Source organism: Lucilia sericata, unplaced genomic scaffold (assembly GCF_015586225.1).
Source record: "Lucilia sericata isolate MDLA Ls3-8-SP2 unplaced genomic scaffold, ASM1558622v1 Contig000922F_arrow, whole genome shotgun sequence".
Taxonomy (NCBI): Eukaryota; Metazoa; Arthropoda; class Insecta; order Diptera; family Calliphoridae; genus Lucilia; species Lucilia sericata.
The window spans coordinates 43169-115257 of record NW_023994909.1 but is presented as its reverse complement, the minus strand read 5'-3'; the positions used below and the strand labels follow the sequence as shown (position 1 = coordinate 115257).

The 72089-nt window shown below is 31.1% G+C and overlaps 1 protein-coding gene across 1 annotated transcript; it reads right to left on the bottom strand.

Annotated features, from left to right (window-relative positions):
* Nucleotides 1–12160: 12160 nt before the first annotated feature.
* LOC119609046 (semaphorin-2A-like) lies at nucleotides 12161–70530 on the bottom strand. Its single transcript, XM_037963723.1, is given in 17 exon segments — nucleotides 12161–12984; nucleotides 16371–16450; nucleotides 19857–19927; nucleotides 19930–19964; nucleotides 20797–20949; nucleotides 27454–27617; nucleotides 27761–28097; nucleotides 32539–32767; nucleotides 38995–39351; nucleotides 39525–39657; nucleotides 41479–41616; nucleotides 44248–44355; nucleotides 44769–44837; nucleotides 55540–55591; nucleotides 64895–64982; nucleotides 70345–70409; nucleotides 70487–70530. Coding segments are annotated over 17 exon segments (2124 nt in total). The 3' UTR covers nucleotides 12161–12983.
* Nucleotides 70531–72089: the final 1559 nt, after the last annotated feature.

Genomic DNA, 72089 nt, shown 5'->3' with positions numbered 1-72089 from the left:
ACTGAAAAAAAATTTAGTAATCGTAAAACCAACTTTAATTGAGATAAAAACCTAAAATAATATATATATATTCTAATTTAGTTCAAGACTCTACTTCTATACTTAAAACTGATGTCTTAACTATAGACCAGTTTATAGTCTTGGCTATAGAGCAGTCTATATTTTTGATTATTGACTATATTGTAGTCTACAGTCTCGACTATAGAGCTGTCTATTGCCTTGACTATAGCGCAGTCTGGACTATAGAGCAGTCTATAGTGTGGACTATAGGGCAGTCCATAGTCTGGAATATGCAGCAATCCATAGTCTGGACTATGCAGCAATCTATAGTCTGGACTAAAGAGCAGTCAAGTCTTTAGAGCAGTCTATAGTCTGGACTATAGAGTTGTCAATAGTCTGGACTATAGAGTAGTCTATAGTCTGGACTATAGAGCAGTCTATAGTCTGGACTATAGAGTAGTCTATAGTCTGGACTATAGATCAATCTATAGTCTGGACTATAGATCAGTCTATAGTCTGGTCTATAGAGCAGTCTATAGTCTGGACTATAGAGTAGTCTATAGTCTGGACTATAGAGCAGTCTATAGTCTTGACTATAGAACAGTCTTGACTATATAGAGCAGTCTATATTCTTGACTATAGAGCAGTCTATATTCTTGACTATAGAGCAGTCAATAGTCTGGACTATAGAGTAGTCTATAGTCTGGACTATAGATCAATCTATAGTCTGGACTATAGATCAATCTATAGTCTGGACTATAGATCAGTCTATAGTCTGGTCTATAGAGCAGTCTATAGTCTGGACTATAGAGTAGTCTATAGTCTGGACTATAGAGAAGTCTATAGTCCGTACAATAGAGCAGTCTATAGTCTGGACTATAGAGCAGTCTATAGTCTTGACTATAGAACAGTCTTGACTATATAGAGCAGTCTATATTCTTGACTATATAGCAGTCTATAGTTTTGACTATAGAGCAGTCTATAGTCTTGACTATAGAGTAGTCTATATTCTTGACTATAGAGCAGTCTATAGTTTTGACTATAGAGCAGTCTATAGTCTTGAATATAGAGCAGTCTATAGTCTTGACTATAGTGCAGTCTATAGTCTTGACTATATTGCAGTCTATAGTCTTGACTACAGGGCAGTCTATAGTCTTGATTATAGAGGGGTCTATAGTCTTGACTATAGAGCAGTCTATAGTCTTGACTATTGAGCAGTCTGGACTATAGAGTGGTCTACAGTTTCGACTATAGAGCTGTATATTGTCTTGATTATAGCGCAGTCTGGACTATAGATCAGTCTATATTCTGCACTATAGGTCAGTCTGTAGTCTGGCCTATAGAGCAGTCTATAGTCTGGACTATAGGGCAGTCTATAGTCTGGACTATAGAGCAGTCTATAGTCTGGACTATAGAGCAGTCTATAGTCTGGACTATAGATCAATCTGTAGTCTGGACAATAGATCAATCTATAGTCTGGACTATAGATCAATCTATAGTTTGGACTATAGATCAATCTATATTCTGGACTAGAGAGCAGTTTATAGTCTGGACTATAGATGAATCTATAGTCTGGACTATAGATCAATCTATAGTTTGGACTATAGATCAGTCTATAGTCTGGTCTATAGAGCAGTCTATAGTCTGGACTATAGAGCAGTCTATAGTCTTGGCTATAGAGCAGTCTTGACTATAGAGCAGTCTATAGTCTTGACTATAGTGCAGTCTATAGTCTTGACTATAGAGCAGTTTATAGTCTTGACTATAGTGCAGTCTATAGACTTGACTATAGTGCAGTCTATAGTCTTGACTATAGTGCATTCTATAGTCTTGACTATAGTGCAGTCTATAGTTTTGAATATAGTGCAGTCTATAGTCTTGACAATAGAGCATTCTATAGTCTTGACTATAGAGCAATCTATAGTTTTGACTATAGACTAGTCTGTGGATTGAATATGATCCAGTCTGCACGTATAAATCAGTCTTTATTCTTCTCTATAGACCAGTCTATATTCCTGACTATAGACTTGTCTTTGGTCTTGACTATAGACTAGTCTGTAGTTTTGAATATTGTCCTGTCAGTACACTGGTGTATGAACTGATTCATAATCTAGGAACAATTCTGTGCGATAATCTAATAACTATTTTATGGGCTGATTTGTTTATTAGTCTATTTACTAGTCTTTTGGCCGTTTCAGGAACTAATCTATTAATCAATCCATTGACTAGTTTGTGGGTCAGTCTTTGAACTAATCTCATTCAATTTGAATAATAGTTTTAACTACAAAACAGTTTTAACAGAAATTTATCTTAAATTTTTTGTTCGTGTAGTTGGTACAGTAGTAGTATTTTTTTTTGCTCGTTAATAAAATATTTCGTATGAAATTGAAAAGCAATACGTTAGCGACACTTATAATTAAGTCTATACATAGTATACCAATGTGGTGTTTTCTTTAGCTAAAAAATATAAATAAATGAAAGAGAACAAGTAGATTGAGTCAAAAAACAAAGTCATACAATGTTCATGGCTGCTGCTATGTAGAATATGAGAAGCAATGTGTGGTTTTTACCTTTTGGTCATTTAACCGGAAATGCACTAAACAGTAATTAGTTTTTCTATTTCATTTGCACTTGTTTAACACACATACACATTTACATATTAGTTGTTGTTTTTTCCTCGGGTAGTGGTTAATACTATTGTCCTTATACAAATATATTTAACCTTATTTTTTTATTTTTAGTAAAACATAGCATTAGAAATCAGTATTTAATTATATTTTACTTCAAAGTACTTTTCAATACATTGTCCCTGAAATAATTGTATACTATTATATCATCATTCTCCTGTATCAGTCACCTACAATTGGCATGGCTGGTGATTAACTATTCAAGACCGATGTTTGTTAATGTTAAGCTTTTACTACAAGCATTTGTCAATATGTCTGTCTAGGCATTAGTATAACATTCCAATGATGTTAGTGCTTGTTACTTACTAAGTTGCATATTAGATATGCAAAATTAGCATTGGAAACATGACTTGATGTCTACTTGCCATATGTTTACAGCTGTGATTTTCACAAAACTTGGTAGGGATTATCGTGAATGTTAACTAAGGGTTTTCTGTTAAAGTATCTATGTATGACTGGCGGTATGTAACTGACCTTTTATTCTAGTCAGATTTTGAATACATTTTAATTTTTATACATTACGTTAAAGAAATTCAAGGCTCTATAAGAACTTAACTTAAACCTCTTATGAGGATCAAACCGAGGATCTAAGATTTCATTTTTGGTGCCCTTTCGATAAACTATTACAGAAAAAGTGGAATTTTTTGCCTAGTTATTTAGTTAGTTAGCTAGTAAGTTAGGTAGTTAGTTAGTTAGTTAGTTAGTTAGTTAGTTAGTTGGTTAGTTAGTTAGTTAGTTAGTTAGTTAGTTAGTTAGTTAGTTAGTTAGTTAGTTAGTAGTTAGTTAGTTAGTTAGTTAGTTAGTTAGTTAGTTAGTTCGTTAGTTAGTTAGTTAGTTAGTTAGTTAGTTAGTTAGTTAGTTAGTTAGTTAGTTAGTAGTTAGTTAGTTAGTAGTTAGTTAGTTAGTTAGTTAGTAGTTAGTTAGTTAGTTAGTTAGTTAGTTAGTTAGTTAGTTAGTTAGTTAGTTAGTTAGTTAGTTAGTTAGTTAGTTAGTTAGTTAGTTAGTTAGTAGTTAGTTAGTTAGTTAGTTAGTAGTTAGTTAGTTAGTTAGTTAGTTAGTTAGTTAGTTAGTTAGTTAGTTAGTTAGTTAGTTAGTTAGTTAGTTAGTTAGTTAGTTAGTTAGTTAGTTAGTTAGTTAGTTAGTTAGTTAGTTAGTTAGTTAGTTAGTTAGTTAGTTAGTTAGTTAGTTAGTTAGTTAGTTAGTTAGTTAGTTAGTTAGTTAGTTAGTTAGTTAGTTAGTTAGTAGTTAGTTAGTTAGTTAGTTAGTTAGTTAGTTAGTTAGTTAGTAGTTAGTTAGTTAGTTAGTTAGTTAGTTAGTTAGTTAGTTAGTTAGTTAGTTAGTTAGTTAGTTAGTTAGTTAGTTAGTTAGTTAGTTAGTTAGTTAGTTAGTTAGTTAGTTAGTTAGTTAGTTAGTTAGTTATTAGTTAGTTAGTTAGTTAGTGTTAGTTAGTTAGTTAGTTAGTTAGTTAGTTAGTTAGTTAGTTAGTTAGTAGTAGTTAGTTAGTTAGTTAGTTAGTTAGTTAGTTAGTAGTTAGTTAGTTAGTTAGTTAGTTAGTTAGTTAGTTAGTTAGTTAGTTAGTTAGTTAGTTAGTTAGTTAGTTAGTTAGTTAGTTAGTTAGTTAGTTAGTTAGTTAGTTAGTTAGTTAGTTAGTTAGTTAGTTACTTAGTTAGTTAGTTAGTTAGTTACTTGATCTTTGGGCGACCAAAGGATTCACAAAATTTCTCAATTTATCATTTTCGACCACATGTTTTCTCGTTAAATTTTGAATCTATTCTTAATTCCTCACAAAATCAAATAAAACTCAATTTCGAAAATTTTATTTACTGTTTTTTTTGTTTATTATTAAAAATCTTATCACATTTATTTACTGTGGTTTTTTAAATGTCATTCTTTCTTTTTTTTTTTTTTTTTTGTATTTTAAAGAACTTAATAATTAATTACAGTTTTAAATTAATTCTTAGGAAACTTAATTATAGTTTTTATAATAATTTTATTATAATTATTTATATATAAATATTTTTTTTATAGCTCGTTAATTACAGATTACAATTTAAGTGTTTATATATATATAATTATAGTTATAGTTATACTATAGTATATATAATTATTATATTTTATTATTATTTAGTTTTAAAGTGTTTTCTAAGACTAAATTTCTAAATTTTATGTATTTTAAATTTTTGTATTTTTAAGTGTTTTCTTGTTTTATATTTAAAGTTTTTTTTTTGAGATTGTAAAAAGTGTTTGTGTTTTAATTCGTTTTTTTCATTTTTTTAGCAGGTTGTTATTAGTTTTAAAATTAAAAAAAATCTCGTTTTTACTATATTTGTTATATATTTATGTTTCTTTAATCATGTGATTGTCATACAAAACATTTCACATTAATATTTAATAATTTACAAAGTTTATTGTGGCAAGTTTAAAGAAAAAATTAATAATAATAAACTTTTAGATAGTGTTCTATAAAATAAAGTATATAAAAAGTATAATATAAATTATTTTAAATAATATTTATAAGATTTAAGAGGATTTAGTAAAAAACAAATTAAGGAAAATTTTAGAAAGAATCATTAGGCTTAGTTTTTTGAGCACATACATACGTATAAACATATGTTAAGAGTTTAAAATATTTAAAAAAAAAGCTTTGCAGTTTGAAGTCATACTGGGTAATCACTGTATGTATTAAAGAAAGTCAATTCACTCTTTATATATAAAAATTTCACCTGAAAAAGAGGTTACAAAGAGGCACAATATTAGAAAGTTACACTCTAGATCAGGAGTTCCCACCTTTATTCACAGATCCACAGATCTCCAGATTACTTCGAGATGATAACTCTGCGAATTTTAATATTCTATACTATATGCAACCAGTTGACTTCTCTCTGCCTTAAAAAAAACCGTATCAAGTTATCCAAAAAAGTATGGAATCGATTAAGCAAGTTTTTGGATAAAAAAGGGTGGTACGTTGACTTTTTCTACAACTGCTGGGTTTTCTAATTTTATTTTAAGATACAAGTTTTTAGCCTTTTAAAACAACTATAGGGGTTGTTAATAAGGTGGATTGTTGTCGACACTCTATAACAGCCTTTTAGTTTTGGGACGTTAAGCCATAAGAGATCTTATACAGTAGAGTTATTATTGTTACTATTTAAATGTTGTTCCCATTTTAGACCGACTCGCCAACTTGCTGTGTTTTATAATTGATCAGTATATCGAAAGGCAAATAAATCTCTCTCTATTACTAAGAGATTTCCAAATTGGGGACATCACTGTGATTGAAGGAAGTCTTCACAAAGACTGTTAATGTTAAAAGAAGGCTGTCTTCTCCTATCATCTTAACTTTTGCGATCACATTAGAGAGTATCGTAAGAGAGAAAGTTAAAGTTTGGAGTCTATATAGTCAGCTCGAGGATCTCTACTTTGCGGCTGATATATACATAAGTTATCTCCTTCAGGACAGCTAAAGTTTCATATATTTCTGTTATCTTTGATAATTGATGATAGCTATTGATAAAGTACAAGTAGAGCTAAAACTTGTCCTTCATTCAGAAGATTATTGTATATATAGCAATATATGAAATTAACCCTCGTATATGTACGGTTGTGAAAATGTCTAACGAAAGATCACTATGAGATTCAAACGATCTAATTGTATTTGATACGAAGAAAATGTGGATAGATTGAGTATTATAAGTAAAGAGATATTAGGGTTTTTAACTTAAAAATAGGGAATTTTATCAATTTTTTAGATTTTATTTTGAAAAATTTGTACCGTATAAATTTACTCCTACTGTGGGGCATTTTTAGCCATGACTTTTTCTAAACTACTTAAAAACTGCACACTTTTTAAGGCCAAAAACAAATCAAGCCAATTTCGAATATACTGTACGAAAATGAAACATATCACCGGGAGATCCTCAAGCGATACAACGATAGAAACAAATAGTAGTCGGAGGACAAAAAATGGGTCTGAAATATAAGGAGGATGACGAAAAACTTGCTAACTACTTCTTTTCAAATAGTTTTTTAACAGGTATACATATGGATAATATTCCATCATTATAACGAATATAATGATGGAATATTAAGCTTTCATATTCTGGCTGCATATTTGTCGGCCATATTCCAATTGCATTCGATAGAGAGTATTCTGCATCGATTGAAAAAAGTAGTGTTTGGAAGGGGCTAGGTGTAAAGACCCAGTTTCTAACAGCTATTTCAACATATGGTCGAGCATTGTCATGTTAGTAAAATCTGGGCGTTTTCGATCAATGATACGACCTATTTGGCCCACCAATACCTTAGCATGATGGATATTGTGACGTTGAAGGCAATTCGGTTGGCCGGGCTTTATATAGGATATCATATGTTATCCGACCATTCATATTCTGGCTGCATATTTATCGGGCAGAATCCAATTGCATTCGATAGAGAGTATTCTGCACCGATTGAAAAAGTAGTGTTTGGAAGGGGCAAGGTGTAAAGACACAGTTTCTAACAGCTATTTCAACATATGGTCGAGCATTGTCATGTTAGTAATATCTGGGCTTTTTCGACCAATGATAGGCCCTATTTGGCCCACCAATACCTTAGCATTATGGATATTGTGACGTTGAAGGCAATTCGATTGGCCGGGCTTTATGTAGGATCTCATATGTTATCCGACCATTCATATTCTGGCCGCATATTTATCGGGCAGAATCCAATTGCATTCGATAGAGAGTATTCTGTATCGATTGAAAAAAGTAGTGTTTGGAAGGGGCAAGGTGTAAAGACACAGTTTCTAACAGCTATTTCAGCATATGGTTGAGCATTGTCATGTTAGTAAAATCTGGGCGTTTTCGACCAATGATAGGATCTATTTGGCCCACTAATACCTTAGCATCATGGATATTGTGGCGTTGAAGGCAATTCGATTGGCCGGGCTTTATGTAGGATCTCATATGTTATCCGACCATTCATATTCTGGCTGCATTTTTTCGGTCAGAATCCAATTGCATTCGATAGAGAGTATTCTGCATCGATTGAAAAAAGTAGTGTTTGGAAGGGGCAAGGTGTAAAAACACAGTTTCTAATAGCTATTTCAACATATGGTCGGGCATTGTCATGTTAGTAATATCTGGGCGTTTTCGACCAATGATAGGATCTATTTGGCCCACCAATACCTTAGCATCATGGATATTGTGGCGTTGAAGGTAATTCGATTGGCCGGGCTTTATGTAGGATCTCATATGTTATCGTAACCAATCCATTTTTCAAAAATCATTTTTCTTCTTCTTAAGAATGAATCTATATGCCCCTTATACTTTTAAAACTGATCCCATAATATTCCATTTTCTTCTTCATGGAGTAATGACACCAATTCTCGGGTTTCAAACTTGTTTGGCGATAAAAATCACTTTTTCTGAATCGCTCAAACCATTTCTTGGGCATTGGAACCGATTCACCATAAGCTTTGGTAAGCAAATGGTATCCGATTGAAAATTACGCCTTATTGGCATAAAATTCAACAGTTTTCATTAAAAACACAAACTTAGTTGTTTATACAATAAGATTCTATAAATAAGTTAATATGATACCACTGAACCTGGGATCTATCCTAGAAATGCTTCTTGATTATGTCGGTGTAAAATTGTATTTGAAAGGACCAGTAAGATATTCCATTAGAAAGTCTAATTTATAAAAAGTTTCAAATTATTGAACTAATAACGCTAAAACCTAATTTTTTCAACCCTTCTCTTTCTAAAGTAAACACAAAAGAATAAATCTAAGCATAAATAACCAACTGAACTTTTAATTAAAATGTATATATATATTTTTAATTGTATAAATAATGCTGTTGAAGCGTTTATTTTTTTCCTTGGCAAGCCATTATTATTTTCCTTTGAGAATGTTACTAGCTTTTGTTTTTTTTCTTAATTTTCTCTTTCTACGTATAAATTTCTACATATTTAAACAACTTTTCTAATAATTAATGACAAAAATGTACTTTACTGCTTTATTTACATGCAACTTTCGTTTTAACTAATTATATATGTATATTATTTGTTATATTTAAACTTGTATATTTTTCCTTTTATCTTGTTACTAAATATTGCTTTTTGTGAATGGTTAAAAAAAAAAACAAACCAGAAGCCTTTATTTATACATTTACATACTTGTTTGAGGTATTAGAATAATTGAATATGGTTGATATCAAATTGAAGTATTTAAGTATAAATCAAAAATGAGAGATGAGTATTTTCAGTTGGAGTGTTTAGAAAACAAAAGTAAGTTGTGTTTTTAGTTAAAAGGAATGTGTAAGCCTTTGATACAGAAACTAAAGTTTTATACTTTTGATGAAGGGTTCCTTACACAAAATAGTTACTTTCAAATTAAGGACAACATCAATATATAATATTTAGGTCCTATGGTATTTTCAACAGACAGATAGACAGACAGACAGTACTACATCGCGATGCATCGTCTTAGAATCGCATAAGGACACAAGAGTATACAACCAATATTATGATGTCTTTTAGTTTATTTAAATAGACATTTGTTACAATAAACTTTAATATTAATTTATTTATTAAATAAAAAACATAATTTTTTCATGTGCAATAATGTCCTGGGACACAGTTAATGAATTGTTCAAACCTAATCGAAAATAACCAAATTACTGCAAACAATTTTTCCAAAACCAATTAATAAAAGCTTAATTTAGTATTTCCATTAAATTGCGTATAACGTATACTTTATAAGCAAACAATGTTTGTAACTCATACGCCTTGAGTTCCTAAAGCAGCATGTATGTTCAGAGTATTTTTTTTTTAGAATTATGGGAATATTTTGATTGTTCCATTCCATTGCTTACACGTGGAAGTAAATCTGGAATATATATTAGGGTGGCTCAAAAAACAAGCATTTCTTTAAACTGTTGTTAAAATGTCCGTCTGTCTGTGAAAATTAAGCTTGAAATTTAGGAATTATCATATATGTATTCAACATGTTCGAATCTAAATATAACCACAGATTGAAATTCGAGAGATGGCCCTATATATGGACTTAATGAAGTGATCTTTTCCTCATATATACTCAAAGTTAGTTTTTCCATTTGTTACGGACGGAAACTTGATAAATTTGTGTATGAATATAAAATCGTCTCACACCAGAGTGCTCGGGTTATCCTTCTCAAAATAACTACATCATTTTACAATATTTATACCCCACATCACTTTAGTAGGAAGAGTATATGGGGTTTAGTCTTATGTTTCTAAAGCACACTGATATTGGTTCTATCCCTCCTTAAACTGTACCAATCGGTTTAGAATTGAAGAGTTAATATAGCCTATCTGTCCGTCTTTCTGTCAATACGTCTGTCCGTCTTACTCTTATGATGTTTGGCCTTTCAGCGCACATAAGCCACTTTGAAGACTTTACATTAAAATTATAAAGACTTTCAATTACTAAACAACTCTTCCCAACAACTTTGTTACTCAGAAGTTGCTTATTAATGGCTGCTACTACATCCTTAAATAGTAAGTAATTGCCTATATGGTATCAACGAATACAAGTCACATAATGATAAGTTTCTGTATTATGAATATGACCAAAAATTCAATATGATATCTTACCAATTTTCAAAATAATCTTATACCCCTTTTGGAAAAAAAAAAACTCGCAGGCTTGTTTGTTTTTTTCTTTAGAAAACGTTTTTATAATTAATAAAAAATCAAACTTTACTACCGCGCTAAATGAAATATATTTTATATGATTTTGTTTTGAAAAAATACTCATATTTTTGTATTCTGTTTTTGTGTTGAATTTTATTTTTTTTTTTAGTTTATTTAATATTTTACAAATATTTACAAAATTGTATTCTTTTATATATCTTTGCTATAATTAACTATAACTAATTGTTTTTGTATTTATATTTAATTATAAATTGTTTAATAATACTAAATTAAATTTAAGCTTAAAACTAAATTTGTTATTTTCTGTTGATTTTTTTTAGTTTTTTAAAGATTTTTTCTCATTTTTTTTTTATAAAAATATTTTATGTAATAAGAATTTGTAATTGTATATTTGAAAGATTTTTACAAGCTGGATTTGTGTTCTTTTTTATATTAATTTGAATAGAAAATTAAAGAAGTAATAGTTTAATGAACTTAAAATGTTATTTGTTATATTTTTATGTTTTGTGTAAAAATTTGCTATAAAAAACTTAAGCTTTTGTAGTTTAAATTTCAATTATAATAATATAAATTTGTTGTTATTATTTTGCCTTAGGTTTTGAAACATCTAATATTAATTAAATAGTAATCTTAATATTAAAATTATTTACAGCGTTGCAGTTTAACGTTTTAAACACTGTGTTACAAATGATAATGAGGGTGGTGGGGGCGATAAGAAGAACGCGTCAGAGACTAACATTGGATGCAGAATTGAATTAGAAGTGAACTAGAATAACTAGAACTGAAACTAGAACTGGAACTAGAACTGAACTAGAACTGAACTAGAACTGTAACTAGAACTGAACTAGAACTGAACTAGAACTGAACTAGAACTGAACTAGAAACTGAACTAGAACTGAATCTAGAACTGAACTAGAACTGAACTAGAACGGAACTAGAACTGAAGAATGAACTAGAACTGAACTAGACTGAACTGAACTAGAACTGAACTAGAACTGAACTAGAACTGAACTAGAACTGAACTAGAACTGAACTAGAACTGAACTAGAACTGAACTATAACTGAACTAGAACTGAACTAGAACTGAACTAGAATGAACTAGAACTGAACTAGAAACTGAACTAGAACTGAACTAGAACTGAACTAGAACTGAACTAGAACTGAACTAGAACTGAACTAGAACTGAACTAGAACCTGAACGAGAACTGAACTAGAAACTGACTCGAACTGAACTGAACTAGAACTGAACTAGAACTGAACTAGAAACTGAACTAGAACTGAACTAGAACTGAACTAGAACTGAACTAGAACTGAACTAGAACAGGAACTAGAACGGAACTAGAAACTGAACTACGAAACTGAACTAGAACTGAACTAGAACTTGAACTAGAACTGAACTAGAACTGAACTAGAACTGAACTAGAACTGAACTAGAACTGAACTAGAACTGAACTAGAACTGAAGCATTGATCTAGAACTGAACTAGAACTGGAGAACCTTATTGCTCCCATCCTTATAATTTTGGAAAACAGTGTATAATAATATCTAAGTTTTTAAGTCATAAAATTAAAAGAAAATTAAAATAATGTTTATAAAAGTGATATCTAATTATTAGTTTGTTTATCTTGAAATTGCAATTTTTTGTTCATTTTAAGAAGATTTTTTTATTCGATTATTATTAATCCCCTCTTTTAAATAAAAATTCACTTATAAAATTAAACAGTTTGAAAACAAAAATTATTTTAATTCAACAAACTCTTATAACACTAAAAACATTTTTAAATATTTAAAATAGGTAGTAAAAACTTAATTATTTAAAAATAAAAAATTAAAAACATTGTTGTAGCATATATTTGTGTTAGGTGGTAGGTGGTTTATGTAATTCTTAATAAATCATTTGCTCTATTTTTACAAGGTTTTTATTATTATTATTATTATTTTTTTGTGTAAATGATATTTCACATTTGTTTTTCTTATTTGTTATAAAACTATAACTTGTTGTTGTTGTTTTTTTTTAATTTATGATCTGTATTTGTTTTTGTTTTCTGTTTTTTTAAAACCATTGTATTTCTGTTTTTATTATGTATATTAAAATTTGCTTCTTTTAAAATCCATTTTATGTTCAGTTGTATTTTTTTTTATTATTTTTCACTTAATGTCTGTGGCAGGAGTTTTTCATTTATTTAGTAACTTTCTGTAACTTGTAGTTGTGGGTGTGTTAACTGTTTCCTTTTTGTTCTTTTTTCAGTTTCAACCTTTTTGTGTGTGTGTTTCTGTTGCCAAAAATCCTTAATAAATGCAAAAAGAAAAACCTAACCTGTATTTTGTTTAGATTAAAAAAGTTATGTTTTCGTGTATTTGAAATTATGCTTAAAATCCTTGTAACAGTTTTTTCATATTCACGCAATTTTGTTTAGTTTTTACTACTGCTGCTTTCCTTGCTGCTGCTGTGGTTTATTTTTAGATTTATGTTAACCAAAATTTTCAGAATAATTTGTAGTTTTCTTTTTTTTTATTTCTGCAAAATTAAATTTTAACCGAATTGAAAAAGAGAAATATATATTGGAAATATGTCGTTTAAAAGCTTAAAAATGTCAGTCTTTAGTAATTGTTTTGTTTGTCTGCAAAGAAATGTAAAAGAAAAAAACATATATTTTCATTAAAACTTTTAAAAATTAACTAGTTAAATATATATTATTGCAATACATGTATGTATATATGTATCTATATGTATTTAGTAAGTTCTAGTTCAGTTCTAGTTCAATTCTAGTTCAGTTCTAGTTCAGTTCTAGTTCAGTTCTAGTTCAGTTCTAGTTCAGTTCTAGTTCAGTTCTAGTTCAGTTCTAGTTCAGTTCTAGTTCAGTTCTAGTTCAGTTCTAGTTCAGTTCTAGTTCAGTTCTAGTTCAGTTCTAGTTCAGTTTAGTTCAGTTCTAGTTCTAGTTCAGTTCTAGTTCAGTTCTAGTTCAGTTCTAGTTCAGTCTAGTTCAGTTCTAGTTCAGTTCTATTCAGTTCTAGTTCATTCTAGTTCAGTTCTAGTTCAGTTCTAGTTCAGTTCTAGTTCAGTTCTAGTTCAGTTCTAGTTCAGTTCTAGTTCAGTTCTAGTTCAGTTCTAGTTCAGTTCTAGTTCAATTCTAGTTCAGTTCTAGTTCAGTTCTAGTTCAGTTCTAGTTCAGTTCTAGTTCAGTTCTAGTTCAGTTCTAGTTCTAGTTCAGTTCTAGTTCAGTTCTAGTTCTAGTTCAGTTCTAGTTCAGTTCTAGTTCAGTTCTAGTTCAGTTCTAGTTCAGTTCTAGTTCAGTTCTAGTTCAGTTCTAGTTCAGTTCTAGTTCAGTTCTAGTTCAGTTCTAGTTCAGTTCTAGTTCAGTTCTAGTTCAGTTCTAGTTCAGTTCTAGTTCAGTTCTAGTTCAGTTCTAGTTCAGTTCTAGTTCAGTTTCTAGTTCAGTTCTAGTTCAGTTCTAGTTCAGTTCTAGTTCACAGTAGTTCTAGTTCAGTTCTAGTTCAGTTCTAGTTTAGTTCTAGTTTAGTTCTAGTTTAGTTCTAGTTCAGTTCTAGTTCAGTTCTAGTTCAGTTCTAGTTCAGTTCTAGTTCAGTTCTAGTTCAGTTCTAGTTCAGTTCTAGTTCAGTTCTAGTCAGTTCAAGTTCAGTTCTAGTTCAGTTCTAGTTCAGTTCTAGTTCAGTTCTAGTTCAGTTCTAGTTCAGTCTAGTTCAGTTCAGTTCAGTTCTAGTTCAGTTCTAGTAGTTCTAGTTCAGTTCTAGTTAGTTCTAGTTCAGTTCTAGTTCAGTTCTAGTTCAGTTCTAGTTCAGTTCTAGTTCAGTTCTAGTTCAGTTCTAGTTCAGTTCTAGTTCAGTTCTAGTTCAGTTCTAGTTCAGTTCTAGTTCAGTTCTAGTTCAGTTTAGTTCAGTTCTAGTTCAGTTCTAGTTCAGTTTAGTTTAGTTCTAGTTCAGTTCTAGTTCAGTTCTAGTTCAGTTCTAGTTCAGTTCTAGTTCAGTTCTAGTTCAGTTCTAGTTCAGTTCTAGTTCAGTTCTAGTTCAGTTCTAGTTCAGTTCTAGTTCAGTTCTAGTTCAGTTCTAGTTCAGTTCTAGTTCTAGTTCATTCTAGTTCAGTTCTAGTTCAGTTCTAGTTCAGTTCTAGTTCAGTTCTAGTTCAGTTCTAGTTCAGTTCTAGTTCAGTTCTAGTTCATTCTAGTCAGTTCTAGTTCAGCAGTTCTAGTTCAGTCTAGTTCTAGTTCAGTTCTAGTTCAGTTCTAGTTCAGTTCTAGTTCAGTTCTAGTTCAGTTCTAGTTCAGTTCTAGTTCAGTTCTAGTTCAGTTCTAGTTCAGTTCTAGTTCAGTTCTAGTTCAGTTCTAGTTCAGTTCTAGTTCAGTTCTAGTTCAGTTCTAGTTCAGTTCTAGTTCAGTTCTAGTTCAGTTCTAGTTCAGTTCTAGTTCAGTTCTAGTTCAGTTCTAGTTCAGTTCTAGTTCAGTTCTAGTTCAGTTCTAGTTCAGTTCTAGTTCAGTTCTAGTTCAGTTCTAGTTCAGTTCTAGTTCAGTTCTAGTTCAGTTCTAGTTCAGTTCTAGTTCAGTTCTAGTTCAGTTCTAGTTCAGTTCTAGTTCAGTTCTAGTTCAGTTCTAGTTCAGTTCTAGTTCAGTTCTAGTTCAGTTCTAGTTCAGTTCTAGTTCAGTTCAGTTCAGTCTAGTTCAGTTCTAGTTCAGTTCTAGTTCAGTTCTAGTTCAGTTCTAGTTCAGTTCTAGTTCAGTTCTAGTTCAGTTCTAGTTCAGTTCTAGTTCAGTTCTAGTTCAGTTCTAGTTCAGTTCTAGTTCAGTTCTAGTTCTTCTAGTTGATTCTAGTTCAGTTCTAGTTCAGTTCTAGTTCAGTTCTAGTTCAGTTCTAGTTCAGTTCTAGTTCAGTTCTAGTTCAGTTCTAGTTCAGTTCTAGTTCAGTTCTAGTTCAGTTCTAGTTCAGTTTCTAGTTCAGTTCTAGTTCAGTTCTAGTTCAGTTCTATAGTTCAGTTCTAGTTCAGTTCTAGTTCAGTTCTAGTTCAGTTCTAGTTCAGTTCTAGTTCAGTTCTAGTTCAGTTCTAGTTCAGTTCTAGTTCAGTTCTAGTTCAGTTCTAGTTCAGGTTCTAGTTCAGTTCTAGTTCAGTTCTAGTTCAGTTCTAGTTCAGTTCTAGTTCAGTTCTAGTTCAGTTCTAGTTCAGTTCTAGTTCAGTTCTAGTTCAGTTCTAGTTCAGTTTCTAGTTCTAGTTCAGTTCTAGTTCAGTTCTAGTTCAGTTCTAGTTCAGTCTAGTTCAGTTCTAGTTCAGTTCTAGTTCAGTTCTAGTTCAGTTCTAGTTCAGTTCTAGTTCAGTTCTAGTTCAGTTCTAGTTCATTTCAAGTTCAGTTCTAGTTGAGTTCTAGTTCAGTTCTAGTTCAGTTCTAGTTCAGTTCTAGTTCAGTTCTAGTTCAGTTCTAGTTCAGTTCTAGTTCAGTTCTATTTGAGTTCTAGTTCAGTTCTAGTTCAGTTCTAGTTAGTTCTAGTTCAGTTCTAGTTCAGTTCTAGTCAGTTCTAGTTCAGTTCTAGTCAGTTCTATTCAGTTCTAGTTCAGTTCTAGTTCAGTTCTAGTTCATTTCTAGTTCAGTTCTAGTTCAGTTCTAGTTCAGTTCTAGTTCAGTTCTAGTTCAGTTCTAGTTCAGTTCTAGTTCAGTTCTAGTTCAGTTCTAGTTCAGTTCTAGTTCAGTTCTAGTTCAGTTCTAGTTCATTTCTAGTTCAGTTCTAGTTCAGTTCTAGTTCAGTTCTAGTTCAGTTCTAGTTCGTTCTAGTTCAGTTATAGTTCAGTTCTAGTTCAGTTCTAGTTCAGTTCTAGTTCAGTTTAGTTCAGTTCTAGCGTTCAGTTCTAGTTCAGTTCTAGTTCAGTTCTAGTTCATTTCTAGTTCAGTTCTAGTTCAGTTCTAGTTCAGTTCTAGTTCGGTTCTACTTCAGTTTTAGTTCAGTTCTATAACAATTAGACCTTTATGCTAATAACTTATTATTGTTATTAGCTGTTTTTACTTACCATGTGGTCAGACTATGTTTATCATTACTATAGACATCATTCATATGCTTTCCAGCTGTTTTCTCTTTCATACCACATTGCTGAAATTAAACAAAAATATTTGATTAGTGAGAGAATAATTAAAAGTGGTCACATAAAACAAGTAACAAAGTTCGTCAGAAAATTATGGTGTTGTTTCGTGCAGCAGTGTAAATTTCTAAATTCATTTAGGAAAATTGTAACTTGAGGGAAAAAATATATATATATTTTCCTTATGTATTTGTAACTACATATTTAAAATATTTTCGAAGTATATAATTTATTATAGTTTCATGTGCTTGCCCTCTTAAATAATTATCTTTAAATGGTCCGTTCATTCTCTAACAAATAATTCATTAATCCACCATTAAACAGGAAAACACAGACACACATTATTAATGCGATTTTAAACACATTTTAAACTGACACGGAAAACTTGCCACCCCCTACTTTTTAATTTTAAATTGATGATGGTTTCAAATATATTTGTATGTTTAAATGTGTTACAAGATTGTTGTTAATTGTTGGCAACTTTGTAAAACAACAACAATGCGAACAAACATTTAATATCTACGTGAAAATATTTAATGTGTCCATGAAATTAAACGTTTCTAATTGTTTTTAATTAATTTCTTTTTTTTCTGGTTACATCTTGGATTTTTCATTAAAGTTTTATTCCTCCCAAAGAGTATACTTACTAGGGTTTACAAGTAACAAGAACAATTTCTAAATAATAAAACTGAACTGGAGGAAATAAAAATGTATTTTACCGATTAATTAAAAATACAACACACATATACAATGACAGCCACAAACAACAACATCAGCATCAACCTTACAGTTTCGGGTAGAAGTCCAAAACTAATGTTTATTAGATTTGAATCTGTTTGCCAAATAAAAGTTTCTTAAGCATTCCCTCTCTCTTTCCTTAGTTTTTTTTTTTTTTTTAAATATTGCTTACCTGCTAGCTTACTTGGGGACTTTAAAGTAATTACTAATCAGGCAAATATATATAACAAATAATTAAACAAAATGTAAACTTTGTCTATGCCCAAATCTACTGGGTTGTGTAGCAACGAACAAGTGTTGCCAATATAAAATTTCATTACAGTTGTAAAAATTTTGAACTTTATGTTGGTTGTGTGTGTTGTGCTAACTTGGCTTTGTGTATAAGAATATGAAAGCAAAATGTTAGTATATGTATGTCAGTGTATATTTTTTGAATTAAATTCAATATAAATATGTTTCATTGCTCCGTTGAATTTTCTTTATTAAGACTTCTTGTTATATTTATTAGACTTTTCCTTACTGTCCATATTCCTTTTGGGAGGGTTGTAAAATATGATTTATGTTTAAAGCAATTAAAATTTATATTAAGGTTTCCTTAACTTTTACTCTATGTGTATTTTACTTTATATTTTAGACTAATTTAATAAATATTGTCAATGGAAATTCTGGTGGTAGTTGTGTCACGGTTTATTAGTCAAATGATTTATATGACCTTAATAGTATTGAAATTTGTTGCCACATAAATAATATTTATTTGATTTTATTTTATACACAGCAATACCATTGGTGTTTAATCTACCTTTAATTATATTAACAGACCTATATTTGGATTGAAAAATCTGTGTCCAATGGGAATTAAAATTTGGAATAAGATGTCAAAAATCGCCCATGAACCGAACAGAACTAGAACAGAACTAGAACAGAACTAGAACAGAACTAGAACAGAACTAGAACAGAACTAGAACTAGAACAAGAACAGGAACAAGAACAGAACTAGAACTAGAACAGAACTAGAACTAGAACAGAACTAGAACTAGAAAAGAACTAGAACAGAACTAGAACAGAACTAGAACAGAACTAGAACAGAACTAGAAAAGAACTAGAACAAAACTAGAACAGAACTAGAACAGAATTAGAACGGAACTAGAACAGAACTAGAACAGAACAGAACAGACTAGAACAGAACTAGAACAGAACTAGAACAGAACTAGAACAGAACTAGACAGAACTAGAACAGACATAGAACAGAAAACTAGAACAGAACTAGAACAGAACTAGAACAGAACTAGAACAGAACTAGAACAGAACTAGAACAGAACTAGAACAGAACTAGAAACAGAACTAGAACAGAACTAGACAGAACTAGAACAGAACTAGAACAGAACTAGAACAGAACTAGAACAGACTATACTAGAACAGAACTAGAACAGAACTAGAACAGAACTAGAACAGAACTAGAACTGAACTAGAACTGACTACTGAACTAGAACTGAACTAGAACTGAACTAGAACTGAACTAGACGAACGAACTGAACTAGAACTGAACTAGAACTGAACTAGAACTGAACTAGAACTGAACTAGAACTGAACTAGAACTGAACTAGAACTGAAACTAGAACTGAACTAGAACTGACTAGAACTGAACTAGAACTGAACTAGAACTGAACTAGAACTGAACTAGAACTGAACTAACTGAACTAGAACGGAACTAGAACTGAACTAGAACTGAACTGAACTAGAACTGAACTAGAACTGAACTAGAACTGAACTAGAACTGAACTAGAACTGAACTAGAACTAGAACTGAACTAGAACTGAACTAGAACTGAACTAGAACTGAACTAGAACTGAACTAGAACTGAACTAGAACTGAACTAGAACTGAACTAGAACTGAACTAGAACTGACTAGAACTGAACTAGAACTGAACTAGAACTGAACTAGAACTGAACTAGAACTGAACTAGACTGAACTAGAACTGAACTAGAACTGAACTAGAACTGAACTAGAACTGAACTAGAACTGAACTAGAACTGAACTAGAACTGAAACTAGAACTGAACTAGAACTGAACTAGAACTGAACTAGAACTGAACTAGAACTGAACTAGAACTGAACTAGAACTGAACTAGAACTGAACTAGAACTGAACTAGAACTGAACTAGAACTGAACTAGAACTAGAACTGAACTAGAACTAGAACTAGAACTACTGAACTGAACTAGAACTGAACTAGAACTGAACTAGAACTGAACTAGAACTGACTAGAACTGAACTAGAACTGAACTAGAACTGAACTAGAACTGAAACTAGAACTGAACTAGAACTGAACTAGAACTGAACTAGAACTGAACTAGAACTGAACTAGAACTGAACTAGAACCGAACTAGAACCGAACTAGAACCGAACTAGAACCGAACTAGAAACTGAACTAGAACTGAACTAGAACTGAACTAGAACTAAACCAGAACTAGAACAGAACTTGAACTAAACTAGAACTAAACTAGAACTAAACTAGAACTGAACTAGAACAGATTCATTAAAATGTTTATTCCAGTGTAGTTTTCCTCATAATTAGCGCACAATATAAATAATTTCCAATCAAAGAATTGTAGCCATTAACTTTTCTTACTTCAATAACCTCTGGAAACTTACATGGTTAAATTTTTAAAAATACTCTTACCTCTTGTTTGGCTTGCCATTGCTTCATGGCTGATTTATATTTTTCAAATTCATTACACCAATGTGAGTAAATTTCTGATAATCGTTTTTCTTCGATGGTGGTGTACATCTGTAATTAAAATCAGTACAGCAAATAAAAAAAGTGTTACAGAGCTATATACAAATATTAAATACGTTCATACGAGTTCAAGCCAGATGTGAGAAAAAATATTAAACTATAAATATTGTTAACAAATATGTGCATAAGTATATAGTGGATTCAGATACAGTGAGCAGAAATGGATATTACTGTATGTATGATTTTATTACAAGAAATTTGAAATCTTGAAATTTGTACACTGTTATTTTTATGCTGACTGTATGTATATGTGTATTCTTTTCTCCTATATACATACGTATTTCTGCTCTAGTGTTACCTGCTATACATGATAAACGTTCGTTAAATGAAAAAGTAAATTAACAACACAATATGAGAAAACGTAAATGAAAATAAAAACGGAAATTAAATAAACGGAAGGAAAGGCGTTCATAATTGCTGTCAACATAAAAAGGAAATCGATAAAAAACATCAACATACATACAAAAATAGCAAAGGCAAATAAAAAACTTAAAAATATATTTTTAATATAATAGCGAAATATCAAGAAATAAACAAAATAAAAAAAACAGAAAAGTTTTAAGAAAATTTTAAAAGGAACGTGCTTTAGCATAAGATTATTTTCTTTTTGCTAAATAAAACAACAGAAACAATAGCATTTACCGTTTTTTAACAACATGATATAAACCAAGTGCAGGAAAAACTCAAAAAATTAAGCTGATTTCCTGGTATTTTTGTCTACTTTTAAAGACCTTATTTCTTAAGGCTGTGCTTTCATAGTTTCTCATTTTTTCAATCAATACCAAAAAAGAAATTGTAATTATAATTGAAAAAAGCATCTTACCTGTGGGCATCCACATTTACACTGTAACTGCACAGCAGCGTACCATCTAGATAACTGTCGTAGCGTCCACCATCGCCTTCATTAATTGATATAATAACGAGACCACCCTCAGATGTTTCAATGTATTTCGAGGGCGTATAGCCAATTTCATAACTAAAAGGGAAAACCAAAAGATTTATTATAAAAAACAATATTTTACGTAAATGATTTATTTTAACAAGTTTTTTTATATGTATTTTCTAAAAGAAAACTTAAGAGCTGTATAATAAAATCGAATTTATTTAAAATAAATCTGATATCTGAACTAAGCTAGAACTGCATTAGAACTGAACTAGAACTAAACAAGAACTGAACTAGAACTGAACTAGAACTGAACTAGAACTGAACTAGAACTGAACTAGAACTGAACTAGAACTGAACTAGAACTGAACTAGAACTGAACTAGAACTGAACTAGAACTGAACTAGAACTGAACTAGAACTGAACTAGAACTGAACTAGAACTGAACTAGAACTGAACTAGAACTGAACTAGAACTGAACTAGAACTGAACTAGAACTGAACTAGAACTGAACTAGAACTGAACTAGAACTGAACTAGAACTGAACTAGAACTGAACTAGAACTGAACTAGAACTGACTAGAACTGAACTAGAACTGAACTAGAACTGAACTAGAACTGAACTAGAACTGAACTAGAAACTGACTAGAACTAGAACTGAACTAGAACTGAACTAGAACTGAACTAGAACTGAACTAGAACTGAACTAGAACTGAACTAGAACTGAACTAGAACTGAACTAGAACTGAACTAGAACTGAACTAGAACGAACTAGAACTGAACTAGAACTGAACTAGAACCTGAACTAGAACTGAACTAGAACTGAACTAGAACTGAACTAGAACTGAACTAGAACTGAACTAGAACTGAACTAGACTGAACTAGAACTGAAACTAGAACTGAACTAGAACTGAACTAGAACTGAACTAGAACTGAACTAGAAAACTGAACTAGAACTGAACTAGAACTGAACTAGAACTGAACTAGAACTGAACTAGAACTGAACTAGAACTGAACTAGAACTGAACTAGAACTGAACTAGAACTGAACTAGAACTGAACTAGAACTGAACTAGAACTGAACTAGAACTGAACTAGAACTGAACTAGAACTGAACTAGAACTGAACTAGAACTGAACTAGAACTGAACTAGAACTGAACTAGAACTGAACTAGAACTGAACTAGAACTGAACTAGAACTGAACTAGAACTGAACTAGAACTGAACTAGAACTGAACTAGAACTGAACTAGAACTGAAATAGAACTGAACTAGAACTGAACTAGAACTGAACTAGAACTGAACTAGAACTGAACTAGAACTGAACTAGAACTGAACTAGAACTGAACTAGAACTGAACTAGAACTGAACTTGAACTGAACTAGAACTGAACTAGAACTGAACTAGAACTGAACTAGAACTGAACTAGAACTGAACTAGGACTAAACTAGAACTGAACTAGAACTGAACTAGAACTGAACTAGAACTGAACTAGAACTGAACTAGAACTGAACTAGAACTGAACTAGAACTGAACTAGCACTGAACTAGAACTGAACTAGAACTAGAACTGAACTAGAACTGTACTAGAACTGAACTAGAACTGAATTAGAATTCAACTTGAACAGCATATACATATATCCTTATTCTTGATCCGAAATAGGTTCATAAAATTTGTATAAAATTAAATTTTCAAAATGGTTCTTTGACAATTAAATAAGTATCCTTGCAGGATATCATATACATACAAATTGCTTATTTTCTCTTCATCATAAATCCTTCGAAAAGTTACTACCAAAATTATACAGAACATGAGTCGGCAAAAATTCGTAAACACACACAAACCGGAGAATGTATTATTATTTAATAAATAATAAATTTGCGCTTTGCAAAAATATACCAGAACAAATCAAATTTGTAATATGAATAATAAATTGTTTTTTAAATACTTGACAACCAAGGGTGACATTTTGAGTACTGTAACAAATTAATTTCTAATCTAACATACAAAATATTTTCGAATAAAAAAAATTACAATGAAATTGTAACTTCAAACACACAAACAACCACCCTAAAGTATAAACTCTCCCCTTACCCCTAAACATATGCAAATTTTTTTTTTGGCATATTTTTTGACACTCTTGTTTATAAGCAAAAATTTAGATAGACACATGGAAAATGATTACGTTTTAATAACAAAATAATAATAATAAATCCTTCATAAGTGTTAGAAGGAAAATATTGTAATAGAAGAAGAAAGAAAGAAAATATTTTATTATTTTGTCATTGATATTAAATAAATACTTAAGATTTTGTAAATTCAGTGAAGTATATTAAAGAGATGCTTGTAATCATCTAACTTAACTCACCCCTAGATATTTATAAACTGAAAATTTGTGTTGTTTTTTCTACTTGTCCTCTTTCTATTACCCAGTTTGTAGGTTGAGAGTTTGCGATAAAGTATGCTATTGATATGTATTTAAATGAAAACAAATTTTCTCTTTTTTTTAACAAGTATTTTGTTTCACATAGTGAATGGGCATGTATTTTAGTAGGTCAAGAACGAATTTTCTATACACTAATTATTTGTTAAACTTATTTATTTAATACTACTCTTCAGTGTTAAATGAATAGAGAAAATGAAGTGTACTTATTGTGAGAAGATTTAGATTCTAGTTATTGTAAGCATTTATTATGGAGAGAAAAGTTAAAGTGTTTTACATTGATAGTATAAAACATTTAAGTTGTTTAAAGTAGCTATGTATGAAGGCTATGTAAAATAATGGACCGATTTCTTGAAAATTGCGAACAAGGTTTACATGGATAGACAGGCAGACAGACAGACAGACAGACAGACAGACAGACAGACAGACAGACAGACAGGCAGACAGACAGACGGACAGACAGACAGACAGACAGACAGACAGACAGACAGACAGACAGACAGACGGACAGACAGACAGACATACAGTCAGAAAGACAGACAGAGCTTAATCGACTTAGAAATTGATTGCGCACAAGGTTTACATGGATAGACACACAGAAGACAGACAGACAGACAGACAGACAGACAGACATGCAGACAGACAGACATAGCTTAATCGACTTAGAAATGGATTCGGAGTATACCAAACGTTTAGATAGGTGTAGGACCAATAATTTTGGATGTTACAGACATCAAGACAAACATGACGACAAACGATATACTTTATAGAGGGTATTAAAATAATATTCTAACTATCAATGCCAAATATAGAGCATTTCATATGTATGTAAAAATATTTTGAAATCTCAATAAAAACCATACTCAAAGACAGCAGATGTAACTTTATACATAAATTCTCAAAAGTTGTAATGAAGTTATAATCAAATTTTTTGTTCCTTTTCTTACTCAACCTCTATTTCACTCACTGAAAAAAGCTTTAGTTAAATTCAAATATTTCGAGTAACAATAATAAACATACAATACTTTTATAATGACAACGGAAATGTAACTGATGATGCTTTTAGATTATATTTATGCTAGAAAAAAGTACATAAGGAATAGAAGTAAATACATTTGTTCTTTTTTTCCCAAATAAATTCAATTCAAATGTTGTTTATGAAGCGGGTGCAGAAAAGGGAAAGAAACATTTTAGGTAAAAGCAGAAAACGTTATATTTGGCATTAAAGCGGTAAATTGACACTTTAAAATGTGTTTCAACAGTTTATGCTTTTTTAAATTTTTGTTTTCTTTAGAATGCTTTTAAACAGACTGACTGTGTTGGTTTTTGAAATCCTTATGAAAAAACAGCAATACTTATTTCTTTTTTCATATACATATGTACATCCATATGTATGTCTATATGTAGGCAAGTTGTATTGTAGTCGTATTTGTAAATTTATCAGTAAATAAATAAATTTGTATATTTCTTTAATAAAATTGTGTTTTTTAACCCTGCAGTACGAAGTGTTATCCTTTCAGTCACTAAAATCACTACACAACACATCGATTACGGCCTAAATATTCACTAATATCATGACAAATAAACCAGAAAGATGTAAATACTGTATAAAAGGGAAACATGAGACCTGATAAAACCGTTGGTTATTTAAAAAAAAATATTTTGCATGTAGGTGTTTATAAGGATACTAACTGCTGTTACTCCTGTTACAGTTGTTCAAGTACATATTTAAAAAAAAAATCTTGTTGCTGTTTAGACAGCATATCGAACTTTTCAATTTAAAATTTTCGCAATTTTATTATGATTGTTATTGGTATGAAGTATTTTTGTTTTATCACTGATATAAATATATTTACTTCACTTGGTTACGGATTGTCTGTGTTTCTACATTTACTTAAGGGTTCAAAATTTTTTTTGTTTGTAATTTGATTGTCTTTAAAATGATGTTTAAAAGTTAATACCAGTATTAGGTGTCAAATATTTTTATTTCATTTCATTGGAAATTATTTGTGTATTTTTAAATAAATTTTTTTTAAAGATAAGAAGGTTAACATTATTTTCAAAAGAGACTGTATTATGTATTAAACCAACTCTGTAAAATATATATTTTTCTTTCAATATTAAAGTTTACTCTTTAAAGGACTAGATGATGAAATACATTATAGCACAGAATTAGACCAAGACCAGAACTGAACTAGAACTGAAATAGAACTGAACTAGAACTGAACTAGAACTGAACTAGAACTGAACTAGAACTGAACTAGAACTGAACTAGAACTGAACTAGAACTGAACTAGAACTGAACTAGAACTGAACTAGAACTGAACTAGAACTGAACTAGAACTGAACTAGAACTGAACTAGAACTGAACTACGAACTAGAACTGAACTAGAACTGAACTAGAACTGAACTAGAACTGAACTAGAACTGAACTAGAACTGAACTAGAACTGAACTAGAACTGAACTAGAACTGAACTAGAACTGAACTAGAACTGAACTAGAACTGAACTAGAACTGAACTAGAACTGACTAGAACTGAACTAGAACTGAACTAGAACTGAACTAGAACTGAACTAGAACTGAACTAGAACTGAACTAGAACTGAACTAGAACTGAACTAGACTGAACTAGAACTGAACTAGAACTGAACTAGAACTGACTTAGAACTGAACTAGAACTGCTGAACTAGAACTGAACTAGAACTGAACTAGAACTGACTAGAACTGAACTAGAACTGAACTAGAACTGAACTAGAACTGAACTAGAACTGAACTAGAACTGAACTAGAACTGAACTAGAACTGAACTAGGACGTGAAGTAGAAACTGAACTAGAACTGAAGAAACTGAACTAGAACTGAACTAGAACTGAACTAGACTGAACTAAACTGAACTAGAACTGAACTAGAAATGAACTAGGAAACTGAACTAGAACTGAACTAGAACTGAACTAGAACGAAACTAGAACTGAACTAGAACTGAACTAGAACTGAACTAGAACTGAACTAGAAATCTGAACTAGAACTGAACTAGAACTGAACTAGAACTGAATCGAACTGAACTGAACTAGAACTGAACTAACTGAACTAGAACTGAACTAGAACTGAACTAGAACCGAACTAGAACCGAACTAGAACTGATCTAGAATAAGTTACAAGTCTACATACAAAATTTTTGACTTAATGTATGGAACTGAACTAGAACTGAACTAGAACTGAACTAGAACTGAACTAGAACTGAACTAGAACTGAACTAGAACTGAACTAGACTGAACTAGAAACTGAACTAGAACTGAACTAGAACTGAACTAGAACTGAACTAGAACTGAACTAGAACTGAACTAGAACTGAACTAGAACTGAACTAGAACTGAACTAGAACTGAACTAGAACTGAACTAGAACTGAACTAGAACTGAACTAGAACTGAACTAGAACTGAACTAGAACTGAACTAGAACTGAACTAGAACTGAACTAGAACTGAACTAGAACTGAACTAGAACTGAACTAGAACTGAACTAGAACTGAACTAGAACTGAACTAGAATGAACTAGAACTGAACTAGAACTAGAACTGAACTAGAACTAGAACTGAACTAGAACTGAACTAGAACTGAACTAGAACTGAACTAAAACTGAACTAGAACTGAACTAGAACTGAACTAGAACTGAACTAGAACTGAACTAGAACTGAATTAGAACTGAATTAGAACTGAACTAGAACTGAACTAGAACTGAACTAGAACTGAACTAGAACTGATCCAGAACTGATCCAGAATTGATCCAGAATAAGTTACAAGTCTACATACAAAATTTTTGACTCAATATATGGGCTACCCTATTGATTCCAACATTTTCTTCTCTTCACATTTATTTAAGATGTTTCAAACTTTAAATCCAATTTAAACTCTAAAGGAGCAGTTTCTCTAACAAAAATCAATTGAAATAAAATATTAATATTATATTACTTAGTCCACATGAAAAAAGTTCAATGACCGTTAGAAAAAATCTAAACAAAACAAATTGAATTCAACTATCTATATGTGAGTATTTTTCTAAAACTAAACTCTACTTAACAGTAAATTGTCTTCTATGTATTTTTTTTGCAGTTTCAGATATAAACTAAATTTTTTATGTGACATACGAATGTCAGTGACTTACCGTCCTTTTTCTGTTGAATGATGATACCATCTAACTGTTTTTTGTTTTAGAACTTCTGGAACTTTAACAAAACATGACAAATGTAATGTTTGGCCATATGAAGCTGTAATACGTTTCTTTAAAACACTGGTATCACAAATGCCGGATGTTTCGTTGGCAACATCCTATGAAAAGAAGAAAAAGAAAAAGAGAAGCCAAAATTAAATGGAATTTATGTTTCGCAAATAAAATTTTAAAGCAATTGTCATATTATCGTATAATAACATTTAACATCTACTAGTCGTCAGCCCTCTTTTAACACACTCACCTGCAGTAAACCCAATTGATATGGCTTGCAAATGCCAGCATCTTTATCCCAACCGCAATATGGATCGGCGACACAACGGAAACACGAATCATAACGTCTTACACACATTGCCAAATCGATTTGTTTTACCACATGATCTGTAGCCAAATACAATGAACCGGTCTTTTGACTTATGCCCATTTCACGTATTGGCTCATTGTTCGATACTTCCAAGATATCCAAAAGATTCGAATGACGCCGACCATAACGTATAAATTGTACGATTTTATAAATATTACCAGCGGCTGTGCCAATAAAATACACTAAATATTCTTGATTCAGTTTGTCAATGCGTATTCTGTAAATAAAATAAGATAAACATACATAGAACATTTAATTAAAAGTTTTAATTTTTTTGTACATTTTAAATCTTGTTAAACCCTTTTAAGTTTTAGTTTAACTAGCTTGACAACAATTTTAATGCTTTAAGTTTAACCCAATTTAGTTAAGATTAAAACGAAGACAAAGTTCTTATTATTTTAAGTTTTTTTTTTCTTAATGTTTAAGTTGGCAAATTTGTTTTTTCTTTTGCGGCTTTAATTTTAATCTTTAGCAAAAATTCTTTGAAATTTAAGTTTAAAAATGTATTTGTAAAAAATATATAATTTCTCTTGTTCCACTTAAGTTTGTGTATCTTTTTTTTGGACTTTCCGAAAAAGTCAGCATACAAAAAACATTTATACTTGTTAAAGTTGCCAAAGAAGGAATGGGAAAAAGAAACATTCTCAAATTACTGTAATTTTCGGTTATTTAAAAAACATTACCCCAAGAACCATTAACATAAGTCACACAACTACTACAAAAACATTTCAAAGCTAAAAAAAATACACACACACATTTGCGAGAAAAAAAAATAATCTTTTCTTAAATGAACTTGGTCAACAAGGACATATTTCAAAAGCAAACCAACAACAGAGAATGAGAAGAAAGCAACAACAAAATAAAAAGGGTCAAGTATTTAAAGACCAAAGTGATAACCCAGCAAAACATAGACGTAGAAAACTTGGAAAACGATTAGCAAAGAACTAATTTAGCCAGTTTCAATGGTCCAGGGACTAGCTAACCAACCAGGTAGGAAGGGGGAAGGAGGAAGGAGAGGGACAGAAAAAGGGCCGAAGAAAGACACCGAGGGACGAAGAAAGAAAGAGAACGAACGAACGAACGAACGAACGAAGAACGAACGAACGAACGAAGAACGAACGAACGAAGAACGAACGAAAGAACGAACGAACGAACGAAAACGAACGAACGAACGAACGAAAGAACGAACGAACGAACGAACGAAACGAACGAACGAACGAACGAACGAACGAACGAACGAACGAAAGAACGAACGAACGAACGAACGAACGAACGAACGAACGAACGAACGAACGAAGAACGAACGAACGAACGAACGAACGAACGAACGAACGAACGAACGAAGAACGAACGAAACGAACGAACGAACGAACGAACGAACGAACGAACGAACGAACGAACGAAACAACGAACGAACGAACGAACGAACGAAAACGAACGAACGAAGAACGAACGAACGAACGAACGAACGAACGAACGAAACGAACGAACGAACGAACGAACGAACGAACGAACGAACGAACGAACGAACGAAAAACGAACGAACGAACGAACGAACGAACGAACGAACGAACGAACGAACGAACGAACGAACGATCGAACGAACGAACGAACGAACGAACAACGAACGAACGAACGAACGAACGCGAACGAACGAACGAACGAAACGAACGAACGAACGAACGAACGAACGAACGAAAACGAACGAAACGAACGAACGAACGACGAACGAACGAACGAACGAACGAACGAACGAAACGAACTAACGAACGAACGAACAGAACGGAACGAACGAACAGAACGAACGAACGAACGAACGAACGAACGAACGAACGAACGAACGAACGAACGAACGAACGAACGAACGAACGGAACGAACGAACGAACGAACGAACGAACGAACGAAAACGAACGAACGAACGAACGAACGAACTGAACGAAACGAACGAACGAACGAACGAACGAACGAACGAACGAACGAACGAACGAACGACCGAACGAACAAACGAACTGAACGTAACGAACGAACGAACGAACGAACGAACGAACGAACGAACGAACGAACGACGAACGAACGAACGAACGAACGAACGAACGAACGAACGAACGAACGAACGAACGAACGAACGAACGAACGAACGAACGAACGAACGAATCGAACGAACGAACGAACGAACGAACGAACGAACGCAACGAACGAATGAACGAACAACGATACTGAACGAACGACGAACGAACGAACGGACGAAGAACGAACGAACGAACGAACGAACGAACGAACGAACGAACGAACGAACTAACGAACGAACTAATAACGAACGAACGAACGCACAACGAACGAACGAACGAACGAATAAGAACGAACGAACGAACGAACGAACGAACGACGAACGAACGAACGAACGAACGAACGAACGAACGAACGAACGAACGAACGAACGAACGAACAACGAACGAACGAACGAAACGAACGAACGAAAACGAACGAAAAAAACGAACGAACGAACGAACGAAACGAACGAACGAAGAAAACGAACGAACTGAACGAACGAACGAACGAACGAACGAACGAAGAACGAACGAACGAACGAACGAACGACGAACGAACGAACGAAACGAACGAACTAAGAACGAACGAACTAACGAACGAAGAACGAACGAACGAACCGAACGAACGAACGAAGAACGAACGAAACGAACGAACGAAACAAACGAACGAACGACGAAACGAACGAACGAACGAACTAAACGAACGAAACGAACGAACTAACGAACGAACTAACGAACGAACGAACTAACTAACTAACTAACTAACTAACTAAACTAACAAAACTAACTAACTAACTAACTAACTAAAAACTAACTAACTAACTAACTAACTAACTAACTAACTAACTACCTAACTAACTAACTAACTAACTAAGTACTCATATTTGTTTTGAGTCATAACTTGGACCTATGTAAAGCTCGCCGAAGCTGCGAATCTGAATTTAAGCCATATATAGACAGAAAGGTCTTATCTCTTATTAAATTTTGAATATACTAGTCAATACAACAGTGCATGGAGTAGTTATTAGACTACAGATCGGACAATAGACCAGTTCATTTACAAAACAAAACATTCGTTAGTATACTTGTCTTTAGCTAAAAAGTAGAAAAGTATTTTTGAGTTTTTAATACAAATTACTTTTTTGGACCTGGACATTCTTATTCGATTCTGAATGGACAATTCAATACAACATTCCATAGAGTAGTTAATAGACTATAGATAGGACAATAGAAAGATATTATATCTTATTAGTTTTTGAACAGACTAGTTAATAGACTACATATCGAACAATAGACTAGTTCATTTACAAAGCAAAACATTCTTTAGTAGACTTGTCTTTAGCTAAAAAAGTGGAAAAGTAATTTTGAATTTTTAATAGATTCTGAATTGACTAGTCAATAGAAAGGTCCATGGAGTAGTTAATAGACTACAGATCGGATAATAGATCAGTTCATTTACAAGTCAAAAGACTCTTTAGTAGATTTGTTTTGAGTTAAATAGCGGAAAAGTAATTTTGAATTTTGAATACAAAATACACCTTTTTGGACATGCACCCCGTCCAACATACTTTGATCTATGCAGAACGCTCTCTCTGTAATACGCTTCTTTTCAGAACAGGTTATCCGAAATTTAGTTGATTTGTTCTTGACCTCAAAAAATGAGCTAGTCTTGTAGTTATCAATTAGAAGCAACTTCTTACGTATGTATGTTTTATCTTCTAATCATAGTTCTGTCATTCTCCCTATATTCTCTTACATTGTAATATCTAAGGAGCACATTTTTTGAAAGAAAAACTTTCTTACAGTATTACAAAATTGCTTACAGTTTTATAGAGTTTTTTTTTGGTTTGCTTTATAATTGTATTTAATCATATACTTAAATTAAAACCATATTCATATAATTTAATTAAAACTCTTTACAAATTATTAATTTTTATTACAGCCTGTTACAACAAAACTTTACTGCCTCCTTTTGGCATAAAAGCCACAGTAGTAATTGTTAACAATTCAATTCCCCGTATAGCATTTTCTTAATAACATTTAAGAGTTGTTTTTCTTTTATTTTATAGGAAAATTTAAATATTAAATTTATATTTTCTGCTCACTTGGTTATTTTTGATTACAATTGCATTGCCTGCAAAACCCCTTGACTCTTTTTATATTTTCTTTCTTTTTTTTTTTTGGACTATTTTTTCTTTGTTAAGCGAACGAATATTTTTGTGTGTGGCATAAAACTTTTGTTTTTGGCAACATTACAGAAAAACTATAAAAGATTCTACATACTGTTGTTGTTGCTGCTTGTAGTTTCTTTATTCAACACAAGTCATTGTATAAACCATTATACCATAAATATTTCGTTTTTGTTCTTCTACTTTCTTTTCGTATTTAAACAAACAAACAAACAGACTGACTGAAATACAATATAAAAAAATTTTTGTTCTTAAATTCTTCACCACAAAAAAGTCGTTTATAAAATTCATGCCACAGCAGCAACAGAAAAAAAATAACCAAATGCTTGAGTATAAAGGGAAGTGAAATAAATGGGTTTTGAAGAAGACAAGCTGAAAAAGAACATAAAATAAATAAATCGTTCGTTATATACTACTTACTTGTCCACAACCAATTTGGTCAAGATAATATCACGTTTATAAAATACTGGATTGCCAAATTCATGATCGATAGCTTTATCCATTAAGGGATGTTTACGTATAAAATTCAACACCATATCGGGCAAAGCAGATGTATCATTTACACAAGTACCGGGACGTGGCTCAGGAACTTTAGAATTTAAAACCGGCAACCAGGCAGAATTGGATGTTGCCTGTTCTTTAAATTTACCTGTAAAGAATAGAAAACATATTTAAAGGATATTTAATGGAAAATAAAATTCATAATAGTTGAAGCTTAAATTTTGCAATTCATAAAAAATAATTCAAAAACTATGTTCTAAATTAAAATTCCCATTAAGTCTTGAGAAATATAAAAATAACATGTCAACACCTTAGCGTTTTTTTTCTCGACTTTCTTAAGCATACTTTAAAATGAAATCAACAATAAAATACAATTTAAATGCAGTTTATGCATTTTAATTTTATTTCTTTTCTTCATTCAATGCTACATATCGCTGGTTTATTTCAAAAATGTTATAACTCCAAATTCAAACTTTTACTATATTCCGGTTTTTTAAAGTTTTTCTTATAGTTTAATATTTTATCAATCAATCTTATTAGTTTTTTATCAAAAAATATTTTTTGAGTTATCACTTTCTTGCAGTAAATAAGCAATTTCTCTACACTGCTATCGTGTATGTATGTATGTAGTATAACACTTTAATTTTCCCATTGCTTTATGCCACATACAATGCTTTCCGTTTCCGTTAATGTTAAAAAAAAAATAATAATATAAAATGAATGAAAATAACTGTTTCTGAAAGTTTTGTTTTGTTGCGTTTTGTATACTGTATGTTTTAAACATATAGTATAAGTATTAGGGATGTATTTCTTAATTTTTTTTTTAGAATTTGTTGAAGATTCGTAACAAGCTCGTGGCTCGGAAATAGTAGTTTTTGGAATTCGAACGTTTAAAGGGTGAACATTGAGGCAGATCCTAAACAACCCAGCACCGGCGACGAATATTGATCTGATTCGCGAGTCATGTTAAGTCTTCGTCCAGCAATCGTAAATACCTTTGCCTCCATGGCGAACAATGCGTCAAGTGTACAGCATACCTCTGGTAAAATGTAAAGGTAAACGAGAAGGATGTACTTGGATAGAACTCTAAGAAATCTCTGAATCCTTAGATTATAATAACAACACAATCATATATAATCCCAACTACGATGAAGTATTGTGAATGATGAAAGAGCTCAATGACAAAGCACTGAGGAGGAAGTTGAAGAATATGATGCAGAAGCTCATATCGAGTCAATCGCAATCATACATAATCCCAACTACGATGCGTCAAGTATACTGGCAAAATGTAATGGTAAAAGAGAAGGATGTGCTTGGATAGAGCTCTAAGAAAGCTCTGAATTTTATTACGGGATAGTGTTCCGACTCTCTATCCTCAGACAATAATAACAACACAATCAAACCTAATAGCAAATACGATGAAGTATTGTGAATGGTGGTGAAAGAGGTCAATGATGGTGAGGAGGAAGTTGAAGAATATGGTCCAGAAGCTCATATCGAGTCAATCCCAATCATACATAATCCCAACTACGATGAAGTATTGTCAATGGTGAAAGCGGTTAATGGTATAGCACTGAGAAGAAAGTTAAAGAATATGGTCCAGAAGCTTATATCGGATCAATCCCAGGACCCTTTGAAGGAAACATTGTATTTTCTCTTAAGCTTTAAAGCAAAGATAACTAAGTTCGCTAGAGGAGCTGAACACTGAGCGCATATCCAAGAAGATAAAAAAGTCTCCAGTCGTCGATCCTAGGAAACTCCATGGAATACATTGCATTCTCCCTTAACCTCTAAGGCAAAAGGAACTAGATCACTGAGAGACTATCCAAGAAGAAAAAGAACTAAAGCTAAGCTTTTTCGAGGGAGTCTCCAGTTTGAATACTACAATCCCGGGGAGATAAAGTCAAGCAATCACCTATGAAGGCAACCAAATTAACCTCGTAGGAAAGGGTGTCTGTAAAGAAGACCCTACAGAGATACACGCCTGGTACCAAATTGACACCAAACTGTTTATAATTTTTCAATACCATCCGTTGTCAAAGTATATACATACGTACGACAACACTATATAATGTTGGCAACATTGCAACAATTCGTTGTCAAAATCTAAATTTTATACACATCCGTTGTCTAAATGTTAACAAACGTGGTAAGCTCACTATTGACAAACAATCCGTTGCCTATAGTGATCTTACCATGTTTGGTGTCAATTTGGTACCAGGTGTGTATATTTCTTTTTCCCTCTGTGTATCAATGCGATTAAAGAAGCTAATAGCAAAAAGGAAACAGCAGAATAATCACTGTTTTACAATATACAATGACGGTGACCAATACCATAGTCCAGTACAGTAAGCTAGAAGATCTGTTTAACAATAATATAAAGGACCATGCTATCAATTCTAAAGGCAAACAACCAATAAGATTGATTTCAGAAGGTTCACACCAATCGGATCCTAAAGAACTTTTATCCCTCCTCCCTAGGACGCGCTAAGCTAGAACTGGTCGCGAAGAATGATATTCATCGAATAAGCATTTTCTTAAGCATTTTGGGCAATAAGGAAAAGTCGGAAGTTTTTCATATATGAAATAGGACTTTTTTTCATATGTGATAGGTATTGATCAGGACTCCAAGGTTAGACTTGCCAAGAACAAAGATATAACTTACTTTGATTCGTAAATTGAAATCTTTAAATAGTTCCAATAAGGACACCGAAGTCTCTGCGATGATGTCCAAACCATCATTAACCACTACAAGTAATACGAAAGAATCGAGCTAACTTTCTGCAAAACAGTTAAGATGTGTGCTTCAAATTGGTAAAGACTTTTACCACTAGCTGCGATCTAGTGGTAAAAGTCTTTGAAGTACCGAAATATCTTAACCATGGGATAAATTAAGGAGTCAAAGCTCTTTATATGAAAAAAGAAAAATTTCTCAACAAAACTAAATTCCACCCTATTAAATTTCACTTTAAATAAGTGTGTTAAAACGTATGATTGTATTTGTGTATATATTTTTCTTTTAAAATTTATTTCACTTATTTTTCTTTTATTTTTATGTAAAATAATGCATTTATATACAATTCTTTATAACTGGTATATGTATACATATGGATGTTTAAATATATGTATGTATTTTTATACAATTCTTATTTCATGGGTTCATGCAAATGTGACATGAAGTGCATGCTCGAACATGCATATTACAAGGCATAGTAAAAGTTGTTTATACCATAACAATACATAAAGAAAAAGCAAACAGAACCTCCAAAAAAAAAAAAACAACAAAACTTGTTTTCAAAATTATACATGAAACTGTTTTCCTGGATTTTTCCGTGTAAAAAGTTGCCGTTTTTTTTATTGCAAACAAAATAAAAAACATGTGTAAATGTCACGTGTTTTTAACATTAAACGTGTGTTGTATTTTGTTGTTTGACTTATAACGTAGAGAAGGACTAATATTATAAACAAAATAAAATATAAATAAAATGTATCTTTTAGTTCTTTTGTTGCAGTTTCTTAAGGTACAAAGTATTAGTGAGAATTTTTGGCAAACATTATCATAATAACTAGGTCAACTAATAAAATATGTGGCTTTTAAACCCATATTTTACTGATGTGTGGACTTGCTTATTGTCATGTAAATTATGAAATCTATGGACTAGTTTAAGGACCAGTCTATGGACTAGTAGGTTTAGGATTCTACTATATTGACTAGTATATGGATTAGTCTATAAACTAGTCTTTATATTAACTAGTTTATGGGCTAGTGTTTTGACTAGACTACTGACTAGTCTATGAACTAGCTGATTACTTAGACTATGGACTAATCAATCGATTAATCTGTTGAAGGTTGATTAAGTATATTGATTGGTTAATATATGGACTGGTCTATTAACCGGTCTGTGGTCAATTAACTAGTCTATGCACCAGTTTACGGATAACCTTATTGCATAGTATATTTACAAGTCTATTAACTGGCGTATTATATAGTCTATAGATTAACCTATTGACTAGTTATGGTCTATTAATTAGTCCATGCACTACCTAATGGACTGATCTATTTAATAGAATATTTAACAGTCTATGGAACGGTCTATTAACTGGCCTATGAACATGTCTGTTGACTAATCTATCTTTATATTAACTAGTTTATGGGCTAGTGTATTGACTAGACTACTGACTACTCTATGAACTAGCTTATTACTTAGACTATGGACTAATCAAACCATTAATCTGTTGACTATAAATTAAGTATATTGATTGGTTAATATATGGACTGGTCTATTAACCGGTATATAATCAATTGACTAGTCCATGCATCAGTTTATGGATAACCCTATTGCATAGTATATTTACTAGTCTATTAACTGGCGTATTATATAGTCTATAGATTAACCTATTAACTAGTTTTTTTAAACAGTTTAACAGTCCATGCACTACCTTATAGACTGATCTATTTAATAGAATATTTAACAGTCTATCGAACGATCTATTAACTGGCCTATGAACATGTCTGTTGACTAATCTATCTTTATATTAACTAGTTTATGGGCTAGTGTATTGACTAGACTACTGACTAGTCTAGGAACTAGCTTATTACTTAGACTATGGACTAATCAAACCATTAATCTGTTGACTATAGATTAAGTATATTGATTGGTTAATGTATGGACTGGTCTCTTTACCGGTCTATGGGCAATTGACTAGTCCATGCACCAGTTTATGGAAAACCCTATTGCATAGTATATTTACTAGTCTATTAACTGGCGTATTATATAGTCTATAGATTAACCTATTGACTAGTTTTTTAAACAGTCTATGGTCTATTGACCATGCACTACCTTATGGACCGATCTATTTAACAGAATATTTAACAGTTTATGGAACGGTATATTAACTGGTCTACGAATATGTCTGTTGACTAATCTATAGATCAATCTATTGAATAATCTATGGGCTTATTAGCTGTCCATGGACTGGTCTATGTACTAGTGTAATTACTAGTCTACTGACTAATCAATTGACTAGTTTATTGATTAGTCTACTGACTAGTATATGGACTAGTTTATTGACTAGTCTATTGACTAGTATATGGACTAGTCTATTGACAAGTCTATGGACTAGTCTATTAACTAGTTTATTGATTAGTCTATTGACTAGTCTATGAACTGGACTATGGGCTAGTTTATAGAGCAGTCTATTGGCCAGTGTATATATGAACCTATTGACTAGCCAATGAACTGGTTCCTACTGTACTATTCTATGGACTAGTCTATGAAGTAATATATTGAACAAATCAGTTGAGCTATCTAGCAATTAGCCTATTTACTAGCCTGTATACTGTTCTACTGTCCTATCTATTGACTAGACTATTGACAAGTTTATTGACTATTATAATGCTTAGTCTACGGGTTGGTTGCTCGTTGCCCTCGTTGAATCATCAGATGGTTTTATGACCGACCCATTTATGGTTGCTGAAGCCAATATCGGTCATGTACTCAGATTTGCCTAATATGTTATCCCTACCAAACCTCCTTAGCTTAAAATGTCCTTCCTTTTTCACATTTATTTCAGTTCATACCCTTGAATCCTTAAACGTTTACATTGCACTTTATTGTAAAGTTTCATATTATTAAATTTAATTTTTTTCACTTTTAATCCGACTTAAATTTAATATTATTTTTATAAACACACACTTGCAAAAACTATATACAACTTTGCAGACTTTTTCGTATATGTTGAGGATTTCGTGAACATTAACTTTTAACTTTATCAAAAAAGTTTTTTTGCACAATTTTTTTCTTATTTTTTTAAACAATTCAACATTTTCTTAGTGCGACAGTAATACGGTTCAACGATTTGGTAAAAATAGTATGAAAATGGTAAAAAAAAAATCTAGAAAAAAAAGAAGAAATATAAATGTAACAACATTTTTCTTAATACCATTTACTAACACACGGAAAGCCATTAAACTTGAAGCCATATGTGTATAAAGGTGGTTGTCGAGTCGAGGTATAAAACACATCTTTCAGGAGCCACAACCACTATAATACAGCTTTAGATGTTTTCCCAAAAAAAAAAAATGCCAAAGGAAAATAAAAACTTCACTTTAAGAATTTATAGCAGGTACAATAAATCGTTACAAATACTCTCGTACACATTTCTAGCCATTCTTGTCTACTCCTACAGCTGCCTTAAACTAAATACATACAATGGTCCTGGTTTTTCTCCTCCATTTACTTTAAAATGCTATTGGATTTATTTTACTTCGCTGTATGTATTTTTCTTACTCCTACAACTTAATGCTATTTGTTTTTTTGTTTTTGTTCCTTAACGTTAAAGTATGTAATTTAGTATACAATTCTTTCATCTTACCTTCAAAAGCGGCATTTATGTCGCGTATATCGTAACTACAGACAGCTGAGCCCACTATGCCGTGAGTGTTTGTTGTAAAGGTTGCATAGAATTTTGTATCATCATGTGGCATCTTATAGACTGATTGTATTTCATTGAAATAGAAGGGAAATTCACTTGATATACTGCAATTGATGCGTGCCTTCAAATATGTTGCCCAATTTTGTCCGGTCATATATTTGCCACCACGATCATTTTTACACACACGTGCAATACGTGAATAAATTGCCTTGCCACAATTGATATATTCCACAGCATGTTCGCGAAAGAAGAAATACACATAGTCACCAATGTCAAAGGAGCCTACAAAGTTGGGTTCTGAAAAAGGTGAGGAGAAGGAAAAAACAATAAATGAATTTTAATTTTGTTTTTAAACAAGTTTAGCATCGTATTCATAACATTTTGTCGTAGATTTATAAAACATAATTTCATACAAAATTTTTGCTTTAAAACCTTCCTTTTAACTTAAGCTAATTATTGTGAATACTTACTGTCCAACCATTTGGAATCATATTTAACAGTTCGTTTAAAATTATGCTCCTTGCGGCCGGATGTCATGTTGTATAAATCTGAACGGAAAATAACTGAATCAGCTTTGGTGAATTCGGCATTTGTGCCGGAATACTGTAGGGAGAAGTAGAGAAAAAAGATGTAAAATAAAATGTCATAAAGTGAGTTTAACAAACACAATTGAGATGTAATTGAAAATTTAACCCATTTCGAATGGTACACAGTGGGACAGGAGCAAAATATTTTTTTCATTGATCAAGAAAATAATATAATCGATAAGTTTTCTATAGGAAAGTGAAGTTATCGATTACTTTCAAAAGAACAGTTTAGTTATCGATAACTTTGTTTTCTTTGGAAAAGTAAAGTTATCGATAACTTTGTTTTCTTTGGAAAAGTAAAGTTATCAGTAACTTTTCTATAGAAAAGTAAAGTTATCGATAACTTTTCTTTAGAAAAGTAAAGTTATCGATAACATTTCTGTAGAAAAGTTAAGTTATCGATAACTTTTCTATAGAAAAGTAAAGTTATAGATAACTATACCTTTCTTTTGATAGTAATCGATAACTTTTCTATAGTTATCGATAACTTTTCCATAGAAAAGCAAAGTTATCGATAACTTTTCTACAGAAAAGTAAACTTATCGATAACTTTCCTATAGCATAGTAAACTTATCGAGAACTTTTCTATAGAAAAGTTAATTTATCGATAACTTTTCTATAGAAAAGTAAATTTATCGATAACATTTACATAGAAAAGTAAAGTTACCAATAACTTCTCTATAAAGAAATAAAGTTATCGATAACTTCTCTATAGACAAGTAAAGATATCGGTAACTCCTCTATAGGAAAGTAAAGATATTGATAACTTCTCTATAGAAAAGTAAAGATATCGATAACTTCTCTAGAGAAAAGTAAAGCTATCAATAACTTCTTTATAGAAAAGTAAAGTTGTTGATAACTTCTTTAACTTTCTATAAAAAAGTAAAGTCTAGAAAATTAATGCTATCGATAACTCTTATATGGAAAAGTAATGTTATCCATAACTTTCCAATAGAAAAGTAAAGTAATCGATATACATATATAGAAAAGTTCTACAGAATGTTATCGAAACTTTTCTATAGAACTTGTATTTAGAAAGTTGTCGATAACTTTCCATATAAATGTCCCGTAGAATGTCAATGATTAACCTTCTATAAAAATGTTCTGTGGAAAGTTATCGATAACTTTTATGTATAAATGTTCTAAAGAAAAGAGCTACGGAAAGTTAACTTTAAATTTCCAACAGAAAATAACCTGTATAAAGTTATCGATAACTTTTCTATCGAAAGTTGTCGATAACTTTTCTTTCGAAAAGCTTCGTAGAAAGTTATCGATATCATATAGAAAATTTCTACAGAAAATGATTGATAGACAAACTATAGAAAGGTTCAACAGAAAGTTTTCGATAAATTTCTTAAAGAAAAGTTCTATAAAAAGTTATCGAAAACTTTGCCATAGAAAAGCTCTACAGAAAGTTATCGATAACTATGTTATAGGTAATTTATACTGGAAGTTATCTATAACTAACTAAGATATATAAACATTTTCCATAAATGCGTAAGTTTATTCACAACTTTCATGTTTGTCTAAAGAAAATTAAATTTATGGCTAATTTTTTAAAAGAAAATCAAAGTTTTCGATGACTTTATGAAAGGAAATATTAAGTTTTTGATATTTTTCACATTTACATTAACAATATTGTGATATTAAAGATAACCTTTAAAATCCCATAAATTCTATTAAAATTTCGATCTCATTAAGATGGTTTCACAAGAGTTTAAAACCACTTGAAATGGGTTAAATAAGTAGATTATCAACAATTGTCTTCAAACCTTAATTTTCTTCATTTTCCCTTAACAATTGTAAACATTTCTTTTTTCTATATTGTTCTACTTACCAATGCCGGCAAGCCATAGGGATTGCCCTTCTCTACATAAACCGCCGTTGAATTATCAGCAGGATCATAAGGACATTTGCCAATGCCTAAGCCGATGCCGGGCACGTACTCAGATCTGGGTAAATGTGTTAAGTTTGCCTAACGTTACGTTTGGGTCACGCAGTCAAATACAATTACAAAATGGGAAAAATAGAGTATGCCATGGCGAGGGGTATAAAAGAAAGAAAAGAAAATAAAAATGACAATAATCACATTAGTTGCTAAAGAACACAGGCAAAACATAAAAAAAAGAATACAAATACATATGTATGTATGTAAAATGTAAGGAACAAAAGTTAAAGAAATAAGAAATTGTATATACATATGTATATATCTTAAGAATAACCTAACCTTGGCATTTTGTACAACAAATACTAATGTAAAAAAAAAATAAAATTTAGTTCGTTACCTAAAGATATATTTTAACTAAAGAAATGTCGTTTCCTTTGCTATTTGTTCTAGTTTTATTATTTTTTTGCTTCATACTTGAAGGACTAAAAACAATGACATGTTTACTGGAAGGTTACCTTTTCTTTAGATTTTTTATTTCTTGAATATGAAATTTTTAAATTTTATTTAGGATTAAAATCTCTTAAATATTAGGTTAATAGAAAATAAATTTTCTAGTATTTACCTTTATTTAGAGTGGTTCTTATTTTATATATTTTTTTTATTTTTTAATAATCTTCTTTTTATTTTGTCATGGTCATATTTTAAGGTTTAAATGCGATTTATATGTTAGAGATGGAATGTTGTTTTGTTAATAATGCCTAAAACCTTTTAAAATTTGTTAGTTCTGGGCATATTAAAAGAAAAAAATCGTAGCAACCTTGTAAAAAGTAGGGTGCAGCACTTTTACTGGGGCAATAAGGTGGTTGAACAAAACCACATATTTGCTTTACATTACAAGAAGTTTTAATGCATATGCTGAAGAAAGAATTCTGAAAAGACTAGTGAGACACTGAAGCAACAGAGATCTCTTTCATTCTCTCTCTCTCTCTCTCTGAAAAGACATGATAAAATAAATGAGTAGTAAATACTTTCCGCTTCAAAGGAAAGGATTAAAGTCTCATACTAATGAAGAGAGAATTCTGATAAGACTAGAGTAAGAGACTGAAGCACAATAGATAGCTTTCATTCTCTCTCTCTGAAAAGGCATGCTAAAGCAAATGAGTACTAAATTCTTTCTGCTTCAAATGAAAATATTTTACAATTAATACTATGCGAAAGAGAGAGAATTCTGAAAAGACTAGAGTGCGACACTGAAGCAACAGATATAGCTTTCATTCTCTCTCTCTCTCTGAAAATGCATGATAAGGCAAATGAGTAGTAAATGCTTTCCGCTTTAAATGAAAGGATTTAACGCTTAATAATCTGCTGAAGACAGAATTGTGAAACAATTAGGGTGAGACACCGAAGCAATAGAGATCGCTTTTATTCTCTCCCTATCTCTCTCTCTGAAAAGGCATGATAAAACAAATGACTTGGAAATACTTTCCGCATCAAAAGAGAGGATTAACGGTTAAGCAATAGAGACCTCGATATCGCAGTTAACACACGATAAAGCAAATAACTTCTAGTAGAGAGAGCAGCAGAGATGGCTTTCATTCTTTCTCTGAAAATGCATGATAGTAAATGCTTTCCGCTTCAAATGAAAGGATTTAACGCTTAATACTCTGCTCAAGACAGAATTCTGAAACAATTAGAGTGAGACACCGAAGCAATAGAGATCGCTTTCATTCTCTCCCTATCTCTCTCTGAAAAGGCATTATAAAACAAATGACTTGGAAATACTTTACGCATCAAAAGAGAGGATTAACGGTTAAGCAATAGAGACCTCGATATCGCAGTTAAGACACGATAAAGTAAATAATTTCTAGTAGAGAGAGCAACAGAGATGGCTTTCATTCTCTCTCTCTGAAAATGCATGATAAGGAAAATGAGCAGTAAATGCTTTCCGCTTCAAATGAAAGGATTTAACGATTAATACTCTGCTGAAGACAGAATTCTGAAACGAATAGCTTGAGACACTGAAGCAACAGAGATCTTTTCATTCTCTTTCTCTCTTTGAAAAGCTAAAACAAATGAGTTGTAAATACTTTCCGCATCAAAAGAGAGGATTAACGGTTAAGCAACAGAGAGCTCGCTATCGTAGATAAGACACGCTAAAGCAAATAATTTCTAATAGAGAGACCTGCTAAACATATGATAAACGTTTTAGAAACATAAACCTCTTTCTTCGAAATTATAAGTTTTTTATTTGAAGAGATATAATTTTAAAGCAGAAAAATCACTATATACTTCATCTCCTACAATGGGATGGGAATCGAAGTTCCGTCCTCCGATATCGATCGTAAGCAAGAATTCTAACATCGTTATTTTTCCCAGGATTTCAGCTGATTTTTTCTTCTATGACTATAGATTGTATTGTTCTCTTTCAATTGAACATTTTGTTAGCCCTGACTAATACGCCTTTTTGGACTCCTGATTACTAGACTTTTTAAAATAAATTATACTTAAATTAAAATCTTAGTTAAATGTAATATAATTTTCCTCTCATTTAAACATTTAACATTACTGCTCTCTAAATAGCCACAACTTAACCTAAATAACTACATGGATTGTTAATGCTGGTCCAGTATCTATATATATAAAAAATACATTTCTTATGTATAAAATAACTAAAAAAAATATATTTTTTTTTTTTTGCAAATTCTTTTATATACTTACATTTATCACGTAGTCCTTGGGATTGTGGGCGTTTGTACCGCAAACATAAAGACGTGTTCCAGAGTCCATAGGTTGTATAACACGTATGTGATTACGGCATTCCACCTTCTACAGGGCAATTTAGAAGGCACGTACAAATGGTTGTAAAGTTTGAAGACAAACAACAACAAAAAACCATACGGCAACAAAGAGGAATGGCAAAAAATTAAATATAACGAAGAGTAAGAAGAAATAGTAGAGGAAAAAAAAGAAAATATATTTAATATAAATAAGAAAAAAATATACAAGTGACCAAAAACCAAACAAGTATCAAAAAAAAAAAAAAAAAAAATTTTAAATGGAAAAAAAATCAAGAAATTTTAGGAAGAAAGAGAGAAAAATGGAAAACGCACCCATTAGTTATATGCAAGCCAATTGTTTTGTTAATTTAAAGAAAAATTTTAGTATTAAGGAAATTATTAAACATAAAATTTATTTAACTTCATTTTCTCTCTTTAAAACTTATAGTTTTATTCAATTACCTCATGTTTTCCTTTGGACACACAGCTTAAAATATCTGAACCCGATGGCTCTAGTATGAGTACATCACGCTGCAATGGAATTAAAACATATGTTGAATAGTTGCTGTACATAACTAATAAGTAACTTAAAAGACTAGATGGTAGACAATAGAATAGTAGACACTAAAATGAACTAGTATGTAGACTAGACGAAGGATTACTCAATAGAGTAGTCGATGGTCTATAGACTAGACAAAAAGACTAGCCACAAGACTATCAACAAACTAGTCAGTAAACATAACAATGCACTAGTCGATGGACTAGCCATTAGGAGAAGGAATAGTCAGTAGAATAGTCAATAGAATATTCAATGGTATAGTCAAGAACATTCGACGAACTAGTCAACAAGTTACTCGCTGAACAATTATATAAAGCAGTCGATGAACTACTCCAGAAGCTAGTCAGTAGACGAGTCGGTAGACTACTCAGTGGATTAGTTGATGTACTATATATGGAATATTCAATCGAGTAGTTTTGAGACTAATCGATAGTCTAATCAAATAATCAATAGAGTATCCAATGGACTAGTCAGTGGAATAATCGATGGACTGGTCAATAGACTAGTTAATGGACCAGTCAATAGTTAGTAAACTTGTCAATAGACATATCAATAAAACTAGTAAATAGACCGATCGTTGGATCACTCAATATATTATCCGATTGACTATTCAATCGTAGTAGTCAACGGAATAGAATAGTCTATGGAATATTCAATAGACTCGGCGATGGACTAGTCAACGGTATTATCGAAGGACTAGTCAATATGTAGAATTCTCGATGCACTGGATTAATTAATGAACTGGTCCATATATTAATTAGTATACTAGTCAATTGACTTGTCAATAGACCAGTTGATGGACTACTAAATAGACGACTAATCTTTAATAAATAAGCCATTATTCTACTGACTAGTCCATCAACTAGTCTCTTGTCTACTTCATAGAACAGAGTATTGACTAGGCAATAGACTAGTCAATTGACTAGGCAATAGACTAGTCAGTTGACTAGCCAATAAACTAGTCGATTGACTTGCCGATAGACTAGTCGAGAGACTAGTCATGAATTAGACAATAGACTAGTTTATGGACTAGTCAGTAGACTAACCTATGAAATTATCAATAGACAAGCCGATGGGCTAGTCAATAGAGTATCCGATAAACTAGTCAATATACTAATGCCTAGTTGAGGGACTAGGCAGTAGACTAGTTGATGGAGTTGTCAATTGATGGACATGTTGACAGACTAGTCAATAGACTGGTTGGTTAACTAATCAATCGACTAGTTGATGGACTTGTGAATAGACAAGTTTATGGTTTGGTCAATAGACTAGATGATGGACTAGTCAATAGCGTAGCAGATAGGCGGGCTATGGGCTTATCAATAGACTGATTACTAAGCCAGTTGATGGACTATTGGATAGACTAATCAATCAACTAGTTGATGGACTTGTAAACAGACAAATTGATGGCGTAGCCCATAGACTAGTTGATGAACTAGTCAATAGACTAGTTGATGAACTAGTCAATAGACTTGTTGATGAACTCGTCAATAGACTAGTTGATGAATTAGTCAATAGACTAGTTGATGAACTAGTCAATAGACTAGCTGATGAACTAGTCAATAGACTAGTTGATGAACTAGTCAATAGACTAGCAGATGGGCGGGCTATGTTATTATCAATAGACTGATTATTGAACTAGTTGAGGGAGTAGTCATTAGGCTAGTTGTTGGACTAGTTGATAGACTAATCAAGAGACTGGTTGGTTAACTAATCAATCGACTAGTTATGGACTTTTAAATAGACAAGTTGATGGTGTAGCCAATAGGCTAGCTGATGGACTAGTTGATGAACTAGTCAATAGACTAGCAGATAGGCGGGCTATGGGCTTATCAATAGACTGATTATTAGACTAGTCTATGTCATCAATAGATGGACTAGTTAATGACTAGTTTATTACTCTTTAGACTAGTCGATGGGGTACTCAGTAGACTAATCGGTTGGCTAGGCTGGCCAATGGACATGTCAGTATACCAATGGGAGGATTTAAAAAGAGTATTTTTATTAATTGTTCAAAAAATTATGTTGAAAAGTAAATAAATAAGTAAGTTTAACTCCAATATTCCTAAACAAATTTTTAATTTATAAACGGATTATAAACTTTTGATAAAATAAAATGCTTTTTATGAAAATGTGGGTAAAAATAAATAAATAAAATTTATGCATAAAATTTCACTTCCATTTCATTTTTACATCATATTTTTTCCACTTCAATTAAAAATATTTAGGTCATCTTACATGGCAACAGATTTTTTTGTTTAAACATTCACTTTCAATGCCACTTTAAATTCAAAATTAATTATATTAAATTACAGCAGCTTGTCATTAAAAATAATTTTCTTTCGAAAGCAAAAAAAAATCTGTGAATCAACTAATTTTGTTTTTAATAAAAATTCTTCCTGTGTTTTTTTTCGCAGTACAAAATTATCGTTAAATTTTATGTTTATTTTGCCAGCGGAAAAAAAATATTTTCATATTTTCAATGACGACCTCAACAATAAGAGCAATAACAACAACAATAATATGGATAAACGACCGAGTGAAAAAAACAACTGAAATCAATTTTCTTTTCATAAATATTTCAAACGGAAAAACGTGCAAAAATTCAAATGTCATTATTTTATTTATACACATAACAAATCTTGATGTTGGAAAATATTTGTTGGTTTTTTCTTTTTTTTAGCTAAAAAAAATATTGGTTAGAGAGAAAAGTTGTAAAGGTTTTGAAATTTTATCAATAAAGACAGAAGTGATCAAAAATATGTTAGAACATATAAAACAAAATATATTCCCATTAGATATCAAATATAAATTAGAAATTCTATTTAATTTATATAAGTAAACTGAAAAAGTCTATATTTTCTGTGAAAAGTTCCTAAGAAATTATTATTACTCTTATCTAACAAATTCCTAAAAAAGAGAAATTATATACTGCCAAAATACACATACATACCTACTATTTGTTGCTGTTGTTTACATACAATACAATATTTAACAAACTTCTAGGCTTCAAGCAAGCAAAAAAAAAAGAAAAATTCTTATACACACACTCTGTCACACACTTCCTTCCTGTCATGGTAAAAGAAACCATCAACCATAGTCGTCCTTTTCTCATCATCACACTCAAACTTTATTCACTCACACTCCATTTGAATGACTTTCAATAGAAAAAAAACTGTTTGACATGTTTGTGCCAACATAGCTTGTGATTCTTACTAAAGCTGTTTTTACCCTACACAAGTTTAAATGGCTTATTCTAAGCAGCTTTTTATATATATTAAAATCTGTTCATATTGAAAAGTTGGCTCATTATGAGCAGCTTTTTTGATGTATAAGTTCGATCAGCAGCTCTTCTTATAAAAAAGTTTGCTCATTGTGAGCTTTTCTTATAGAAAAGTTGGTTTATTATGAGCAGTTTTAGTTATAGAAAAGTTGTCTCATTATGAGCAGCTTTTCTTATAGAAAAGTTGGCTCATTATAAGAGCTGTTCTGTTTTTACCCTACACAAGTTTAAATGGCTTATTCTAAGCAGCTTTTTATATATATTAAAATCTGTTCATATTGAAAAGTTGGCTCATTATGAGCAGCTTTTTTGATGTATAAGTTCGATCAGCAGCTCTTCTTATAAAAAAGTTTGCTCATTATGAGCTTTTCTTATAGAAAAGTTGGTTTATTATGAGCAGTTTTAGTTATGGAAAAGTTGGCTCATTATAAGCAGCTTTTCTTATAGAAAAGTTGGTTCGTTATGAACAGCTTTTTTTATAGAAAAGTTCACTCATTATGAGAGCTGTTCTTATAGAAAAATTGGCTCATTATAAGCTGCTTTTCTTATAGAAAAGTTGGTTCGTTATGAGCAGCTTTTCTTATAGAAAAGTTGGCTCATTATAAGCTGCTTTTAATATAGAAAAATTGGCTCATTATAAGCAGATTTTCTTATAGAAAAGTTGTCTCCTTATGAGCAGTTTTCTTATAGAAAAGTTGGCTCATTATAAGCAGCCTTTAATATAGAAAACTTGTTTCATTATAAGCAGATTTTCTTATAGAAAAGTTGTCTCATTATGAGCAGCTTTTCTTATAGAAAATTTTTCTCATTATGAGCAGCTTTTCTTATAGAAAAGTTGGCTCATTATAAGAAGCTTTTCTTATAGAAAAGTCGGCTGATTATAAGCAGTTTTACTTATAGAAAAGTTGTCTCATTATAAGAAGCTTTTCTTATAAAAAAGTTGTCTCATTATGAGCAGCTTTTCTGATAGAAAAGTTGTCTCGTTATGAGCAGCTTTTCTGATAGAAAAGTTGTCTCATTATGAGAAGCTTTTTTGATAGAAACGTTGTCTCATTATGAGCAGCTTCTCTGATAGAAAAGTTGGTTCAGTATGAGCAGCTTTTCTTATAGAAAGTCGGCTCAATATGAATAGCTTTTCTTATAGAAATGTTGGCTCATTATGAGCAGCTTTTTTTATAGAAAAATTAGCTCATTATGAGTAGCTTTTCTTGTAGAAAGGATGGCTTATTATGAGAAGCTTTTCTTGAAGAAAATTTGTCTCTGTCAATAGTTACTTTTTATTAGTATTTGTAGGGTGTTATATACTCGTGCTTAAGGAACTTACATGTTTCCATTTGTTTGTATGTGTATGTTTAGTAGTTGTTGCTAAAAATTCTTGCGTTTTTCATTCACACAGTCAGCCAGTCAGCCAGTCATTCATTCAATTCGTTTTTTTTTCACTAACTGCTTCTTGCCTCTTGTCGCGCGTACAACAAATCGAATTAAATAAACAAATGCGTAACGTGACTAAACTGTAAAAATGACATTTTAAATGTTCTGCCACTACAATAGCAAAACAAACTTTTAGCAATGCTGCTGCTACTGGTATGACTTTTACTAATGCCACATATTTTTTCTGTGAAAAATGTTAGCAGCAGGAGCTGCTTTACCAGGACAAGTTTACCAACTCTTACACACCCACTTAAAATAGATTGTTGTTTATTTAACACACATATACACGCGCAAACTTAAGCATTTAGTGGGTTAAGACTGTTTTGAATTTTTCTCAATTCAATTGACGTTTTTTTTTTTGTCATCTTTGTGCGTTCACTTCAATCCAGGTGTTTGAAAGTATTTATCACTTCTTGTTTTTTTTCTTTTAACTCACACTTAAATGTGTTTTTTCTTCTTGCCATGACTTTTAATCTTGTGCTAAACTAAATTTCATTTTGTAGCAGGTATGAAAAGTGGTTGTTTAAATAAATTGGAAATTTTATAAAATTTTATTAACAGCAATAAGAAATGGTAAAAAGCAGAAATTATTTCTATTTTCTGTTCTTTGGTAATAGTAAATTGATACAGTTTGTTTATTGGGGGTGGATTGAAGTGAAAAATAACAAAATTCCTAAACGTTTTGTTTGGAATATTAATAGTTGTTGAAATTCGAGCAAAATTTAAATTGCTGTAAATAACGATAGACTATTGTAAAGATTAAGTAACGGAAAGTTGCTTAAATATATGAGAAAGACATTGCAGAAACCTTAGTAAAGATCGGTGTATAACTAAGCCAAGTGCGCTTCGAGAACCTTACTCTCTACTTTGTTTATAGAATTTTTTAAACCCCTTAAATATTATAAATTTTAACAACAAACAAATTCACAAAAAAAAACTCTGATAACAAACTATCAATTTTTCTTAAACCTGCATCAATTTTACCATAAATTTTCTTGGGAAAACTTTAAATGCTCCTAAAGTAAAATAAATATTAAATCTTTACAAGTCTCTAAAATTTATATGCATTCCTTGTTTACGACAAATATTTATATCTTTTGCTAAAATTTAAAATTTATATATATTTTCTTTACAACAAAAAAAAAATTCCAAACAAAATATAATATTTCTAAGGATTTCAGAAGGTATATACAACTAAAGGACGAAGCAACCGAGATATACAGATAGAGGTAAAATAACAAAACAACTGTCATTACTTATTCTTTCACGTGTGAAAACCTACTTTATATGCAGTCACAAAAATATGCTACAAAAATTCTACAAACAAAATATAAAAATGAAATGAAAATAAACAAAATACAAAATACTTTGTATGTGTTAAGGGTATCTGTATGCAACATGAAATGTTTTAACACATACATTTAACGAAACACATATAGATGGTTGCATATTGTAGTATGTAGTTGTATTTAGAAATCAGATGTAACATTTTTTATGTTGTTGTTGCAGCTGTTGTTGTTAACAAAACACACTTGGCAGTGTGCTAGACTGCAGGTAACATGCACTCCAAAGTTTAAGGTAAGTATAAGTTAAAAGAGTTCTTTCTTTAGGAGATTTTTCTACGTATCAAAAAATGTTCATAAAGGAAAAGCTTAACTTCACAATCTTTGCTTAAAAAGCTTTTCATACTGAGCCAAATTTTTTTACAAAAAAAACTTCAAACGAAACAACTTTTTATGAAAAATCTGCTTAAAGCCAACGGTATATACATATATAATGATGCAATTTTTTATATAAGAACTAGTTTAAGAGAAAAAATCCATAAGAAATGCTGCTGAAAATGTGAATTTTATAAAGCTTTTAAGAATCCGCAACTTTTCTGTAAGAAAAGCTACTTTTCCATATGAAAGTTAGCATACTGCCAAACTAAGAAAAGCTGTTTAAACGATCCAAGAAAAGCTTTTCAAAATGATCCAAATTTTCGACCAGAAAAGCTGCTTATAAAAAGCTAACTTTCCATTAGAAAAGCTTCTCAAAATACATAAACTTTAATATTAATAAGTTGCTCATAATGAGCAATATTTTCTATTCAAAAAAGTGACCAAAATTAATTAGCTTTTCCATAAGAATAACTACTAATAACAAATCAATATTTCTCAAAAAAAAAAAAAAAAAAAAAAACTGCTCAAAATAAACCAACTTTTCTTTAAAAAGCTTTTCATTAAAGTTAGAATAGACTAGTTGGTAAACTAGTCAATAGACTATTTGATGGAATAGTTGATGGACCAGTCAATAGACTAGTTGATGGACTAGTTAATAGACTAGTTGATGGACTAGTTAGTAGACTAGTTGATGAACTAGTCAGCAGACTAGTTGATGGACTAATCAATAGACTAGTTGATGGACTAATCAATAGACTAGTTGATGAACTAGTCAATAGACTACTTGATGGAATATTCAATAGACTAGTTGATGGACTAGTCCATAGAGTAGTTGATGGACTAGTCAATAGACTAGTTGATGAATTATTCAATAGACTAGTTGATGGACTAGTCAATATACTAGCAGATGGGCGGACTATAGGCTAATCAATAGACTAGTGGATATACTGATTAATAGACTAGTCTATGAACTAGTCAATAGATTACTTGATGGACTAGTCGATGGTGTTCTCTGTAGGTTAATGGACCAATGGTGACCAAAATGAATCTGCTTTTCCACAAGAATAACTGCTAATAATAAATCAATATTTCTCTAAAGAAACCTGCTCAAAATGAGACAATTTTTCTTTAAAAAGCTTTCCATTAAAGTTAGCTCTTTTAAAGTAAAAGCTTTTTTATTTGTGTTTAAGAATAAATTCCTATAAAGAATGGACTTATGTAGAGATTTTTCTCCTATACTTTTCCTTCTCGATTTTTTTTTTTTGCTATTAACAAAAGTGATGCTCATGAGTGTGTTGTCAAGAGAGTGAGTGCAATGCAGTCATGTAGGAATAAATGCAGGTATATAAAATGTGTAAAAAGGTAGACAAACTTTTAAATGTAAACACTCAAACACACATGTAAATATGTAAGTGTACACATAAACGACCATAATATACACTGATGCCAAAGATATAGACTGAAAAATAGAATAGACAGCCAGACATTTAGACAGGAATACATATGTATGTGTATATATGTATTAGAGAAGTCCTTATAACTTATAATTTAAATATCCTTCTAAAATTTTGGAAAAGAATATATCGAGAAAATTTTAACTTATAAACTCTATATATGTAAGATTTTTTTCAAGTACATGAAATGTTCAAAAGTTTTGAAGCCCATTCAGAGAACTAATATAGATTAGTATTTGCCATAAGTACCATACTCAGTTAACCTTTTTTTCTTAAATTTCTTTCATTAAACACTGAACCATTCTAATGTTTTTGAAACATTGTTATTATATAGTTTATATTTTCCATATTTAGTTTTGAACATGTTTTAGAAGAAATCAAGGAAACTAGTATGCCATATGATTACCAGGCAACAGAGATTTTTGGAAGCCCTAGTAGCTATCTCAAATATGGTTTCGACATAATTATCTACTTTGGAATTAAATTCATCTATGTGTTAAGAAAGTATTTCGAGAAATTTTGCTCATAATGAGCCAACTGTTCTGTAGGTTAGGTTTCTTACAATCCAATACGGTCTTAGATTTAATTTTTAAGGGCTGTGGGCGCCTTATTTATTCTAATCCAATTTATACATTCCGTTATTTCTCGGACTTCTGCCAGGAAGCTTGTGTTTTGATTAGACAAACGGTGGTATATTTCTGTTTCTGGGTCTTCAATATAAAATCCCAGGTCCATTTTGTGCCCCAATTTAGAGCCTTCTGTGTAATAACGGATTCCTACTGGTATTTGCTTTAGTTTTCCGCTTGATCAAGACATTCAGTATCTGGGTTCAGCATTTCAAAGTTTCCGACATATTCTGTATCATGTATGCGATCAAGCACGTCCAATGATTGTATATAACCTTCCAATGTGTCCAGTATACATTGATGACGTGTCCTATAACCGCTTTTAGCCAGTTCTCCTAAAGTAAAGAGACTGTTACGTAAGAAAATCTATTTATATTTAAACAACTTTTCTTTAAGAAAATCTTCTCATAATTACTCAACTTTTCCGTAAATAAAGCTGACCAGAATAAGTTTTCTATAAGAAAATTTTCTCAACAAGAATCAACATTTCTATAAGAAAAGGGTCTCTTAAGGATCTATCTTTTCTACAAGAGAAGGCTAACAATGAGCCAACTTTTTATAAGAAAAGGAGTTTATAATGATCCAACTTTTCTATAAGTAAAGATGCTCATAATGAGCTAACATTTCTATAAGAAAAAGTGTTCATAATGAGCTAAATTTTTTATAAGACAAAGTGCTCATGAGAAGCTAACTTTTCCGAATGAAAAGGAGCTCATTATGATTCAACTTTTGTATAAAAAACGTGCACATAATGAGTTGACTTTTCTATTAGAAAAGAAGGAGATCATTATGAGCCAGCTTTTGTATATGAAAATGTGCTCATAATGAATCAACATTTCCATGAGGAATTGCGCTCATAAGGAGGTATCTTTTCCATAGGAAAAAGCATTCATAATGATTCAACTTCAAAAAATGGCTTATAATAAGCCAACTTTCGTATAATAAAAGGTGCTCATAATGAGCTGTCTTTTCTATAAGAAAAGAAGCTCATAATGAGCTAACTCTTCTACATGAAAATGTTCTCATATTTAGCTAAATTTTCTATAAGGAATTTCGCTCATAAGGAGTATCTTTTCCATAGGAAAAAGCGCTCATAATGATCCAACTTTTCTATAAGAAAAGGCGCTCATAATAAGCCAAATTTCGTATTATAAAAGGTACTTGTAATGAGCTAAATTTTCTATAAGAAAAGAAGCTTATAATAAGATAACTTTTATATAAAAGAATGTTCTCATAATGATCTAACTTTTATATTAGAAATGATACTCATACTGAGCTTACATTTCTATAAAAAAAACGTGCTCATGATGAGATAACTTTTTAATAAGGAAAGGTGCTCATATTGAGTTAAGTTTTCTATAAGAAAATGTCTCATAATTACATAACATTTTATAAGCAAAAGTGCTCATAAATAGCTTACTTTTCTATAAGAAAATGTTCTCATAATGAACCAACTTCTCCGTAAGAAAAGATTCTTCGATCAGTCGGAGGAACGTTGGTTCGGGGACTCTAGACTGTTTTATTTGATATTTTGAAGTTGTTGGCTACAGTAACCGAAAGTATTAAAAACAAAAGTATACTTTTATGCGATAAAAATTTTGAGAAATTACAAACGTTTGGACAAACTTATATAACCCTTCATCACAGGTAAATTTGAAAATTATAAACATAAATGTATAACAGAAAAATACTGTCTACTTGCATGTCTAGAATTTATTTACTTCGTTGTATATTTGTTTATATTAGAAAAAAATAGAAAAATATTTTAGAAAAAAGTAACATACAATAAATATGCTCATGTGTATATGAAAACACAAAATGACAACATACACATCAACGTCAGCTACAGCAACAGCAAAATATGGCTAAAAGATACATGACGATGATGATGATGATGCATCATGGATGAATAAAATTCTTTGGAGATGCACTTATACACCGAATACAACAACTTTGTATTCAAACAAAGGTTGCAAGAGAAGTTACAGCTTAAAAAATTGAAATTCAAATACAGTTTCATATTAAAGATTAAAAGTAGGAACATAATAACAGACCACTCTCGTTTCCTTAATAGTTATAAAGAAGCCTCATTGTATATAAAATTTAAACCAGGAAGTCTGTTGTAAAATCATATATAGTACTTCTTATACTATAACTTAAACTTAAATACTATAAAAAGAAAATAAGTAACAAGAAGGAAAACACTTGAAAAAACTTACCTCACATATTGATTGGCTTATATTCTGTAGATTTAAACGAAATATACGATCCCTGTAAAGAAATGGTAAAAAAGAATCATTAAATATATATTTTTTAATAAAGATTTTGAATAATTTATAAGTTTTTTTTCTAAAAATGTATAAAAATTAAATATGTAGTAGATTAAAAAAGTAGTAGGTAGGTATTTTAAGTAAACAAAAACTAAAACCTAACATCATTACTCGTTCTTAATTTTTCTTTATTTAGTTTCTACTTTCAAATTGTTTATTTTGTATAAAGAACAACTGAAAATTGGTAACCCCTTATTTGGAGTACAAAAGATATCGTGTCACACGCTATCTGGAGTTTTTTTATAGTCTTAAATTATACTACCACCATAAATAAATATGGAAATAATACAGTGGCAAACAGAAGAGTGGCAACTGACATTAATGTGGTTTTAATATGTTAACAATAAAAACCATTAATAAAAGGTTTCTGGGTTTTTGTCTTCCTACTACTACTACTACTGCTCTCCTTTGTTACTGAACTTGTGATTACAGGGATTTGAAAAAAAGTCTAGTGTCTAGTCTGAGACAAAAAAATATATTCAATCATTTTTTTTATAACATGTTGCCATATTTTGTTAGAAAACCATTTTTTATTTAAATGTTAAACTTTAACTTTTTGTATTAAACTTTAAGCTTAATGTATTTTTTTATTTTTTCTCTCTCAGCCAGGCTGTGTCACCATTGACAGTTTAAAGGTTTAACCTTAACACCTGCTGCCATCTATCTAATATTCTGCATTGATTGATGGATGAACGAGTGTTGTCATTGTTGAGCTGGTGTGTGTTTGTGTTGTCATTGTAAGATTATATGTTAGCAGAGAGACAGACAAATGAAGGAAAATCATTATATAGTAAATATTTTATATTCAAGGTAAATCAAGGAGGAAATTGTGGGCACATACACGAGTTGGGGATTTAGTATTTATTTAATGTATTTCACATCATATTTTGACAGTAAGGGGAGCAGAACAATAAGAACTTTAATTGTATTACCGTAGTTTAAATAAATATGAAAATTGGGGTTTAAAAGTCAGAAATGTTCAAGAGAGAGAGAAGACAATCCTTGCCGATTTTTAGGAAATTTTTATGTAATTCATAAACCTGTTATAGCTAAGAGCAACGGCATTTCCATAGAAATGTTTAACTGTCTTAATGGTCTAATCTCACGATGGCCTTTTTTATACAACAATTCGACATTCGTCCACTCGTTTCTGAATGACTTCAAAGAAGAACACTCAGGTGCTAATTGTTGGTCATGATTTAGCCATATACGAGCTTCTAATCGCATTGAAAAGTAAATTCGTTTCGGAATGACAGACATCATAATAAAAACCTAACAAATCTACAAGGCGAAGCCAATCACTAAGTTGAGTCAATAGAGGAGGATTCACTTAAACCTCAACGATCGCATTTGATAAGCTATTATGCCTATACCTAAGTGCACAAGTAGACCGCCATTGTAAACGACATCATGAGCGATATCGAAGCAACCCATCCAAAGAAAAAACTCAAGTATATTCCCCAGGTGAACATTTTTAACATAACTCATTCAGATCATGAACAAGCATTTTGATCAAGTACTCGAGCTATATTAACCATTAAAAGTAAAACCCTATGATATCCCAGTAAAAAGGAGACAATCGCTTAGTTTAGTCAATAGAGAGGGGTTCTCTTGAACACTACTGTACCCCCACCTAGCCGCAGAGGGTACCCACCTCATCCAGAAACTTAATCAAGTGCATACCAAAATCTTTACAAGATGGTCCTTTTGTTTCGACAACAGAACTTAGAAACATATTTGGTACAACGAAATACATATATACTAAGTAAATCAAAATCCCTTTTTTATGACGATGAACCCAATTATTGGCCCAAAAGAAAGAGATTATATCACAAAACAAGTAAAAAATTATAGTCGGGTGAGGCCGATCATATAATACCGTACACCTGTTACAAATATTAAAATGTGATTTAGTTTTCATAATAAAGCATTTATGTAGAATTGTACTTTGCCTCAGATATATTTAAGCCATTTACTGTTGAATAAAATTATGGACATTTAAGTCCAATTTTGAAGGGGGATTTGTATAGGGGTTATAGTCAAATTAGACTCTATAAATATAAAATTCATGAGGATCAGTAAGGCTAGTATAGAATTAGGTTTTACAGCTTTTTTCGAGATACGAGTATATTAAACATAATTATGAACCTAAAAGTCCTACACAGAGGGAAAAGGAAATATACACGCCTGGTATCAAATTGACACCAAAGAGTTTATAATTTTTCAATAACATTCGTTGTCAAAGTTGTCTAAATTTTAACAAAAGTGGTAAGCTCACTATTGGCAACGGATTGTTTGTCAATAGTGAGCTTACCATGTTTGTTAACATTTAGACAACGGATGTGTGCAACGGATTGTGTTTCAATAGTGAGCTTACCAAGTTTGTTAACATATAGACAGCGGATGTGTATAAAATTTAGATTTCGACAACGAATTGTTGCAATGTTGTCAACATTACATAGTGTTGTCGAACGTATGTGTATACTTTGACAACGGATGGTATTAAAAAATTATAAACAGTTTGGTGTCAATTTGGTACCAGGCATGTATATTTCTTTTTCCGTCTGTGTATTCGTCGGGTTCAGTTGTATGAAGGCTAGGTGAAGTAAAGGAGCGATGTTAACCATTTTCAATAGGCTTCGTCTCCGGTACCATAGAAGATAATGTGCCTGTAGTTTGATTACAAAGTTGACTAGCCCTATTCAGGGATTCAGTTGTATGGGGGCTAGGTGAAATAATGGAACGATCTTAAAAATTTCCAATATGTTTCGTCTCCGGTACCATAGAAGATATATGTTACAAACATCAGCACAAACTCAATATACCTCAATATCATGACTACTGTTGAGTACTTACACATTTATAGCCTCCAGCCAAGGAGATCTTAAATCAATATTCTATTATAAAGATCACATTCAATGAATTGCAAACAACTAGTATGTGTTTACCTAATAATTGGAAGAAGCACTCTACTAATACAAAGGGATGGGAGGGACATCTAACATGTTCTATATATTCCACAATACAAGTCATATAGCAACATCATCCCGTGCATCTTTTGAGATAGCAACTTAGATAGAAAGACTTATCCCGAAGCATTTGCATATATCGGTCCTTTTCCTATTAGTAATTTGGATATCAACTAACAGTATAGAATTGACTCTTCCAGTTTGAGATCTTGGCTAACCTTCTTTAGGTCAAAATAATCTTAACGTGTACTTATTTTCATAATTTTTGGTTTGATTTAAGCTCAAATGCAAACTTGATTTGAGATGAAATTGAATTAATCCCAAAATGTGCTTGATTTGAGCTCGATTCGTACTTGATTTGGGAATTTAGCAAAAGAGTTAATAAGAAGTTTTAAATTAAACACATAGACACCTTTTTAATATGGTGAAATCATTTGACATCAACTCCACTACTTATTGCAAATAAATTCTTAACTAAATGAGAATTATATGTGAGAATGCAAATTAATGAATTTTTGAATTAATTAAGAAATTTGATGGAATTAAGTAAGAAATGAGATTAAATTTAACTTAACTCCTATAAAAATTCCTTTTATTACGAGTAGTCGGATTCATATTCGTACTGGTTTTATAATAGACAGTAATTTAAGTTAACTTTTAGTAAGTATAACAAATTATGCTGAATATTATAAAAATATTACAGCAAAATATTGATTTTCCCCCATATTTTTTAATACCATCAGCAATTTGCCTTTTTAAGTGAAGATGACTGACAGCCCAGACACTGCTTAATCAACCCTATTTGAATTTGAATTCCAACACATTTTAACCATTCCTGCATATAAATATCAATTAGTCTTATTACTAATATTTACATATATTTCTCTACAAGTCATCATTTATACTTTTAGCTTAATTAAGTATTTAACTCTTATCTCTGCTAAACCTCCACTTAAAATAATTTTTTTAAATGATGCCTGCCTTTTGCCATTTAGAGTCAGAGTATAAAAAAACCACAATTTTTTCATATAAAAAATAGATTTCATAAAATAAAACAAACAAATGTCATTTGTTTGAAAAAAAAAAATGGGTCAGACCCTGAGTAACATTAGTTGTGAACTGAAATTAAGACAAACATAGAGAAGCTGTCGCAACAAAATAATGGTAGAATAAAAATATAAAAAAAAATCCACACAACTTCAACAGCCAACAAATCATAATTTTCTGAGTTTTTTTTTTCTACTTTGGTACTTTTTGCTAACAATGAAATAATGAATGACTGTGACATGGTAGAAAGTCAAGCTCTTTAAAATATTTGTTATATAAGTTATAAAACAGTGGCAGCTATTATCAAAGGACATTAAATTGTGAAATAAAATTAAGTGAAAAGAAAAGAGGGAAATTGTTGTACCCTACACCACTTTAGTGGGGAGGGTATATTGGGTTTGTGCTGATGTTTGTAACGCACAATAATATTGGTCCTATACCCACCTTAAGGTATACCAATCGGCTTAGAATGTCCGTCTGCCTGTCTGTCTGTCCGTCCGTCCGTCCGTCCGTCTGTCTGTCTGTCTGTCTGTCTGTCTGTCTGTCTGTCTGTCTGTCTGTCCGTCCATCCATGTAATCCTTGTAATCAAACTACAGGTCGCAATTTTGAAGATAATTCAATGAAATCTGGAACATGATCATGATCTATTGTCACAGGGACGAAGCCTATTAAAAATGGTAACAATGATCCATCATTTCACCTAGCCCCCATACAACTGAACCCCCGAATAGGGCTTGTAAATTTTGAATTCAAATTACAGGTCGCAATTTTGAAGATAATGAAATTTGGCACATGATCTTCTATGGTACCGGAGACGAAGCCTATTGAAAATGGTTAACATCGGTCCATAATTTCACCTAGCCCCCATACAACTGAACCCGCCGAATTCATAATTATGTTTAATATACTCGTATCTCGACAAAAAGCTGCAAGACCAAGTTCTATACTAGCCTTGATGACCCTCAAAAATTTTTTAGTTATAGGGTCTCATTTGACCATAGCCCCTTTACGAAGTCCCCTTCAAAATTTGACTTAAATGTCCACAATTTTATTCAACAATAAATGGCTTAAGTATATCTGAGGCAAGGAACAATTCAACTTAAATGCTTTATTATGAAAACTAAATCACATTTTAATTTTGTAACAGGTGTAGGGTATTATATGGTCGGACTCGCCCGACTATAATTTCTTACTTGTTATATTTACATAAAAGTACTTTTTTTATAAAAGAGGTATCCATTAACAAGATCTCTCACTGTATGTTCTACTGAACTCTTGTGACACAGTAAGCTCAAACAACAACAACAATAGGGAAATTGTAATAAAAAATAATGGCAATAGTAATGATGATGGTGGCGACCATGATGATGATCATCATCATCATAATGACGGTTATGGTTAATGGGTAACCATCGAATGGGTAGCATGAGAACTAGGGTATTTTACTACAATTCTATTACGTTTTTTTCTCGGTCAACATTAAGCCATTGTTAGAAAGGAAATATTTAAGAATTTGTTAAGTGAACTGGAAAAAATTGTTTAGAAAAATGTTAAGAAAAAATAAATAATAAAAAAACAAACTAAAAAGCAAGAAAGTACTTAAAAGGTCATTAGAAATTAGAGTAAAGTACTGCCAAAGAATAATATATTTAAAGGAAATTACTAAAGTACAAGTATAACAAATATTTTTAAGATTTTCCTAAATACTTTTAAGTTTTTTTCTTTAGAAATTTGTTTTTGAAAGCAAGTGTAAGTGAGTGTTGCTGCAGAAAACGAGACAAAAAAAAGTATATAATGAAAACTTTAAAATGTTTAAAGTTTTTTTTTTTTTTTACTTTTTATTATATTATTTCTTTTCATTACTTTAAATGAGGTTAAATATATAAAAGTTTTGTTATATTTAATTTAAGTTGGGAAATGTTGCAAAAAGTTTAACAAAACAAAATACATATTATAATATGTCGTCGTCTAGTTTATGTAATTTGATGAGTAGGTTTGCGTAAGTTTTAAAGTTGTTAAATTTAAGTTTCGGTACATTTTTTTAATGTAGCTGCTCTATATTGTGGTTAAATTGTTCTCTAACAATAGTCATTAATCTTCATTTTCATTTTAAGTTAGTTGTTCTTTAGTCTATGTAAGTGTATAGTAGGGTGGTTGTACAAAAATATTTACATAAAGAAAATTCTTCAGTTTTATTATAGCAGAGAAAGTTTAGACCGAGAGAAGTTTAGACCAATTGCAAGGACATGTAAATTTAAGCGATATATATCGTTTACATTTCTTAATCCCTACTAACGCCACTCTACCCTAATATATGTACATATGTATGTATAGTTATGAGAAACTATTGAAGTCTTTTAAGTACCAACTACAGGTGTTGCAGCTACAGCTTTTGATCCATTAATATGATTTCTCTAAAGTTTATATCCTTATAACGATAAACAAAGGGGGGAGGTCACAAGGATATGTTGTTCATAGACCTACAAATACATATATGTTCTGGGTATTTATTATCTTCTAAGATGATCTAAACATGTCTGTCCGTCCATCCATCTGTCCGTCCATCCGTCCGTCTGCCCATCTGTCTGTCTGTCCGTCCGTCTGTCTTTTGAAAGCACGATAGGAAACAAACGGCAAGAGCTAAAAACTGCAATTTTGCACAAATGTGCTCTATTGATAGTATTTATTTGCAATTGAAAGCGGTAAATGTTTAAAGGGTCATAAATGTTTCAACGTTTGACAGCAAACGTTAGAGCCCAATCGAAAGGATATAAAATCAACTTTATCAATCAAATTCAGAAAAGCGTGAGAGGAACACATGCTACTGTAATATCGATATGAAGAGTGGAACTTATAAACGCTAACATTTTCTCGAAAGAGACTTAAGCTATAGTTATGTAGTCCTAAAGTGAGTCTCGGAAAAGGAATAGTACGAACATGATAGGTAGCAATGAGATAACATCATATATAATGTGCAATTTACATTACATGACTACTTTTGGCGAGTGAATCTCTTTTAAAGATGAATTATCGACCGAATACTTATAAATTTTAGTCCGCTTTAAATTTTCCAAATGGGTATTGTATCCGCTATAACCTCACACTCAAAGTGCTTAGATATAATTTCGACAAATTCTTGACAATGGCAGATAAATTGTTCCAATATACTATCCTTGTAAATTGTTCTTGTATCCGGTATAACATCGCTCTTAAAGTGCTTAGGCAAATGCTTAACAATGGCAGATAAAGTGTTCCAATATACTATCCTCACCACATGCTCTATATTCGTTAGATTCCGCTATTCCCAATTGGTGTAGATGTGAAAATATCCATTCTCAACAGGGAAACATTTTGGTGTTATTGCAATCCGAGGGAAAAGAGATACTATCAATACATCTTGTCTGCCGGGACAATAAACTGGTGATGATGAAATGCATACTCGTCCTTTCTTTGGAATGATTTGACATGGGGCCAAACCAGAGAACCACATAATCTGGTACCATGGATAGCGCACAGGGGAGAGTTTTGGAGTTTACTCCAAAACATATCAGAGTAGGTCCTTGTGAACACTGAAATAAGTCTGACTAAAATATAGATCTGTATTTCAAACCAACAATTTCATCCCTAGATGCTATTGCCGAAACAACAGAACCATCACATTAACGTAGTTGGGCGACTTTAAGAGGTCTGGATATGCATTGGTGTGAGTCTTTATATGATCAGAATGCTTGTGGGGATAAGGCATTCCTCTTTATATGATTGGAATGCTTTTGAGGATGCGGTATTCCTCATAGCATCAATAGGGTATTTTCACATGATGTTGGGTCCGCCCCTTCCATCGCCTCAAACCAGTGATGGCTTTTTCCTTTGTTAGGGTTTGATTGAGCTTGAGCCTGTCAACTATGGCAAGAGATTGGATATCTCGAGTACTTGAACAAAGTGCATGTACATGGACCAGCACAACCTCCTGAATGTAAGATACACAAAGGGGCGATGGTGAGTTGTCAAAGAAGCTCACACAATGGTTAAAAAAGTCCACCGTAAAATAAGGCTAAAACGACAGGTTTTCACGTAAAAACTTTGACATTTACCGCACAGAGGAGTGACTGTGGAAATAAACATTGGAAATGAGTTGGTGTCAAGTGTATATGAAACGGAATAGATGTAGGCCTATGTGGTCCTTACCCCATCCTTATACCTATAGTGAGTGTGTCTGGTGTTTTTCTCAATGAGTAAGACGGATGAATGAGAAGTTAGCTGATTTTAATGGGTATGATTGATTGATTGATTTTTCCCTCCTTGAACGGGTATGTTCTCTCTGTTCATTGCAGAGTAAAAACAAGTCCTCGGCATATTTGATGGATTCGAGTTTAGGTCTATAAGATCATTATTGTCAAAAAGCCAACGTGGTTGTTTGACTGTTAACTCTGTAGCTTTAACATCTATTTTAAAAATAATGCGGTTGTACACAAGAAGGTTTACATGAACTTTAGTTTGTTCAACTCTGAAAATGTTCATATGAATATATAAATTATTATAATTACAGTAAATGTTTACTTTAAATAAAGCTCATTTGCTTCAAAAGTGTCCCAACTGAAAAGATAAAACTTCCTGAAATACGGGCTTTCTCTCTATAAGAATATTTTGCAATACACACTCAGTTTCAAATAGCGAAATTTTCAGTTAAAACATTCTTTAAATAAATTGAGTGATATGTAAAAATTTACACATATTCCCTGTTGATTACACACTTCCACTACATACTCTTACCCAACATACATACTTAATGTAAATGAAAATTTAAAACACGTAAAATGTTGAAAACCCTCCAACAGCGAAAAAGGAAGAGTAACCATAAAACACACATTTTGAGTAGTTATTATGAAAATGTTGTTTTATATAAAAAAGAACAAAGTTGGCCGTAAGCTCTCGACGCTCTGACTCATTAAGAAATATGTAGTAAGAAAAAAACCAGGACGAACATAAAAAATCAGACATTTTAGCAGACAAAAACATTAATTCATAATTATGCTTGGCAACAGTGTTGCCAAACTGAGAGAACAATAAAGAAAAACTTTTTGAAACTACTTAAAATATTTAATTATTTAAATGCCAGTTATGCAGAATTTTTTTTTTTCGCATACACATACTTCTCATTTAAATTTTTACAAAAAGTATTTAAGCTTTTGAGTATTTAAAGTGTTGCTTAATTATAAATAATACTTACATGGCACCCACATATAAAGCATTATTATTTTCATCGAAATAAAATGTTTTATAGTGCAATGGACCACAGCTGAAATCTTTGACATGATCTGTAAATATAAATAAGAGAAAGTAAAATTTTAATATTTTTGACATTAATTATGAAGTATTATTTGCAACTATAATTTTTGTAAAATGTTAATAAATATTGTTTAAAAATATTTTCTAAAAGAAGCTTTTTCGACCAAAAAACTTTATAAACCAAAATTATTTTTTGACAAAAAACTCAAGCAACAAGTGTTTCACCAAAGAAATTTTATTTATAAACAAGTGTTTATTTCACTTTAGTCTTAAAAAACCAAATGAAGATTTTTCACATTTTTTCAAAATTATTTTAACCTTCAATTTTATCTCACATCATTCTTTTCTAAACTTTCAACAACACATTTCCATTTATATTTATTTTCTCTTTCAAGTCTTTAGATTAATTTTCTATTGACTTATTTTAAATTATCATTTAAATTGTTCTTTTCTATTCTACTACAACTTTTTGCCTTGACAAACACCATATTTGTGCTGTTATGTCAACACCTGCAGTTGACATAACTCAAGTGAAAAAAGAAAATTTTTTTATTTTCCCCCTTTTTACCATTTTTTAACACAATTCTAGCATAAATGAAAAAAGTTTAGGAAAAAATATAAGAGCAAAATCTACAAAAAAATAAACTGCAAAACCAATGTCAAATCTGTGCCAAAAGTTTTTCTTATTTTTGAAAAATTCTTTTACTCTTTAATTTAAGTTGATATAGTACTTTCGTTCAAATTTTATATATTTATGTTTGTTGTAAGTATTGGTTAATATTCTTCTTTATTTTTACTTTTGTGGAAGGGTATTGCTTTTTTTCCCACCTGTCCGTCTGTCCATCCATTTGCCTGTCAGTTTGTAAGTAAATAGTTGTGTTTTGTTCCATTTAGGATGTTGCATGAAAATGGACGCATGTCAATTTAATATTATTTTAACGTTATCTTTTTTTGGTTGTACATTTTTGCCAAGTTTTCTTTTCTAACACTTTTGCTGCTGTTATGTTATTGTCTCGAATGACAGCTGTTGGTTGTTTTTTTTTTTTTTCTTCTTAACACCTGAAGTTAAATTTTTTGTTTGTTAGAAATATTTTTTGTTAGATAGAAATCGATAAGTATTTGTAAATATTAAACTGCTCGTTTATACATTTTTTGTATGTGTTTGTAGTTATTTGGCACACATTTGCCGGTTTTTATGGGCAAATGTCATGATTTATATCAATATCAATCAAATGTATAGATTCTTGGCAATACGTTGTTTTGTTGGTAAAGTATGAGTAATAAGTAATATAAGGATTTCAAAATATTAATCATACGCCTATGACTGTCGACTTATTTACATGATGACCAAGAAGAAGACTTCAGTAACTACTAACTAACTAACTAACTAACTAACTAACTAACTAACTAACTAACTAACTAACTAACTAACTAACTAACTAACTAACTAACTAACTAACTAACTAACTAACTACTAACTAACTAACTAACTAACTAACTAACTAACTAACTACTAACTAACTAACTAACTAACTAACTAACTAACTAACTAACTAACTAACTAACTAACTAACTAACTAACTAACTAACTAACTAACTACTAACTAACTAACTAACTAACTAACTAACTAACAAACTAACTAACTAACTAACTAACTAACTAACTAACTAACTAACTAACTAACTAACTAACTAACTAACTAACTAACTAACTAACTAACTAACTAACTAACTAACTAACTAACTAACTAACTAACTAACTAACTAACTAACAAACTAACTAACTAACTAACTAACTAACTAACTAACTAACTAACTAACTAACTAACTAACTAACTAACTAACTAACTAACTAACTAACTAACTAACTAACTAACTAACTAACTAACTACTAACTACTAACTAACTAACTAACTACTAACTAACTAACTACTAACTAACTACTACTAACTAACTAACTAACTACTAACTACTAACTAACTAACTAACTAACTAACTAACTAACTAACTAACTAACTAACTAACTAACTAACTAACTAACTAACTAACTAACTACTAACTAACTAACTAACTAACTAACTAACTAACTAACTAACTAACTAACTACTAACTAACTAACTAACTAACTAACTAACTAACTAACTAACTAACTAACTAACTAACTAACTAACTAACTAACTAACTAACTAACTAACTAACTAACTAACTAACTAACTAACTAACTAACTAACTAACTAACTAACTAACTAACTAACTAACTAACTAACTAACTAACTAACTAACTAACTAACTAACTAACTACTAACTAACTAACTAACTAACTAACTACTAACTAACTACTAACTAACTAACTAACTAACTAACTAACTAACTAACTAACTAACTAACTAACTACTAACTAACTAACTACTAACTAACTAACTAACTAACTAACTAACTAACTAACTAACTAACTAACTACTAACTAACTAACTAACTAACTAACTAACTAACTAACTAACTAACTAACTAACTAACTAACTAACTACTAACTAACTAACTAACTAACTAACTAACTAACTAACTAACTAACTAACTAACTAACTAACTAACTAACTAACTAACTAACTAACTAACTAACTACTAACTAACTAACTAACTAACTAACTACTAACTAACTAACTAACTAACTAACTAACTAACTAACTAACTAACTAACTAACTACTAACTAACTAACTAACTACTAACTAACTAACTACTAACTAACTAACTAACTAACTAACTAACTAACTAACTAACTAACTAACTAACTAACTAACTAACTAACTAACTAACTAACTAACTAACTAACTAACTAACTAACTACTAACTAACTAACTAACTAACTAACTAACTAACTAACTAACTAACTAACTAACTAACTACTAACTAACTAACTAACTAACTACAACTAACTAACTAACTAACTAACTAACTAACTAACTAACTAACTAACTACTAACTAACTAACTAACTACTAACTAACTACTAACTAACTAACTAACTAACTAACTAACTAACTAACTAACTAACTAACTAACTAACTAACTAACTAACTAACTAACTAACTACTAACTAACTACTAACTAACTACTAACTAACTAACTACTAACTACTAACTAACTAACTACTAACTAACTACTAACTACTAACTAACTAACTACTAACTACTAACTAACTAACTAAAACTACTAACTAACTAACTAACTAACTAACTAACTAACTAACTAACTAACTAACTAACTACTAACTAACTAACTACTAACTAACTAACTAACAACTACTAACTAACTAACTAACTAACTAACTAACTAACTAACTAACTAACTAACTAACTAACTAACTAACTAACTAACTAACTAACTAACTAACTAACTAACTAACTAACTACTAACTAACTAACTAACTAACTAACTAACTAACTAACTAACTAACACTAACTAACTAACTAACTAACTAACTAACTAACTAACTAACTAACTAACTAACTAACTAACTACTAACTAACAAACTAACTAACTAACTAACTAATCAACTAACTAACCAAACAACTAACTAACTTACACACCTTGTGTAAATTTAAAATATGTACCAGCGTTTTTCACGTAATTTCGCAGAATTTTCAATCCCGAATTCCCGAGAATTTATGCTAAAAATCAGGGAATTATTTTCCTTAATTTTATGTCATATTTTTGACAAAAACATTTTTCAATAAATATAATGTCTTGAGTAAAGGTTAAATTTAGAGAAGTTATGCTTAATTTGAGGAGTAAGCCGTTTTGTTAACTAGATTTAGGTAAGTGAAATAATGGATCAATATCATCCATTTTTCAATAGGGTTCGTCCTTGGCGTAAAAGAGGAGTATTTGCAAAATACTACTCATCGCTTGTCAAGTTATTATATAACATTTATTGCCTTTTTGTGTGTGTCCAATTAAAATTAGGGTAAGAATAATACGAAATTGTATCTTAATGGCGGCTATATTCTTAAAATTTTATAAGTTGTTCTATACGGGAATTCAAAAATGAATCCCGTTTTTGCGGGAAAAAAAAAGCTATGATATACTCATAGCTTATATAGGGTGCATGTGACTTGAATGTTGAACCTATTTTCTTTGGATGTTACTGCGTGTATAAAGGTAAATAAAATTTTATTTAAATTTTTCATCTGAACTTTCTTTGCTTTGCTTATTTGCTGAAAACGTAATAATATTTTGTTCAATTTTGACAATACTTTCAAAGAAATGTTATATTAAAGAAATATATAAATTTATGCATACTTAAGTATTTTATGCCCCCTAGACGTATGCAATATAAATAAATATACCACATTACTCATACGTAAGCAGTGTCTGAGTAAGTGTATAAAATATGTATAAATGTTTATTCATAATATTCAACTTTTATATTCAATTTCTTTTATATTTTTCAATTTGTTTTTCCATAATACCATTTTCCATACACTTGCGCCAAACCAGTAAGTAACTTTACTTTGTAACATTTAAACATAGAATGGAAACCAAAATGTAAAAAAAAATATTAAAATGTTAACCAACTTTTTCACAAATGATTTTTTGATTATAAGACGTTGTTTGACACTGCTGCAGTGCAATGAAAAGAACATAACAAGTAAATACAACTCTATATATAACTACATACTATATGATGCATTTCAATGACTATTTTATGAGATCATCAGAAGAAAAGCAACAAAAAAAACTTAAAAGATGAAGAAAAACCTCTAAAGCAAAAAATAAAAAAAATCTTTAGAAATATTAAGAAATACTCAGTAAAGGAAGCATTATAAAGTCTAGACACCTACGTCATGCAATTTCAGCACGTTTAGAAAAAAAAATTACTCTGGCAAATGTGTGGAAAGAAAAAATGTGTTCTAAAACCTTTGAACCGACTTAAGACAGTGTTTTTTCTTGTCATACTTATTTTTTTTCATTTATGGGAATTTAAAATTTTTTTTCTTTAGAATTTTCTTTTTAGTCTTTTGAGGAACCCCTTAAGGAACATCAAGCTTTTTTCTTTGGTTTTTGCTCTATATGTGCTGTAAACAGTAAGCATCGAGATCTTTTTTTAAGAAAATATTTTAACAAATTTTTTATGAGTCTTTCTGTATATGTAAATGTTTTTTTTTTTCTTTTTTTTGCTTACTTTATATCTTCCCTATATATTTCTGCAGTACTTGGCAAGTTTAATATGCTAAAAAGCTGTTACTACAAAAAGTGTTACATACTACTACTTCCTTTTTATTTCCTTGAAGGATGTTTTCTTTGTAGCTTCATTTAAGGCAACTTTCACTGCATCTGTTTTTTTTTTTTTTGGGAAATTTTCCTATGTGTAATATGTAATGTATACCTTACAAATATCATCATCAGTTAAGGTTTCTTTGAAGAGGTTTTCACGTTTATGATTACGTTTCTTTTTTCTAAGGAAGGGAAAGAAAAAATAAACTTCTATATTTCCTGTTAAAGGAAATTTAAAACATGTATTGCTATAGCATACATTTGGGAGTAGTTGTTTTTATTGCCTGATGATGAAAGATGCATATTTTTTTGGGAATTTGTGTGTGTTTCTTCGTGAGTTTATAAATAGCATGAAATTAGAAAGGATATTGAACTTGTTCGGATACAACCAGATATAGTTGTAAGCAGTTCAAAATTCATTTGGCTATATAATTATAATTGTAGTCAATTCAATAATACAGTCTATGGTGTATAATATTAATATGCTAGCTAGCCAATCATCTAGTCTATCTTACAAACTATAGCCTAGTCAATAATCCAGACTATAGACTACTCTAATGTCCAGACTACAGTCTATATCTAAAGTCCAGACTAAGTCTAGTCTATAGTCTAGTTTATAGTCTAGTCTAGTCTAGTCTAAGTCTAAGTCTAGTCTATAGTCTAGTCTATAGTCTAGTCTATAGTCTAGTCTATAGTCTAGTCTATAGTCTAGTCTATAGTCTAGTCTATAGTCTAGTCTATAGTCTAGTCTATAGTCTATAGTCTAGTCTGTAGTCTAGTCTATAGTCTAGTCTATAGTCTAGTCTATAGTCTAGTCTATAGTCTAGTCTATAGTCTAGTCTATAGTCTAGTCTATAGTCTAGTCTATAGTCTAGTCTATAGTCTAGTCTATAGTCTAGTCTTATCTAGTCTATAGTCTAGTCTATAGTCTAGTCTATAGTCTAGTCTATAGTCTAGTCTATAGTCTAGTCTATAGTCTAGTCTATAGTCTAGTCTAAAGTCTAGTCTATAGTCTAGTCTATCAGTCTAGTCTATAGTCTAGTCTATAGTCTAGTCTATAGTCTAGTCTATAGTCTAGTCTATAGTCTAGTCTATAGTCTAGTCTATAGTCTAGTCTATAGTCTAGTCTATAGTCTAGTCTATAGTCTATAGTCTAGTCTATAGTCTAGTCTATAGTCTAGTCTATAGTCTAGTCTATAGTCAGTCTATAGTCTAGTCCTATAGTCTAGTCTAGTCTATAGTCTAGTCTATAGTCTAGTCTATAGTCTAGTCTATAGTCTATCTATAGTCTAGTCTATAGTCTAGTCTATAGTCTAGTCTATAGTCTAGTCTATAGTCTAGTCTATAGTCCTAGTCTATAGTCTAGTCTATAGTCTAGTCTATAGTCCTAGTCCTAAGAGGTCTAGTCTATATTCTAGTCTATAGTCTGAGTCTATAGTCCTAGTCTATAGTCTAGTCTATAGTCTAGTCTATAGTCTAGTCTATAGTCTAGTCTATAGTCTAAGTCTATAGTCTAGTCTATAGTCTAGTCTATAGTCTAGTCTATAGTCTAGTCTATAGTCTAGTCTATAGTCTTGTCTATAGTCTAGTCTATAGTCTAGTCTATAGTCTATTCTATATTCATAGTCTATAGTCTAGTCTATAGTCTAGTCTATAGTCTAGGCTATAGTCTAGTCTATAGTCTAGTCTATAGTCTAGTCTATATCTAGTCTATAGTCTAGTCTATAGTCTAGTCTATAGTCTAGTCTATAGTCTAGTCTATAGTCTAGTCTATAGTCTAGTCTATAGTCTAGTCTATAGTCTAGTCTATAGTCTAGTCTATAGTCTTGTCTATAGTCTAGTCTATAGTCTGTCTATAGTCT